Source organism: Dermochelys coriacea, chromosome 8, assembly GCF_009764565.3.
Source record: "Dermochelys coriacea isolate rDerCor1 chromosome 8, rDerCor1.pri.v4, whole genome shotgun sequence".
Classification (NCBI taxonomy): domain Eukaryota; kingdom Metazoa; phylum Chordata; order Testudines; family Dermochelyidae; genus Dermochelys; species Dermochelys coriacea.
The window spans coordinates 23,045,008-23,117,096 of NC_050075.1; the positions used below are offsets into that span (position 1 = coordinate 23,045,008).

The 72,089-nt window shown below is 42.5% G+C and overlaps 1 long non-coding RNA gene across 1 annotated transcript; it reads right to left on the minus strand.

The window, feature by feature from the left end:
- Window positions 1–21,073: 21,073 nt before the first annotated feature.
- On the minus strand, window positions 21,074–40,435 carry LOC122461250. Its single transcript, XR_006283117.1, has 3 exons — window positions 40,425–40,435; window positions 26,028–26,034; window positions 21,074–21,300 (listed from the first exon to the last, which is right to left on the minus strand). It is a non-coding gene; the product is annotated as an uncharacterized LOC122461250 (long non-coding RNA).
- Between the last annotated feature and the right edge of the window lie 31,654 nt (window positions 40,436–72,089).

Below are 72,089 nucleotides of genomic sequence, written 5' to 3' on the forward strand. Positions count from 1 at the left end.
GCACTGTTCCTCAGATATTCTTGTTAACTGCTGGAATTAGCCTACCTTGCTTGTCACCATGAAAGGTTTTCCTCCTTTCCCCCCCACTGCTGCTGGTGATGGCTTATCTTAAGTGAGCACTCTCCTTACAGTGTGTATGATAAACCCATTGTTTCATGTTCTCTGTGTGTGTATATAAATCTCTCCTCTGTTTTTTCCACCAAATGCATCCGATGAAGTGAGCTGTAGCTCACGAAAGCTTATGCTCTAATAAATTTGTTAGTCTCTAAGGTGCCACAAGTACTCCTTTTCTTTTTACATCCTGTTAACACACCCCAGAATATTAGCCATTTTCACAACTGCATCGCATGTTTGACTCTCATTCAATTTGTGATCCACGATAACCCCCAGATCCTGCCTGTTTTTTCCCTATTTTGTAGTTGTGCATTTGATTTTTTTCTTCTTAAGTGTATACTTTGCACTTTTGTTTGTCAATGTTGTTTTGAATTCTAATCCTGTCCTCCACAGTGCTTGCATCCCCTCCCAGTTTGGTGTCATCCATATATGCTATAAGCATACTGTCTACTCCATTATCCAAATCATTCATGAAAATAACCAGACCAAGGACAGACCCTCCCAGTTTTGGCAGCAAACCATTGATAACTAGTCTTTTTGTACAGTATTTCAACCAGTTTTGCACTCACCTTATAGTAATTTCATCTAGATGGAAGCCAATTTCATCATACCATCTTATGACCAAGCGATAAGGGTGCTATCCTGAAAACACAATCAAGAATGGTGCTTAATGGTAGTGCCTAAAGGTAGTCGCATTGGTAAGGCATGACTGGCAATGCAAAGCACAGTGATTATTTCTGGCAAGTTGTTATAAAGCAGGTATGCAAGATTGAGTCTGAGGAAGGCACTAATCACTCTGAATGCACATCTGTTCTGTGTCGTAATGGTATTTTGAAACTAAATAAAAAAATCAGAGATAAAAGAGAAAGAATGGGGTGGGGGAGGGAAATGCAATATTATTATTATTATTATTTGTATTACAGTAGCGTCTAGAGGTCCCTAACCAAGATCAGAGCCTCAGTGTGCTAGGGGCTGTACAAATCCGTAATAAGTGTGACAGATTCAGCAAATTCTTGCAATTATCTTTGTGAGATCTTATTGTATTAAGAATCATTGTGGGACAAGGACTGTATGTAATTCCATGGGGGAGGGTGACCACAGCTCCACCAGAAGTTAAGAACAGTGACTAGACAAAATTGACTCAGACTGTAACACCTTAGAGATGTAACACCACCTGGAGAGCCTGGCATATACTGGTTCTAACTGGATTCTCCAGAGACCAACAGACAAAGAAAGGACTTTTAGATAAATAGCCAGAGTTTAAACTGACTCAAAGTCTTCTTTCTAATCCAGCAAAAAAGACAGGATCTTCTGTACAAGGAGGCCCCAATCCTTCCTGGGGCGTGTTGGAAGGACTTTGGCCTACTGAGGCCCCATAACACTGAAGGGTGATCTCTGGTAAGCTTTTCCATTCATGTAGGTTCTTTTATTGTGTTTAATGTGCTTTCTCTCAAATGCTTTCACCTTAATAATAAATGTGCTTCCTTAGAAGGAGCTTTGTGGTAATTTATAACTGCTGGTTATTACGTTTTCATATCCTCTGAAGAGAAAACAAAGTGCAATCGCTAGCCGGTTTAGGCATTCTGGCTTGAAAGGGATACCAAAGTGTTAGGCATGGAACTATGCAGCCCGGAAAAAAATCCAGTCAGGAGGGAAAGAGACATGTGTCTCCACCCAAAAGAGGTGATGATTGAGCCTAGAGTGGGTGCCCTTAAGGAAGGAAGAGGAATACAGGTGCAGTTTCCCTGAAGTGTGACAACAGTTCCTGCCATGAAAATATTACTGATCTATTTAGGCACTGTATTGCATCATTTACAAGCAATCAGAAAATTCCAATAGCATTAAAATGCTAAGAGCATTTTCTACTGTGTAATAAAAATGTTAACACCCAGGGCACATTACAATAAAAGAGGTGATTCAAAGTCTATTTTACAAGCCAAGATGTTTTACATGCAAACCATTGGTGCATACCAGAGATTGTAATTTCTGCAATGATATGACTTTATCATGTGCAATTTCTTCGAATGTTTGCTTTATTAAAGACATGTTGTAATGAGTGGGATTAGAGTGTTGCCAACTCCAAGTAGTCAATCCTCATGGGGCAGGCCTAAAAATTGTGAGATGAATCAAAAAATCATGAGATTTTTTTTAAAAAGTGGGTCATTTTTGTTTGTCTTCTGTTTTGTTTTTAGACTTTAGGATGCAGTTGGGTCACATTTTTAAGCTTTTCTCTCCAACCATCAGGACTTAAAAGTTTACTTTTTAAAAATGAAAGCTGAGACTCACCCTTGATTCTATGACTCTAGGAGATGGGGCTCTGATGTTCTCCTAATGACATCCAGATCTGTAAGCCACTGTGCTACCTCTGTCTCAGCAAGAGAGAGCTTTGCTGGAGCTTAACCTGTGTGTCAGCCTTGCAACACTAGTCTGTTTGCCTCACCAGCAAATTCCTCAAGACTCTGCCAGTCTTTACCTTGCCTTGCAGAAAACTTTAGTGAACCCCAGTTCCCATCTCTCTACAGTGTTCAATCCCTCTCACTGGACTCTCACAGAAATTAAGTTAGCTGTCTCCAGAGAGACAATGAACACACCAGACTGGTAGTTTGGCTGAGGACTCATGTTTTACTTCAATATAACAGCACTTAGATGGTTTATAGTAAAACTAAGAATAAGTTTATTAGTAATGAACATAGATTTAAGTGATTCTAAGCAAGAATAACAGAGACAGAAATGGTTATAAATAAAATAAAAGTAAAATAAAACTTCTTAGTGACTGAAAGATAATTTTGGCAAGTTGGAATCTTTGCCTAAGCAGCTTCCTTATTTACATCCAGTTACCAGCATCTCCAGCCCTCCAGGCAAGAAAGAGTATCCAGTATTTTTATAGGCCTTTGAAGTCAGGGGCGGTGAGTTATATGGGCCCGTGGTGCCTGTGCTCCAGGAATATTCAGGGCTCGGGTCCACCAATATTCGGGGCCGAGTCTCTACCCAGCCCTGCCTGCTGCCCCTGTGCACCTCCCCCGGAGCATCTCCCAGCCCTGCCTGCCGCCCCCAGGCGATTTAAAAGGACCCAGGGGCCCCCAACTGCCACCGCCACTACCGGCAGAACAGCAAGGCTAAGGCGGCTTCCTGCTCACCCTCGCTCTGGGCACAGACTCTGCAGCTCCCACTGGCCACAGTTCCTGGCCAATGGGAGCTGAGGGTGCGGTGCCTATGGGCAGCAGCGCACGGAGACACCCCTGGCTGCCCTGCCTAGGAGCCGCTGCCAGAGGGGTGCGTGGGTCACTTTTGGGAGCCGCCCAAGGTAAGTGCCGCATCCCTCAGCCTCTCCTGCACCCCAACCCCCTGTCCCAGCCCAGAGCCCACCCCTCGACTCCCTCCCAGAGTCCACCCCACTCCTGCACCCAAACTCCCTCCCAGAGCCTGACCTCTCACCCCTCCCGCACACAAATTCCCTTCCCGAGAGTTATGCTTATAAGAAGCACATGGGATCTTTTTCAGGGGAAAAGGAAATATGCCATGTTTATTGAAGATACAACAATTAGCATATGCATTTAATCACACCACACACACACAGACACACTGTTCCACCAGTCGATGTTATAGTTACCAGTCCAGAGTCTGGATCAACCTAGTGGCCGGCTAGGTTGATCACAGGTAGGGAGGAGCTGGGTTCCGTTGGTCATGACACGATGCTCCAGGGAAGTCTTGGGTGGATGAACCCAAAGTTTCATGGCAAGGCATCCTGTTTATATAGTGATTTTCCTTCATTGGGACCAATGAGTTTTGCACCATCATGCTGTAATCAATTGTTGTTTGACGAGTGCTTGTTTTCTTAAATTGTTCTTCTCATTTTTTATTTTTTTTTTTATGAAGTTTTTTAGGGAGTTATTCCATGCTGATTTTAATTACAGTTATTTTGTCCCCATTGATAGGTGCCTGACTCATCTTTAGAGCCATTAATCTGCCTGCCTCTGGCATTTCAATGGGGCGTGTTGCAGCCTCCTGGCGCCCTTGCGTCTGTATCTGGTTCCTCCCTAGACCATCTAGTTTAGCAATGGCCTTTACACTTATTTTTTAACATACATATTTTTTATTTACACACAAAACAAAATTAATTTACACAGAACATTTTGAACAGGAACTTTAAGTTGCAATGCAAAAGAAAACAATTATGGCATTTTTAATTTATTTTAAAATGCTAAACCTACAACAAATTGGTGACCCTTAAAGGTATGTTACTGCCTTGAAATTAGCACACACACAAATTTTGGCTGATGTATTTTTACTAATGGCCCATTAGGCCATTCCTTTTTGCTATTTAAAAAGCGTGTCTGGTAGGATATGATTAAATTATACACAGAGGTGAGTTGGAGCCAGTTCCCACTGGTTCGCTAGAACCAGTTGTTAAATTTAAAAGTCCTTTTGGAACTGGTTGTTCAGCGAGGGACAACCGGTTCTAAAAGGGCTTCTAAATTTAACCGGCCAAAAGTGGTGCTTTAGGCGCCAACACCATGGATGCTCCAGGGCTGGAGCATCCAAGGGGAAAATTTGGTGGGTGCAGAGCACCCACCGGCAGCTCCCCGCCCCACCCCCCCACCTCCGCTCCACCTCCGCCTCCTCCCCTGAACGCGCCACCCCGCTCTGCTTCTTCGCCCCTCCTCCAGGCTTCCCGCGAATCAGCTGTTCGTGCGGGAAGCTGGGGCAGGCTGAGAAGCAGTGGCGGCTTCACACTCAGGCCCAGGGAGGTGGAAGTGAGCTGGGAAGGAGCGCGCGAGGAAGGCCGCTCACATCACAGCAGGTAACCCGAGGGGAACTGCTCCTCGCCCCAGCTCGCCTCTGCCACCCTCAGCCTGAGTGTGAAGCTGCCACCACCTGCTTCTCAGCCCTCCCAGGCTTCTCGCTGAACAGCTGATTCGCGGGAAGCCCGGGGAGGAGGCAGAGGCTGAGCGGAGGTGAGGTGAGCTGGGGTCGGGGGTGGGACGTGGCGGGGAGCTGCTGGTGGGTGCTCTGCACCCACCAATTTTTCCCTGTGGGTGCTCTAGCCTTGGAGCACCCAGGGAGTCTGCACCTAAGGCGCCATTTTTGATGTGATCAGTGGGGGGAGCAGCCGTTCCTCCTGCTCCCCCCCCAGCTACACTCCTCCACCCCTAGGAGCCAGAGGGACCTGCTGGATGCTTCCTGGGAGCTGCCCCAGGTAAGCACTGCCAGGACTCCCCACCTCGCCCCCCAGCAGCTCCCTCTGGCTCTTAGGGGTGGGGTGGCACCCACTACGGTGGCCCACGAGACCCTCCTGCCCAGTTCTGGGGGCAGTCAGGAGACAGGGGTGGATTGGGCAGGGATCCTGGGGGGGGGTACATCAAGGAACACGGGGGGTTGGATAGGGCAGGAGGCCTGGAGGTTGGGGCTGGGCAACAACCCCCTCATGGGGAGAGGAGGGAACCAGTTGTTATGATTTTGGCAGCTTATCACTGATTATACACCAATACATTTAATACATGCTACATTATTATTTTTTATTTTAAATTATATAAAATACAAACATAAAATTTTATTATTACATTATTCCCCTTTTGATACCTCAAGAACAATTCTTGACTGGGTCATATTTTATACAATTGTTTTATAGTAATATACTGAGAGGCAATTTGAACTTGTGGTTGTAATTTAACAAACTTTTTTTTGTTTAACAGCACTTACAACACATTTTTAACAAGCAAACACAGGACAATATTAACACAACTAATAATGAGTGAAACATAATAGACAATATGCTCTTAGACATTGGGGACAAGCCTGTAAAAATGTTGTACCAGTGATAGGCTGTTCATTTTTTTTTTTATATTTAGCAATTTTTAATATGTTTTTATTTACATGTAATATTTGAATGACATGCTTCCCTATATTCCTTTGTGTTTGTTGTAAAAACTTAATTACCTTTGTTTTTGACAACAAGTGATTAGTTAGATTGTGCCAATTTAGGCTAAGGGTAACGGAGAAATTAACCGGTGTGGCGGTTATAGTGCTTTGTGGTTTTTTTATTTTTGGTAAATAGTACGTGTGGTTGCATTTATTTACTGGGGATTGGCTAATACTTGCATTTTTAAAAAATACTGGTTTTTAGGATGTAACATATACATATTGTTCATTGTACAAAACACGCATAACATTTTTGAGTTTGTTTTACACGTTTTTGATGATGTATTTTTGCTACATGGTTTTGTGGTGATAGGTAGGGACAAGCACACAGGACAGTGTGTGTGTGTGATTGAATACATATGCTAATTGTTGTATCTTCAATAAAGACGGCAGATTGCCTTTTCCCCTGAAAAAGATCCCGTGTGCTTCTTATAAGCATAACAAGAGCTTGCACCCTGTACCCCCTTCTACACCCCAAACCCCTGCCCCAGCCTGCACCCAAACTCCCTTCCAGAGCCTGCATCCCTCCCACACGCAAACTCCCTCCCAGAGCGTTAGGCAGGTGTGTGTGTGTGTGTGTGTTGTGGGGGCGTGGGGGGCTTGGACCCGTTCTGGGTACGACCAATAATTATATAAACCTGCTGCCCCTGTTTGAAGTGTATTCTTGTGAAGTGAATCCCCAGATGAAGGTTTTTCTCCTGTCTTCCTCAACTTTCTCTTAATTTGTTGCTCCTGTGAATTTAGATGCAAATGAACTTGCATTGTCTCTGTCATCCCCTTGCTCATTTCACAATCGAGACACAGGCAGAACAACATTCCTTTGTATAGGGCAAACTTGTTGATTTGCTCTCTCCACAACATCTTTTAAATACATATTACCACAATACATACATACCTCTTTATACACAGCCTGTTTATAGAGCACACAATGATATTAATCACCAGTGTGTCACTGGCTTTCATAAGACCTTACTCAATACATTTTTATAGTACAGTAACATTGTATACAATCAACTGATTCAATTGCTTATTCTTTAGGATTCAGTCACCCTGTTCTCCTGGGAGGTTGGGACCTTGATTGTCACAGGGACTTTAAGAAAAACAACAGTAATTATACATCTATACCTTTACTCATCATATGTTGTTGGATAGATTTCCACACCTCCTTTCTGCTTTGTCTCCTGTTCTTGAACATGTGCATTTTTGTGCCATCAGCCATTTTGGAAAAAAATAAGGTTTTAAAATTTATTTCACTTATCCTTATTGGAGCTTTGATGAAGTAGAGAAACTGCCTGCCAGCATGAAAGAGGTTAAAGAGAGGCTTTGGGCCCAGTTAGCTCCACCCTATTTTACCTGAAGCCAGTGCCTGGCCTGGAAGGAGAAGAAAAGTGGAAGGCAGCTTGGGTGAAAGTGATCGTGAAATGGTACAATTCATGATTCTAAGGAATGGTAGGAGGGAAAACAGCAAAATCAAGATAATGGATTTCAAGAAGGCAGACTATAGCAAACTCAGGAAGTTTGTAGGTAAGATCCCATGGGAAGCAAGTGTAAGGGAAAAAACAGTTCAAGAAAGTAGGCAGTTTTTCAGAGACATTATTAAGGGTATAAGAGCAAACTATCCCATTCATAGGAAAGATAGGAATTATGGCAAGAGACCACCCTGGCATTTTTGAAATTCAAAAAAGAGTCCTACAAAAAGTTCTAGGTTAAATTACAAAGGATGAATATAAACAAATAACACAATTTATTTATAAATAAAATAAAATAACAAAGTATTACGGACAAAATTAAAAAGGCCCAGGCACAAAATCTAGCTAGAGACATAAAGGGTAACAAGAAAACGTACAAATACATTAGGAGCAAGAGGAAGACCAAGGACAGGGTAGGCCCATTATTCTATGGGGTGGGAGACAATAACAGAAAGTGTGGATGTGGCAGAAGTGCTAAATGACTTTTTTGTTTCAGTTTTCAACAAAAAGGTTAGTAGTGATTGGCTGTCTAACACAGAGAATGCCAATGAAAGTGAGGTTGGACCAGAGGCTAAAATAGGGAAAGAACAAGTTAAAAATTACTTAGACAAGTTAGATGCCTTCAAGTCACCAGGGCCTGATGAAATACATCCTAGAATATTCAAAGAGCTGACTGAGGAGATATCTGAGCCATTAGTGATTATCTTCTAAAAGAAGCCGGGAGAGATTCCAGAGGATTGGAAAAGGGCAAATATAGTGGCCATTTATAAAAAGAGAAATAAGTACAACCTGGGGAATTACAGACCAGTCAGCTTAACTTCAGTACTCAGAAAGATAATGGAGCAAATAATCAAGCAATCAATTTGCAAGCACCTAGAAGATAATAAGGTGATAAATAACAGCCAGCATGGATTTCTTAAGAACAAATCATGTCAAACCAACCTAAAAGCTTTCTTTCACAGGGTAACAAGCCTTCTGGATAGTGGGGAAGCTGTAGATGTGGTATATCTTGACTTTTTTAAGGCTTTTGATACTGTCTTGCATAACCTTCTACTAAACAAACTAGGGAAATACAACCTAGACGGAGCTATTATAAGGTGGGTGCATAACTGTTGTAAAACCATTCCCAGAGAGCAATTATCAAAGGTTCACAGTCAAGCTGGAAGGTCATATTGAGTGGGGTTCCTCAGGGATTGGGTCTGCTTCTGTTCAATATCTTCATCAATGATTTAGATATTGGCATCGAGAGTACACTTATAAAGTTTGCAGACGATACCAAGCTGGGAGGGATTGCAAATGCTTTGGAGGACAGGATTAAAATTCAAAATGATCTGGACAAACTGAATGCAATTCAATAAGGACAAATGCAAAGTACTCCATTTAGGAAGGAACAATCAGTTGCACACATACAAAATGAGAAATGACTGCCTAGGAAGGAGTACAGCAGAAAAGGATCTGGGAGTCATAGTGGACCACAAGCTAAATATGACTCAGCAGTGTAACGCTGTTGCAAAAAAGCAAACATCATTCTGGGATATTTTATCAGGAGTGCCGTAAGCAAGACACGAGAAGTAATACTTCCACTCTACTCTGTGCTGATTAGGCCTCAAGTGGAGTATTGTGTCCAGTTCTGGGTGCTACATTTCAGGAAAGATGTGGATAAATTGGAGAAAGTCCAGAGAAGAGCAACAAAAATGATTAAAGGTCTAGAAAACATGACCTATGAGGGAAGATTGAAAAAAATTGGTTTGTTTAGTGTGGAGAAGAGAAGACTGAGAGTGGACACAATAACCATTTTCAAATACATAAAAGGTTGTTACAAGGAGGAGGGAGGTAAATTGTTCTCATTAACCTCTGAGGATAGGACAATAAGCAATGGGCTTAAATTGCAGTCTGGGAGGTTTAGGTTGGACCTTAGGAAATAATTCCTGTCAGGATAATTAAGCACTGGTATAAATTGCCTAGGGAGGTTATGAAATCTCCATCATTGGAGATTTTTATGAGCAGATTAGACAAACACTTGTCAGGTATGATCTAGACCAGCGTTTCTCAAACTGGGGTCCGTGCATGGGCGGTGCGTGAACCGTCAGCTGGGGAAGGCCGCCCTTCCACCCAACGCCCTGCCCCATTCACCCCCTGCTGGAACCAAGCCCTTCTTTCTGCCCCTGCCCCCCGCCGGAGCCCAGAGCAGCTCCCCCCCACATGGCCACCGGCTCAATGCCCCGGCTTGGTCCCCAGTCCTGGAGTGCGGTAGGGCAGGCAGCGTGCGGCCCCAACCTCCCCAGCCCTGGTGCACCGGGAAGGCAGGCAGCTCACAGCCCCAGCCTCCGCAGCCCAGGGGGGCTGGCAACCCAACTCATGAGTGCAGGAAGGCGTGTGGCCCCAGCACCAGCAGAGCACTGGGGGTCTGGAGTTGGAGGACTGGAGCCACACGCTGCAACAGGGAACAGTCATGGCAGGGGGAGCGGTCATGCCTGGCTGTTTGGATAGGCAAAGCCTCCCCCAGCCTGTGCGACCTGCCGCCCATGGATCCGCAAACTCCTGGGAGTCCCCAAGGGTACTCCAGGGGTTCCGCAGGATCCTCAGATCAACTCCTCCCCCTCCCTCCCAGCACCTCCTCCCAGAATCAGGCTCTATCTCCCAGATGCTACTGAAGTCAAATTGGGAAATTTTAGGTGCTAAAGGTATGGCGGCGCAGCAGGGCTAAAGTCCGTGCCACTCCTGGAGGTGGCTGTCATGTTCCTGTGGCCTCGGATGGGGGTCAGGGGAGTCTCCGCATGTTGCCCCTTCCCCGAGTGCCAACTCTGTGGCTCCCATTGGCCGGGAACTGCAGCCAACGGGAACTGTGTGGGTGGTGCCTGCAGGCAGAGGCAGTGCATGATGGCCCCCTGACCCTCCTGCCTAGGAGCCACTGCCAGAGGGATGCGTCAGTCACTTTTGGGAGCCACCTGAGGTGAGCGCCGCCTGGCCGGAGTCCATGCCCCTCACCCCCTCCCACACCCCAACTCTCTGCCCCAGCCCACAGCCTGCATCCCTCCACCGAAATCTATCAGCTAACTTAGTTAGAAAAAATACAAGTCAGTATTTTTGGCATCTTCTTTCCCACTAATGAAAACTCTCTACAGCACAGGCAAGTTAAAGCAAAGTAATTAAACAGAAGAAGGAACCATGATAAATGTTAATTTATTTATTTATTGTCTTCCCGGTTCACAGCTGCATCCTCTGTTATCTACAAACTACCATGCGGTTGGAGGAAATTGTTCTGGTTCATACTTAACCACAGCAACCACATTTTAGCTACTAAACTTTCCTTAATTAAAACTTTCACAGAAAGCTTTTCTTGTTTAGCCTACATTTAGTACGCCCAAGCATGGCTATTAGCTTATTAGCTGTAACAGTGTTGGAATAATATATCTGAGGTTTCTCCTAAGTGTGTCCGTGTCTTGAATATTCCAGTTCTCCAATTTCTCCTTTCTTGAGCCTACATTTCTGCTCACACCCGATAAATGGATGCTTTCTTTGTACACCATGCATGCAAATGAAGGGCTACTCAGCTGGTGATTCTGACTGGCCGATGAACTTTTAACTAGTGTTACCATCAGATAGCAAAAGTTAAAAATTGGGACTTTTTTTTTCGGGAGGTGGGGGTACAGTTGCATATGTAAGACAAAGCCCCTAATATCTGGACGATCCCGATAATACTGGGACATCTGGTAAACCTAATTTGAACACAAGTTTTTGGACTCAGTATAGCAGTCACTAGATGAAACACTATGGTCTGTGTTATACAAAAGGTCAGATTAGATGATCTAGTGCTTCCTTCTGTCCTTAAAATCTATTAATAATACCTCCTTTTCCCAGTTTTTCCAGTACAATAGCAGTACCCTGTGCTTTTCAAAATCCCCTGATTAGAGAGGTATATGATTCAATAAGACATATTGGGCTATACTATTCATTACATAAGACACTAAATTGTCTCCTTTATATAAAACACTCCACATTATTGCTGTCAACCAAATTATTTCCTGTGTGGAAGACACTCCAGGTTACTGACAACAGAAAGAGCAATTCCACATCTGCTTTCTCTACTTTTATCCTATTTATCCACCTAGTTCTATAATTAAAATTTCTTATCTCTCCTTTTGCTTATAGTTAAAAAAAATGAAAAGGAGTAAAGAACAAACACAAACACACCAAGATTTAGTACCATATATGGGCCCATGTCATCATCCAGGAGAATTTCTAGAGGAACAAGAAACTAGAAAACATTGTTTACGTTTATATTTTATGTACCAGTAAATGTGAATTATTGGTGGGGTGCAAAGCCATAGACAAAGCAGAGCAGGGGCCTGATACATTTTTTTTGATATCCCTTTCTTAGGACCTTAGTCTCTGGATAGGTTCTGAGTGGGAAGGCAATGGGTGCTACAAAACATCAGGGGATTTGTTTTAGAGCTTTGATATACAAACTTGTGTATGGAGTTTATTTCGCCTGTCTCTTATCTATATTTTTCTGATTATTATATTTTTCTACATTTTGTCATCTTTTTGGATGCTGTTAATACATTTCTTATTGATTATAAGAAAACCAGTCTGGACTATTGAAAAATCTGTGGCGTGCTTTCACGTATCCCAATTATTTCCCCGTATTTATTCCACCCCCCCCCACGTTCTTGTCAACTCCTGGAAATGGCCCACCTTGATTATCACTAGAAAAGGTTCCCCCCACTCTCCTGCTGGTAATAGCTCACCTTACCTGATCCCTCTTGTTATAGTGTGTATGGTAACACCCATTGTTTCATGTTCTCTGTGTATATAAATCTCCCCACTGTATTTTCCACTGGATGCATCCAATGAAGTGAGCTGTAGCTCACGAAAGCTTATGCTCAAATAAATTTGTTAGTCTCTAAGGTGCCACAAGTACTCCTTTTCTTTTTGTGATTGACAATTGGTAGATCATGCTAGCAATGAATACAAAGAGGATTCTTTACAGAAGCTGCTGGACACAGAACTTATTCTCCATGATTTTCTAAACTAAACACAACCTGTATTATCTTGTGTCAACACACAGGCTTCTCTAAGCCCTGGCCTATTCTAAGCAGTCTGACTGTTGACCACTCTACAATAGTAAATCTACAAAATCACCACATGGCTCACATGACAGTACTCTTGTTTGGAGCAGAGGCCCAGCCAGTAGGGTAACTGAGTTACTTAGGTACTATTGTTGTAATAATTAGCCTACAAATTTACCTTCATTGTGAGTTCAACTGAAAAAGTGAGTGCAAGTTCATAAAATATAATGATAACCTAAAATAATAAATACTAATAGGCAACAGGTGCAAGAAACCAGACACAAAAATTGATTACTCTAAATAAAAAAGCCTACTGATTTAACTCAAGAACTGCATTGAGATCATGCTTGGTAAACAAGAAAATGTGAAGTCCGGAAATTAATTAAATAAAATTGGTTTATTGAATATTATGCCTGGATCGTGGACAAAATAATGACTGGATGGGCTTTTCCACCCACCACTCCATTTTGGAACCTTAAAGAAAGGGATGGGGGGGGGAAATAGCAGAACAGAGGGAAGAACAGGCAGAGGCAACTGCAGCAAGCATCATTGTGGTTCCCCACTATCTCCTGGAGGGGGGGAGCTATAGCCACCCCAAAATTTGCCTTAGCCTCCCCATAGCCACCCCTCCCAGCGCTGGGCACCTGACCAGCAGCTGCCACTCTCTGGCCACCCAGCTCCCACCTCCATGACAGTCTCCTCTTCTTTGGGAAGCTGATACATGGCTGGTGCAGTGCTGGGGGAGCTCACCTCATGCTAGAGGTAGCCATGCTTGAGTGGGTCTCTGCTGAGCAGAGATGAGTGGCAAGGAGCCTGCCTGTGCTGGTGCTTCTGGTTCAGGTGTGGCAGCTGTGACTGCTGTGTACTGAACAAGTGTTCAGGCTCCTGCATGCTTGGCTTAAAGAGACAACATACTGACAAGCTCACTCAGAGACACACACACACACACACAGGCTACCACATGAAACCCCCAGCACACACACTGTCTATCATGCACACACCCTTGCTGTTGTTGTTACTTCTTGGTACTTCCTGTGGAAATGTGCAATGCACATATATTCTCTGTAATTTTATTCTTTGAACGTTCACAAAGGATTACAGTACTGTTATTTTAGTTTATTGACTGGTCTGTGCATTTCATAATTTTATTTCTCTTATGCTTCAATTTAAATTCTTTGAGTAGTGATTTCTAAGATATCTAACCTGTCCTGACTGGAGTAATTATATTATTTAAAGTTGTACAATCAAATAATAGTATTCTTCTAGAGCAGTGTTTCCCAAACTTGGGACACCACTTGTTCAGGTTTCAGAGTAGCAGCCGTGTTAGTCTGTATTCGCAAAAAGAAAAGGAGTACTTGTGGCACCTTAGAGACTAACAAATGCATCCGATGAAGTGAGCTGTAGCTCACGAAAGCTTATGCTCTAATAAATTTGTTAGTCTCTAAGGTGCCACAAGTACTCCTTTTCTTTTTTAGTCTCTAAGGTGCCACAAGTCCTCCTTTTCTTTTCACTTGTTCAGGGAAAGCCCCTGGCGGGCCGGTTTGTTTACCTGCCATGTCTGCAGGTTCGGCCGATTGCGGCTACCACTGGCTGTGGTTCACTCTGCCCAGCCAATGGGAGCTGCGCGAAGTGGCGTGGGCTGTACTGGCTGCCGCTTCCCGCAGCCCCCATTGGCTGGGCACAGCGAACCGCGGCCAGTGGGAGCTGCGATCAGCCGAACCTGCAGACACGGCAGGTAAACAAACTGTCCCGGTCTGCCAGGGTCTTTACTTGAATAAGCGGTATCCCAAGTTTGGGAAACCACTGTTCTAGAGTGTAAATTTAGCTTCTACTCCCCTTAGTAGTGCCAGTTTAAAAAAAAAAAAAAACACATTAGCTAAACACATAACTTTAGACACTGTGCAGATGAAGATTGCTTATTTTCAAATTGTATTTTTAATTATATCTGTAAAATAACTTAAAATGCATACAAAAATAAATGTGGTTCCAAGTCGGATATTAATAGTAATGATGGAGTCAAATGCTAGTGAGTCACAAAGACGATTGTGATAGGTAAACATGAATGGCAAAATAATTAGAAAAATAAATTCCCATTCTCAATAAAAGTGAAAAAAAATGTTAAAATTAAGTAAATACGTTTTAGTGGTATAAAAAAAATTGACTAAAATAAAGTAGATAATGGCAGTGACAGAGTTTGTTAGAAAAAGTAAGCAGATTTTATTTATTTATCTCTACTAAAGAGAGAGTGTACAAAGTATCAAAATTGTGTTTCTGATATCTGCGTTAGTCCCAATTCCAAGCCTCAAGGAATTCATTTTGGAGCTTATCTCCTGATTGTTCTAAACTTACATATAAACTTAAAATATGGCTTTAATTGGTGTTTGTATTTCTTGGATACAGTGCTCCTGTCAGCTATTTTCTAAGTTGTTATTTGAAAAAAAAAAATATCTTAGGGATTTCAGGTGCCCAAGTAGCCCCTGAAATCACAGTTACAGTTCCCCTCCCCCAAATCTGAAATAGCACCCCTGCTTCTGGAACCCCAGACCTTCTTTGTCCTAATCCTGAAGGATAGCCTCCCTTCCTCCAGGGTGAAGAGCAGGATCCAGACCACATTGTCCCCCCTGCACTCTCCCAGCTCCAGCTGAATCCTGAACACCACCTGAAATGAAAAAGGGTCAGACTTTAACAGCAGCAGCAACAGCTCCAGCACACCTCTAATTTTCTCTTTTCACCAAAAGGACAGTTATTACCATCTTTTATACCTTCTAGGAAACTGTTAAACCAGGAGTTTTTTTCTTTCTAAAACTCCCTCCAGCTAGAGGGATAGGGAACAAAAAAATAAAATTAAAGCCCTATTTAATATTTTATATTTCAAATGCTTTAACTGTTTCTTTTTCTTTTATCTTTAATAAAAATTAAAATAGTTTAAATAATATGTTTGCCATAATACTAAGCGGGCTAAAGTATCTGTATGCCAAACCCTGCTTAACGTTCAACTGCGACTAAGTTATGTTAACACCTTTGGCCCATATCTTCCATTTAAATTAAGACAACGCCACTCACTTGCTATGTAGTTTCAGGCATATTTCCTTGTCCTTCAGTCAGATGGTAAAAATCATGCTGACCTTTAAACCTGAAATATCTGAGGTTTTCTGGGGAAATTCAAATGTCAAAAAACATTATTTATGTCAATATACATACTTCTTTATTTAAAAGATCTCCAACAGATTGCTGCAACATAATCACAGAGAAAACTTATAAAAACTGGTGAAAAAAAAAAAAAAGGGAATTGTCGGAAGGAAATGAGATGAAACAGAAGTGGTTAACCAGAACTATTAATATGCTACCCACCATGCCCAGATCATAACAGTTAAGAAGATACATCTTGAACTGGTTAGAATCAAATTGAAATGTATAATCAGAAACCTAAAGGCAATATGAGAACCTCAGGCTTAGGTGTTCATTGAGTTTTATATCTGAATATTGACTAAGCCCAGCCAGACGTGGTTTGCAAGTTTGGATAGGGTCATACTAGAAGGCATTTGGGCTACAGATGTTAGAGTGCTTGAGTGAATTGAATTGGGAATAAATAAACCCAAGAATGTAAGACCATTAAGAAACCATTTGGAAACCACAGTATTGTAATTATTTAAAAAAACACTAGTGTGAAAAGTACCCACCCTCCAATTTATCTATAGTTAATTATGAAACCTGAAAAAGAACTGAAAATTTTAACTCAAACTGAAACACTTGGGAGGGCTGAAACAGCTGTAGAGACCAGTGTGGTTTTGTGTTTTCCCCACGATACTAGATACAGCAGAGTGCCACTTTCGAGTCTGGGTTAGAGACATTGGCATATATTGGTGTCATTGTTCTGCACACTGTCTGAAAAGTAGCTGCTTTCAGAAGGTACAATGACTGCGAATGGGCCAAAAAGATGAGCCCAGGAGGTAAAAATTCAACAAGGGCTGTAGCCTGGAATGTCTAGGTCAGGGGTGGCCAACCTGAGACTGAGAAGGAGCCAAAATTCACCAATGTACGTTGCCCAAGAGCCACAGTAATACATCAGCAGCCCCCACGTCCCCATCAGCTCCCCTCCAAGAGCCTCCTGCCCGCTGGCAGCCCTGCCAATCAGCACCTTCCCCTCCCTCCTTGCACCTCCCGATCAACTGTTTCATGGCATGCAGGAGGCTCTCCAGGAGACTGGGAGGAGCAAGTGCACTGCAGGCTCAGGGGAGGGGGTGAGAAGGGGTGGAGTGGGGGCAGGGCCTGTGGCAGAGCCAGGGTTGAGCAGTGAGCACCCCCTGGCACATTGGAAAGTTGGTACATATAGCTCCAGCCCCAGAGTCAATGCCTATACAAGGAACCACATTAACTTCTGAAGAGCCACATGTGGCTCTGGAGCCACAGGTTGGTCACCCCTGGTCTAGGTGTTGGTGACTGGATATTGACTAGGAGAGTGAAGAGATCAAGAGGAGGCCAAGATATATTTGTTTATATTGTCATAGCTCACAACAGGCTCAGTCATGTGAGGATTGCCACACAGAGGAGTAAACCACTTCCCCTGCACTCCTGCTTATGCTATCCACATTACAGAGCAAGATTCAGGGAGAACTGCATTCACCAATGAGCCTCTACCCCCTCACCTGTGCAGGAGGGAAGGGTTAGGTAACAGGCAGAGCATTATCATAGAGTCACAGAGTTTAAAGCCATATTGGACCTCCATATCACCTACCCTGACTTATATTTCTGAAGTTACTAAACACCATCCAGCCACCTCTATATAAAGCTGAACACCTGGAATTAGACCAAAATATTACAGCCCTCAGGAGACTACGGGTATCTGCACACTGCAATTAAACACCCACAAGGAGGGAGGGTCCCAAACCCTGGGCTCCAGCTCAAGATGAACATCTACACTGCAATCTTACAAATTCACAGCCCAAGCCCCACAAGCCTAAGTCAGCTGACACTGGCCAGCCACTGGTGTTTAACTGAAGTATAGATATACCTGGCCTAAATCACTGAGTGACATGGGCAGAAAACAGGAGGGATCGAGGTGTATCATCTTTGTCTCCCTTCCCTTCTTAACACATATAGTCAGTGCAGCTGAGCTGCTGCAGAGTGGACATATGCCAGGAAAGGGACTGATGCAGTTTACTTCTCTCCAGAGGAAGGGGGAAGCAGGGATTAAACTGTTTGTGTCCGAGTCACCATTCTGCGTTTGCTCTGCTCCTGAGACAGTGCACCTATACTCTCCCCCCTACTCAGTGCAGGTTGCAAGGTGCCAGTCTAAGCCAGTATGGGCAGTGTTTGCTACTCAAAAGAGAAACAAACAAACAAATCAGCTGCCAGAGCTGAGAAAAGGCCTTGTGTGTGGGAACTTCCATGAAGTACTTTTGCAAAAGAAGCAGACTGATGAGACTGCTGGGATAAAGAGAACACATTTTGCTCTGTTTACTCCTCTTGCATTCTAACAGGAATTTTTTACTTATAACCCAGAGAATGAGAGCCTCCAGCCCTAAACTGTTCACTCAAATACAACTGGTCTGTGGAAGATCACCCATAGGCAGCTATGCTAGTGGCTGGTAGCTGTCTGAGGCTTAGATAGGCTGAGATGAGAATTTTCCTGCTCTAGGAAGGAGAGAGCCCTTGTCATGATCATGAAATATGATGTGTGGTTAGCAAGAGCAAAACTTCTAACCATTGGCAGGAGTGGGGACCCCCTTTTTTTTTTTTTTTTTTTTTTAAAAAAAAAAAAAAAGGTGAAAAATGGAAAGGAACTTTTTGTATAATTTTTTCATGGGTTTCCCCCCAAATTTGTCAAAATTTTGTTTTAGTAACAATTTTTTGACAAGCCCTTTGGGGCTGCCTAGTTGAGATTTTCAAAACTACTCATGGAATTTAGACATCCAACTGTCATTGCAAATGCATCCCAACCTTTAGCTATTCTGTGATGACTCATAGAAATGATCTCATGTTTGGGCAGCAAACCAACAGCAGCCTGACCTATTCTATACAAATGATGGTGCCTTTCTCCCAGGAACTTTGGGATACATAAGGAGTGTGGGCGTTATCTTTGTCTTACAAATAGGGAAACTGAGTTAGAGTGGGAATAGAACTCAGGCTTCCTGGTAGGTAGTTCTCAGCTCTAACAACTACACAAGCTATCCCTGATTCTCCTCTCACCTACACCAGTGTAAATAAGGAGATGTATAAATTAAATCAGAATCTGGGGAAAACGCAAAAATAAGGAGAAACTATTTATTGAGTCTTTTTTTAGGCCAGTTTCATTAGCAGGTGGGGAGAAAGAAGTTGATGAAACTGGGCAGTTTTATGATCAGAAGCTACATATAAAGAGCTGCTGATCCCTCATGGAAAATGTATATTCCACTTCTGTATTATAGTCAGTATTTTACATATTTTTCCTTTCCTCATTTTCCAAAATACTTAAGTAGATCTTTGTTTCATGGGAATTCACCTACTTCTACTGCCTGCTCTCCAATCTTCCTGTTGTGATGTCATACTAGAGTACTTGTCACTACAGCAAATCAAGATGTCATAAAAAGAACAGAAGATTATCCCTCGAGGGTTGGAATAAGTAGTAAGATTCCAAAGAAGTGTATGTTTCCATGAAAATCCCCCTAATACTAAGGGGTCCAATTCTGTAATACTCAATCAAGCAAAACTCCCATTGATTTCAATTGCAATTTTTCCCTCAATAAAGGACTGCTGAATTTGGCCCATAGAATGAGAAAAGAAACCTTCCACCTTCTGAAAACATATATATGCAGAATTGTCTCTATACAGATTTTTTGAGATGTTCGAGGAGGGTTAATAAGACTTTCACACTTCTGTGTTCCAACATCCAGTGGAATGTTCTTTAAATGGTTTGAGATGGAATTCCAGAAACGCCTGACTGGTGTTTCAAAGGTCTGTGACCTTTTAGTCATCATGATCATCCACAGGCAGAGCAAAATGAATGATGTCTTGAGGAACCTGTTATGAGCCTCAGCTTCCATGGAAAATTTAGTTTCAATGAAGCCAAAAATCAAATTAGGCATTACTTTTCTGGTTTCATAGATTGTTAAATGCATCTCAAATTCAATCCACTTGAAGGAACCTTTTTTCTTTTTCTAGAGTTCTAAGCAAATTTAGTGTTTGTGAAAGGTGCCTAAACAGGAGATTATGTCCAGTCATTGTGTTCCACCAATTCCTATCTCATGTACCAGCCATCAAAAAAGAACTAGATAAATTCATGGAAGATAGGTCCATCAATGGCTATTAGCCAGGATGGGCACGGATGGTGTCCTTAGCCTCTGTTTGCCAGAAGCTGGGAACGGATGACAGCATGGATCACCTGATGATTGCCTGTTCTGTTCATTCCCTCTGAAGTGCCTGGCATTGGCCACAGAAGACAAGATATTGGGCTAGATGGACCATTGGTCTGACCCAATATTGCCGTTCTTATGTTCTTAACATCCTGATCTGGAGAGGGCAACACTAGAGGCAAATAGGTTGAGAAACCTCCAGTCTCTACATTTTGGCTAACACTGCCAGCAAGAACTCCACTTTGCTCCTACCGTGATGTAATGTGGACCTCTATTGTTTTAAGAACAAGACCAAGAGTCACCTGCTCATTCTGCACTCAGGCCACTAAACAGCTGCCAGATTGTAATGATTTTCAGTCACTACTGATCTGGTCCACATTTAGACTAATCACCTAGGAGAATTTGTCCACTCTGTACCATGTTGGCCTTCCTTTTTAAAGTATCAAAATGGGATGCTGCTCTCAACTACACTGTTATAAATGCATTGAATTCAGTGGAGTTACTCCAGGTTTTAAAGCACTGTAACTGGGAGCAGAATTTGACTTGTGGTGTTTCATTTCATGTCCCTCAGCAACTGATTTAGTCTTGTTTGAAAGGATAAACAAAAAAAACAAAACTGACTGCTCATCACCCTACATAACTCTGCCCAGAAGCCTCCCACGAACTCTGGTCTTACCTTCTTTTATATGAGCACACCCTGGACTAACATCCTTGTTAAATGCCGAAGGGCAGAAGGACAGATTGCTGTAGTGAAATGCAGAAATTAAAGAGGATCTATTTTTAGGCTCAGATGGGAACAAAATCAGGAATTAAAATGACTCCTTTCCTCTTATCTTATGAAAATGATAACAGGTTAGCCTTCTGTATTAAGTGTGCTATAGTTCATCTTCCTTATCAAATACAACACGGTTTATTTCCAGATAGTCCCCATCTGTGTCTTTCTTTCCTGAGGAAGCAAGCAACCTCTCAACATCCTGATCAGGCAGCAAATGACAAAATTTTGGGGAAAGCATTCAAAATATTATATGGTTTTTTCAGGTCATGTATGAGGGTGCCTCTTTTTACAGAAATATTTATGATTTACTATTGCCAATAAAATAATTTGGGCTGGAACAAGGGAACTTGACTTTTAACTCCTGACTTTTGTTCTTTTCTCCATTTTGTTTCCTTAACCACTTTTTTCCAGATTTTTCTAAAAATCTGAAGAATTTTTAATAATTGCTTGCTATTTTTGCCTAACCTCATCCTCTTTGGCCCTTTTCTGTTATAAAAGTTTTCATCTGGAATTCTCTATTCTCCTTAATTTTACGCCTTTTTCCTCACTCACTGTATTTCCCATATAACTATTGACTCATTTTTATTTTCCTTTCTCTTACCTAATATTTTATTTTTTTCCTCAGCTTCCCCCTACCCTTTCATATCCCGTCCTTCCCCCTATGTCCCACCACACATCACTACTCTTACTGGCAGAAGGAGTTTGTGACGCCTATGTATTTGTAATGGTTATTTGCAGGGAAACATATTCAATATGGATATTGTTACAGATTAAGTCTCTCTCTCACACACACACACACAATACTCTCTCGCAGAGACTTTATATTTGTTCCTTTCTTTGTAGTTTACACTCATCTAAAATTAATTCCTCCAGACTGAAAGTCCAGGTTTGCTCTCTCTATTGAAAAACATTATAGTCACACACCAATTGACTGAATTTTTGTGTGTGCCATGGTTGTGTCAGAGACAGTAAGGGAATCTTTGAAGGTGGCTCCCATGTGGGAGTACCGGAGCCATCATGAAGAGCCAGACTTCCATCATTCACAGGTTCATCTTACATAGACAAAAGCTCCTTGTTGGAGTTACAGGTACATTTTCAGTAGCTCCCTCCTCATAATCTGAATCAATTATCTTTGTGATTGCTCAGCTATATCTCTGGGTTTACGAAATAACTTGCTTTTGTTCTATAGGTACCTAGGTCTAGTTCCTAAAAGGGAGTTAGACACCTAAACCTTTGAGGATCTGGGCTCTAATGGCCAAACTTTTAATAGTAGCTTCTAATTTTGGGTACTGCAATTGTTGGTTGCGAAAATTTAAATGCCTAAAAGCCTAAAATTGGATCAAGAATGTGTGACATCCATAATTGAGGCCACATTTACAAATGTGCCCATAACTGTGGGATAAAGGTATCCCTAAATTACAGGTTCAAATTTTTACTTAGTGTGATGTACAATTTGTACCTATTTCATCATTTTAAGACATTGCATGATCTGCAAGCAGTTCCTGTCTAGGCTTGTCTCCTGTCATATCCCTGCTGATTGTACTCTATGTGATGTCTCACACAAAATTTCAGGCTATACATGACAGATGTTTTTTCTCCTTTGATGCAATGTAGGATCAAACATAGACTCACAAAAGCCCGGAAGAGGAAGTTGTTGTTTACCTCCCCATACCCGCAGACGCTAATTACATCATGCGGATAAGATATTGTTTCTTCCTGGTAACTAATTTGTATGTGCTATTAGTCATTTTTAAAAATTTTATTTTTGGAATGCATTTTTCATTCTTGAGACTTCCATTTCCAAAGCTCTCTCACATACTGTTCAATGGATGCTTCATTGATTCTTTTTCTACTGCATAAATTCCAAGTCTTAACCTTGTACATATGTGAAAAATGATTAATTGTGTTTATTTTAACAGGGATTGGTTTGTGTCCCTGTGCTATTTAACATTTTTATCAAGGATCTAGAAGAAAACAAAATCATAACTGACAGAGTTTGCAAATGATACAAAAATTAGGGGACTGGTAAATAATCAAGAGGACAGGTCACTAATTCACAGTGATCTAGATCACTTAGTAAACTGGGCACTAGCAAACAATATGTGTTTTAATATAACTAAATGTAAATGTATACATTTAGGTCCAAAGAATGTAGGCCATACTTATAGCATGGGGAACTCTATCCTGGGAAGCAGTGACTCTGAAAAACATTCAGGAGTCTAGATGGATAATCAGCTGAATGGGTGATACTATGGCTAAAAGAGCGAATGTGATCCTGGGATGCACAACAGGGAAACCTGAGGTCGGAGCAGAGATATTGTTTGCCTCTATATTTGGCACTGGTGCAATTACTGCTAGAATAGTGTGTCCAAGTCTGGTATCCACAATTCAAGAAGAATATTGATAAATTGGAGAGGGTTCAAAGACGATCCATAAGAATCAACATGCTACTGGGGAACAAACAGAAAGGCAAGACACTGACATGAGCGTGAGATGACATCCCTCAAACACACACTTGTGGGGTTGTTACAAAACACTTGAGTGATACTACAAAGGTGTTTTGCTTTGGTTCTCTGGCTTGACCCTTTGGGAGCCTACCAAACTGGTTTTGAGAAGCAGGTTGAAGTGGGAAAGTGAGAACAAAGAACTTTAGCTTGATTTAAAGTCAGGCCCTCAACAGGGAGGTAGAGAGACTTAAGGGGAATGGTCTGAGACCCAGACTCCCAGGAGTTAGGGGTTTGGGGTAAGGCCTGCCTACAACCCTAGATAAAAATAGACCAGTATGTAGACCTTTTGTTATTTTAAAAATCCTTTCCCCCTTATGCTTTGTTCCTATGGTAAAAAACAAACAATACTTGTATTTGAAGAAGGCTGTTTTGGGTCACTGTAATCCAGTAGTCACAGGCTCCTGAAGGGAAGAATCACAGCTACCTGATCTTAGTGGGACCTGCCTGGTAAGCACAGTTGGTACTGAGGGCACTGAGCATAGCACCTAGTCTGATGGCTTGTCTTCACTGCAACCTCGAGGTGGTACATGCATGTTATTCCATGTGAACTAGTTTGATTGAAAGCTATGTAAGAGTAGATTAGCTGAGTGATTGGATTAGCAGTTGAAGAGCTGTTGTAACTCTGTCTGCTGAATCCCCACTGAATTACTATCTTGAGCCTCAGCAATACTTGGGCTTTAACCCAATGCCAAACTCCATCTCCAGTGGCCCAATTAGCTGGAGCTTAAATCACCATTTATGTTGAGCTAGAGATTTTTGTGTGGACAGGAATTGGGTTTGGGGCAAAACTCAAGTTAAAGGTCAAACAATGCAGTAAAGACCAACCCTTAAAAAGGAGCTATCACTCAATCTAGGCTAGCTTGAGTGAAGAAACTCAAGTATACTAACTTGAGCTATTTCTTTCAGTGAAGTCTAGAATTATGGGCTTTCCATCCTGAAAGAAGTGAAGGCACAAGACCATAGACCTGAAGTGGTGCTCTCAGAGACACTAGAGAAGGAATCAGAGGCACAGCTAGCCCTTAACCAGGACATGGAGAATTTACCATCATCTGTGTATGACAAGAAGGGAAAACCGCCCACAGGAATGAGAATGCATAGCCATGCTCCAAGGAAAAGGTTGTCTTCATTATTATTCTAAACAAGAAACCATGGAATCCTTACTCAGCTCAAAAACATCATATCATTCAGCAATTCCAATTTATTTTTAAAAAACAGCCATCCAAAATCCTGTAAATGTCAAGCTAGTTTACATTTCTAGTTTTCAAAGGCTATAGAGAAAAGAACTGAAAATATGATTTGTGAATACTATGTCAGTGATGTTCTGACAGAATTTTAACATGAGGATCCCACAAAAAGTTTTCCTCTTTAGCCAGTACAAAGCCAGATATTAACCCTACATGGTAACCAAGGGGTCATGTATTTCCAGAGAAGACAGATGGATGATTGAGGAGTCTGTTTATTTGTTTGTTTTTTTCCATTTAAGTGAAATGTTTCTCAGAATTACAACTATATAGAGGGTGGCAAATCACCTGGCAAACCAACCATCAAAGACATTCATTGGAAATGTTTGCAGCATGAGAGTCAGCTTGTGTAATATGAAATGGTGCGTGTGTGTGTGAAGATCTTATAGATTGGTCTGAGATATCCTTGCTCAGGAGGTTGTTATGTGGGGTTTACTTTTTTATATTTTGTTTTTTAAATATCTGTCACTTAGAGCAATGTGGTGTATTCCAAGGCTAAAAAAAAAAAACAAACTACTTTTCAGAAATATTTTTACTAGCTTCTCTCAGGAGTCAGTAAGCAAAGCAGAGGCTTACTCTTCCATTACCCCAGCCCTCTCCATCTTGAGGGAACCAGAAATGTTACAAAAACCCTCTTCAGCTTGTCACTGTGACACATACAAAATAAACCCCCTTTATTAAAAAACAATGATTTTGGAAAACTTTGTATTCATGGAATCAGATTCTGAGCTGGACCTCCCAAGAGGCACAGCCCAGAAGGTGCAAAACTGGAGAGAGGAGGAGAAAGGTGGCTCTAAGACAAATTTATGCCGCCCAGGTTCAGGGCTCCTTCAGGGATTGATGTATCCCCTGTCGTGGGTTAGAGCAGCCCTATAGGCTGCTCTCACCTACAGAGGCTTCCCCAGAGTCACCAGTGGGCTGCTCCGCAGTCCAGAATAGCCATTGCACAGAGTGTTCCAATCACTGACCTCAAAATGCTTCCTCCTGACTTCAGCCACTCCCCTGCCATGCCCCTATGCCAAGGGATGCATGAGTGTAGGCTTTTTGTAGGTCTGTCTGTGTGGCTCCTCTGCTACGCCTGTGCTGGGGAAATTCTCTGAGATGCAGAAGTACAGACTCCATGGGTGCTCCAGCTCAGGAGCACCCATGAAAAAAAAATAGTGGGTGCTCAGCTCCTCCTTCTGCCCCTCAGAGCCTCCCACCTGCAGTGATCTGCTGTTCAGCAGTGTGTAGGAGGCACTGGGGGGGAGGAGACAGGGCAGGAAGAGGCAGGGGAGGGGGCGGAGTGGGGGTGAGAAGAGGTGGGGTGGGGGCAGAGCAGGGGCAGGAAAAGGCAGGGCAGGGATGGGCACTTGGAAAAGGGGTGAAGGGCCTGAGGCACAGTGGGGGTCGAGTACCTGCCCCCCCGGGAACTCAGGAAGTTGGTGCCTATGCTGAGATGTGTGTTTTTACCCGTTAAGTCCCTTTATGCTACTCTTAGCAGGACACAGTATCTATCCCACTGTTCTTTCCAAAGGGTTACACAGAGGGATGGGAAGAAAAATGAATTTGCTAAATCCTTTTGGAGTTTTCAGAGTTTCTCACTGCAGAGAGGTGGACTGATGAACTCTTTGACTAACATGGAAATTCATTAACTTCCCTTTATCACTACATACCCTGCTGTTTCTAGTCAAGTGTGTCAGGCAAGGTCAGACATCACATTCACTCACATAAGCGGAACCAGAAAGAGGAAGAAAGGATGATTACCCCAGTGATTTTTCCTATTTAGCACCCTCACTAAACTTAGGGAAGAACTTCTGAACCCTCTACTATCCCTGTGTCATGGTCACCGGACTGAAGCCTCCCCAGGTCACTGTACACCCACCCCTGGGAGGCACAGAAGAGTGTGTGAGGACTGAGTTTCTTTTTTATATGAAACTTGGTAGTCTATTTTCTTCTATGCTTAGTTTTTGTTGTTGAAGTGGCTGTTTTGTTGCTTGTGTAGGGAGACAGACAGCCCAGTAATGAATATTCACAGAACAGGTACAGCACAAGTAGTGGTATTGCAAGTTACCTCACACCACCTTGTGCCTTATTCCCATCTGTGGGGAACCAACTCTAGGGAGGAGAGGGTAGTTCCATGTTTCTATAATCCTTGGCCCATACCTCTCCAAATTTCTGTTGCCATAGAGATAGAACTCCAGGGACCAGAAGAAGCACTGAACTTTAGAGCTGGGCTCCACCAGAGAACAAACCAGAGCAATAAGGCCAATGGGGATTAGAATGGCCCTGAACCATAAAGTCAGCTCCACTAGAGGACAGAGAAACCTCCCAGTGTCAGCCACCTGTGCTGTGGTGATTACTGGCTTTTGGAAAGTCTGAAGAGAAACGAGGGTGGTTTTCTTAGTCTCTTGCTCATGGATTGGCAACAGTTCCTAGAAGCTGCTGAATTCCAGTTAAGTCATCTGATTTCCCTAGAGCAGTAGTCCTCAAACTTTTTAATCTTGCTTCCCTCTTATCCCTGTCAGCATCCCCCAGAAGTGGGACCTGGAGTGGGGCTGCGGCTTGGGCCACAGCTGGGGATGGGGGCAGGCGTGGGGCCGGGAGCCAGTGCCAGCAGCTGGGGCCGAGGTCAGGAACTGAGCTGGGGGGTGCTCTCTCCCTGCCCCCTATGGGGGCTGGCCTGTGCCCCCTACGGTGCACGCCTCACAGTTTGTGGACCACTGCCTTAGAGCTTCTGCCTTCACCCACAGCTGCTCTAATTTCTCAGGAAAACTGAAAAATTGGCCTGGCAAGGTCTCTGACTAAGCCAAGAAGATGTTCTGGATATGAGTGAAGTTATTAAAAAGGAGCTAAAATTTGAGAGAAAAAAAAGACTTTAGCATCCTTTGCTGCACGTTTTTGAGGATTGTTTCACACATTTAGTATGTCAGAGGTTGTGATATATGCCTTGGCTTGGCTTCTTGGGTGAGGCTGCCAATGAGCTTCCAGTTAGTGCGAATTGTGGGGGTTCGTTTCTGAGAGGTGGTAGTATCTACTAGGAATTGGAGTGAGATCACTCATTTTATATATGCAAACAACAAGACTTCAAATGGCAATGACTTTCAGTTACCTCAGAGTTGGCCTGAACCCAAGCCAGTGACCCTATTTAGCAGCCATCTGTGTCAGGTTGTTCTTATCTGTGCTTTGTCAAAGAATTTTTAGTGTTTTTCATAAACTGAGACCAGGATGATCTTATGGTTAAAGCACAGGCCTGGGTTGGGAGATCTGCATTCTGCTCTCTACCACAGGCTTCTGTCACAGTAATCCACATTTATGTACAGTAGGCCAAAATCTAAATGGTTCGTTGTCTTATGGTTATGTCTCTACATCCCTCTGAAAAAAATATACAAGTAATTGATTATCTACCTTATTTCTCATGTGGCTAAAACAGGGATTGGCAACCTTTGGCACATGGCCTGCCAGGGTAAGGCCCCATGTGGGCCGGGCTGGTTTGTTTACCTGGTTCACTGCTCCAGGCCAATGGGGGCTGTGGGGAGCGGCGAACAGCACATCCCTTGGCCCGTGCTGCTTCCCGCAGCCCCCATTGGCCAGGAGTGGTGAACCCTGGCCAGTGGGAGCTGCAATCTGCTGAACCTGCGGATGTGGCCGGTAAACAAACTGGCCTGGCCCGCCAGGGGGCTTACCCTGGCAGGCCGTATGCCAAAGGTTGCTGATTCCTGGGCTAAAAGCTATCATTCTACATGTCATAGTAGAGAAAATGGCAGTGAAATGTGGTAATTGCATATGCAATAAGCACAAATTTTAAGGTAGAGTTGTATGAACTCTTTGAAGTTTTGTTCAAAGCAGGCTCCCAATTTTTTGATGTTGGAAGTAATTTACATGGACACTTTAATTCTGAAGGGTGAAAAAAAATCTGGGCTTCAACAAGTCTACATTTCCTATAACTGGATCTTGTTGCAAACTCATTGGTAAGATTTGGTTTCGATGTGAACTTGTATATCCATGCATATTCACATAGGTTCATGTGTGATCTGCTGGGTCACCAGAAGTGGGACTAGTAGCCACATTTGGAAAATGTGTGTTACTTGCCCAGTGTGAATACTTCCATTGAATAGGTTCAAACTTCAAATTCTCTAGTTAGCTGCAGCCTCAAAGTTTTCATGGATAGCCATATGAAGTAAAAATATTCATAAAGGTAGTCCTAATGAATTACTCCTCTGGTTGAGTTTGTACTAGAGATGAGCCAGAACAACAAAAAAAAACAAAACAAAAAAAACCACAAAACCACACAAATCTCAACATCCCTGAACTTTGGGAAAGTTTGGATCTGGTACTAAACATTACAGCTGACTTTTGTGTCTATAAGGACATGCACAAGAACCCTGGATTTAAACACAGCCAAACATTTGGAAAGGTCAGATTTGGGTACAAAATGGGGCACATCTCTAATATAAACTAAAAATCAACATTTCTTACTAGTTCTTTCTTGCTTCAAGTGAAATATTTCTCACAATTCCACCTTTATTATATCCTCCAAAGCAAGTGAGAGGCTCTGAGAAAGTGAATGGAAGGGGAAAATGAAACCAGAAAAAATAAAAGAGCTGATAACAAACCGGTGAGTGGAAGCTTGATCTACACTAGGCTTGGTCTACACTAGCAACTTATGTTGGTATAACTCAAAAATCCACACCTTTGAGTGATGTAGTTATACCGACATAACTCCCGGTGTAGACAGTGTTATGCTGATAGGAGAAGCTACCATAACTACCACCTCTTGGGGAGGTGCATTACCTATGCCCGATGGGAGAATCCCTCCCGTTGGGATAGTAGACTCTTCTCTGAAGAACTACAGCTGCACAGGTGCAGCTGTGTTGCTGCAGCCTTTTAAGTGTAGGAAAGCCCTAACACTTTTACACTTAAGGGTTCCTTCACAAGAAGAGGAGGAAGACAGGAGATGATGAAAATAAACCGATGAGAGGAAACACTTAAACATAAGCAAGGAGAGTCACTTTTTGCAGTATCCAAGTATTAGCTATTTCATCAGATGTGGGATAACAGATTATGGCAGGTAATATGTTTTCCTGGTGGCCTGTATTACAGGCCGGGATGGTAGTTCTGCCCATTATTAACTTTATCTGACACTTCCCTTTGTAAGACTCTATTTTCAGTCGCTGCTAACTTTGCCAAACTAACCGTTTGGGCTAAAGTTTTCCATGCTGGGCATCTGCCTCAGACTGGCTGTTTTTGAAAAAGTTCAGCCAAAATAGTTCAGCTGTTTCCAATAACAAGGCTAGAGGAAAATACATTGTTTTGTTCATTGTGGTGGGGTGGCTGCCCCACACAGGCAGGAGAAGGGTTAAAGCAGCTTTGGAGAGGCTGTGCAGAACCTCACCAATCAGGAAAGGATTTGTTGGGAGAGCCAATCGGGAGAAGGCTTGCTGGAGCAGCCCATAGATAAAGGGCTGCTCAGCAGTGCAAGGGGTAGTCTCTCCCTGGAGGGCAAAGGGGCAGGGCAGGGCAGGGCAGGGCAGGGCAGGGCAGGGCAGGGCAGGGCAGGGCAGGGCAGGGCAGGCGGAATAGGAGGAGGGGCAGTAAGCGGCTGCCAGCTATAGGGTCCCTGGGGTGGGACCCAGAGTAGCAGGTGGGCCTGGGCCCTCCCTCTTTACCCCTACTTGCCAATGAGGAGAGTGGCCTAAATCCATATTGCCAGGGGCAAGACTAGAAGCCAGGGGCAAGACTAGAGACTGCAGTTGGCTACTTCCAGTCCCCCAATGCAGGAGAGACAGTGGTCTGAGGCACGACTGGGGGCTATGTCACGAAGAGGATGCTGTGTACCAGGAACGACATGAGTCCAGATGGTAGAGGAAGTGGAAGTAACAGCGAGTGAGACACCACTAGTAAAAGGTGCCCTGGTGGTTTGAGAGCTAATTCTCAGCATGACCAGCAGGAAGTGCTGTGGCGGTGAGTCAGCACCGCTACATTCATGTTAAGTTCTGTTTTCTTTGAAAAGCTCTAGTGCCCCCTTATTTTGGAATGGGGCATTGAAATTTGACAGGGAGTGGCCTTTGGCTCAGATGTGCCTTTTGCCATATCCCTGGAAATCTGTCTGAATTTGGCCAAGTTTGAAAAATTGCAGTTTGCACATGCTCAGTAGTGACTTCAATTTTAGCAGCTAAAATTTCTGAAGATTCCATCTTCACTGTGCATGCTGGTGCCTCTCACAACTCCTAGTGATGGACAGTACATGTGCCATTTCACAGAGCAATTGAACACTCTCTATCCCCTCACAGCCCCTGTCTGTGACTTCACTGCGCCTACACCATCCCTGCAGAGCAATTGTTCATGCTTCAGCCCAGGACTAAAAAGAAGCTGTAATTGTTGCTCCCAGGTACTCCAGGCTGGTGTGGGGTCAGGCACCAGAACTGAGAGCAGGAAGTCTGTCTCTCCTGTGCCCTTCTCCTTGGCACCCAGGCAGCATGGAGGAGGAAGCGATCTAATTTGCATGCAAAGGGAACAAAAAGATGGGGCGGGGGGTGGGAAGTATATTGAGTCAAGGAAACTCATGAGACTGGGACTTGAGTGGTGGGGAGGGAAGAAATGGTGATAGGGACTGGCTGGGCAAATAAGGTGGGATTGGATGTGGGGAGGGAGCGAGAGTGTGAATGATGGGAAGAGATTGGGATGTGAACAGCAAATCCAGAGGGGGAGACTAAGACTGGCTGAGCAAGGAGCCTGGGATTGGGGTGAGAAGCCTGAGTAACGGAGACTGAGACTGTATAGGCAATGTAAATAGGATTGAGACAAAGAGCCGGTAGGGGGGGAAGATACAGAACTGGGACGGGACAGATTGAAGGGAATGGGGCAGAAGGTATCAAGTTTGGGTTGGCACAAGGGAAGAATGTTCTATAACACTCACCTCCAGAGCCTGGAATGGAACCATTCCTCTGCTGTCAAATATCTGTGAAACCTACTGGTGAAGTGTGTCTCATATCCCCTTCTAATGCTGGTCCATGTGTAGGATTCAACCTTACTGCTATCAGTTACTCCATTAGCTCGTCAGAGATGTGTGGTGTATCTAAAGGTTCTAACTTTTCTGATGTCTCGTGGGTGTCAATATGATGCAATTTGTCTTTTCAATTTGCTTTTTTAAAAACCAAGGAAATTACGCACACAAAACTATGTTAAAAGAACATTATCAAGGTTGCAAAGGCAAGCACTCAAAAGCACCTCAATTCTGGCATTTCCCGACTTTCTTTTTTTGAAAAATAGTAAAAACCAACCAACCAAAAAACCAAACCCAAACATCTCTATGATGTTATAATCCTAGAGAACATGAATGCTATCTATGAAATTTCTTCCAGAGTTTCTCATCTCATTTTTATTTCAAACTTAAAGGAAATGTAGTGGTTATGAAAGGCACCAGATGGTAAGCCCTGGAAACTGAAGCCCTATTAATTCACAGAACAGGCACAACAGATAGAAACAATGCACACCTCCCCGCTCCCACCAATAAACCTCAATCCTGAACCAGGAGTGACAGGATCCCAATCCCACATCAGTGCCCTGAGCTCCCAACCCCCTCCTCCCCCACATCCATTAACTACTGTAATTCTTCCCAAGGTGAAGACTCAATGGAACAGCAAATATTGTAACATTAGTATTAGTTATATTATCATTAAAAAGACCCAAATAGGAAGTCTAGACTTAACAGCATTTTCCTTTAACTGGGAATACACATGCAATTCAGTGTAAAAATTCCCATGTTCCTTTGAGTTATTTATTCAGCTTTGGAGGTTTCATTAGATGAACCTTATCAGAGTTTTTGGGGGGATTTTTATTTTTATTTTTTTGCTGGTAGCCACCACTTCACTGGTGTACCTGACAAAAGTGCTGCAATTAATACTCATATGACTGTTATGGTAGCTCACTTTCCTGTGACAATAACCAGGCAGTTTCAGACTTCTGCTGGGTCAGGCAGTATGCCTTGCAGACAGCTTTAGGGGAAGTACTCCAGTGTGTGCGGAGTCCTATCTGCTTTGGCAGGGTTTTTATTTGATACACAATAATGAAAGCTCCTCTTCTGACTCATAACATTTTCCCCTCCCTAATATGTAAATCAAACCACAAAGATGTTTTGACTGGAGCTGATTGATAACTAATTGGTTATCTAGAGACATAACAAGCACCTTCACCAAGCTTAGGTCAAAATTTTCAGATGAATGTCTAAAGTTAGGACCCTAAATCCTTCTTTAACTTACTTTAGAGGGAAGTTGAAAATCTTTTTACTTTTTTTTCCCCCCAAATGGTAATATCCCATATCAGCAGTAGAATAATATGAGATGTGGTCAACAGAAGGGTGATATTTTTTCCTGTGATTTTTTTTTAAAATAAACATTTTGAAATAAAATTTAATAAGGTTCAATCTGCTTCAAATAATATAGATGTAGGCTTGAGTGGTCACATTTTAATATATAGATCTAAGCTGTTTCATGACAAGTGAGCATGTGATAGTGGGTAGTATGGAGCTGCACTGTTTCACCAAGAGCTCCTGGAAGTATCTACAATGAATATTCACACGCAGTCCTCCAGGAGCAGGGGATGTTGGGCAGGGCAACAGGATGTTGTGGCACCTCTCACAGGATGGAATATTTGGGCACTTACTCTTGCACTTGCTCTTACACTGTTTGGCCTGATCCAGCACCTATTGAAGTCCATGAAAGGATTCCCTCTGACTTCAATGGATGTTGGAGCAGCAGATTCTGTCTCTTCCCCCTGCTTATCTTGCTCTGCCTGCCCTATGCTGTTCCTGTCTCCCTGTGCTCCAGGACTGCCTCTCATCTGCTCCTGAGTTTGGCTTGTAGCTCTTACTGATTTTTGTACCATGTTGGTAATGTAATGTTTTGTAGGGATTGTTTCAGGAAATTTGATTGGACAGATCTGAAGGGACATATGATCTCCTCTTGAAGCACCTGAAACATAAGTTCCTTTCCACTATGCTTCTGCATCCACCTCCCCGCAATCCTAATTCAATTCCTGGCAAAAGTCAGAGCAGTTTAAAGGCTTGTACTACCTAGAATTGTATCCTTGGGGCCCCAGTGTGCCACTATGCTTGGGGAAGGACAAGAGTTGGGGGCATAGAACCAGCTATACTGACTTTATGCCATACAGGAATCCCCCAATGCAAAGATATTTCCCAGCTGCCCTGTTAAGGCAGTTCACCATCCTCTTTGCATGACCTAGTGCAGAATGGACAGGGCCAAATCAAAGATCTAGTCCAATATAATAGCGTTGATTCCCTTGAGAGAATCTGTGATACCTAATATAGAATATGCTGCCCTCTCCCCTGCTTTCTATAGAATCATAGAAATGTAGAGGTCATCTAGTTCAGCCCCTTGCAGTGAGACAGGACCAAGTATACCCAGACCATCCCTGATAGGTGTTTGTCTTGCCTGTTCTTAAAAACCTCCAATGGTGGGGAATTCCACAATCTCCCTTGGAAGCCTGTTCCAGTGCTTACTTATTCTTATAATTAGAATTTTCCTGATCTCTAAACTAAATTTCCCTGCTGTAGAATAAGGCAATTACTACTTGAATTAGTACATAGAACATACTTCTACTTTCAGTGGACATGGAGAATAATTGATCACACTCCTCTTTATAACAATTCTTAACATATCTGAAGACTGTTATCAGGGCCCTCTCAGTGTTCTTTTCTCAAGACTAAACATACCTGATTTTTTTAACCTTTCCTTATGTGACAAAGTTCCTCCTCTGCCTTGGTGGGTCCTGTGCTTATTGGCAGATTTGCTTGCCTCAGAGATTCACGGCAGCCCTCAATTTGGCCACTTTTGCTAGTGGCTCAAACCTGCCATTCACTCAGCTAACCTCATCACTGGCCAGCCTGGGAAAAAGGAAGGAGAACAATCCCTGCAGTCTCTGCTGATCCACCATGTGGGTCAGGAAACAGCCCAGAGACCTTCCCCTCTGGTGGAACCCACAGTCCAGGTCAACCCCTCCTGTGTCTGATCAGGAGTTGGGAGGTTTGGGGGGGAAGCCAGCCCACCCTCTTCTCTGGGTTCCAGCCCAGGGCCCTGTGGACTACAACTGTCTAGAGTGCCTCCTGGAACAGCTGCGCAACAGCTACAACTCCCTGGGTACTTCTCCCTGGCCTCCTCCCAATACTTTCTTTATCCTTACCACAGGATCTTCCTCCTGGTCTCTGATAATGTTTGTCCTCCAGCAGTACACCTTCTCACTCTCAGCTCCTCATACACATGCCACAAACTGAAGTGAGGTCCTTTTTAAACTCAGGTGCCCTGATTAACCAGCCTGCCCTAATTGATTCTAGCAGCTTCTTAATTGGCTCCAGGTGTCCTAATTAGCCTACCTGCCTGAATTTGTTCCAGCAAGTTCCTTCTTGTTCTGAACTGCCCCTGTTACCTTATCCAGGGAGAATGGACCTGCTTAATCTGGGACTAATATATCTACCTTCTAACACTCTCCTGTAACCCCGGTGGGGCAGCCTATATTCCATCTTAGTCCCAAAGCCCGCCGGGGATGTCAGTTGGCGGCTCCTTCACGGAGCCGTGAGCACGGGCGTGTACTTGGCGCGGTTCACCACAATCCCAGACACCTGCCCCTTTTGCGGCGTGAGGGATACCCTGGCACATGTCTACCTGGAGTGTGCCAGGCTGCAGCCCCTATTCCGGCTCCTCACCAATATCTTATTACGTTTCTGGTTGCACTTCTCCCCTCACCTTCTCATTTATGCACTCCCTATCCGTGGCCCCACAAAGTCACGGGATCTCCTGGTCAACCTCCTCCTGGCCCTAGCTAAAATGGCCATCTACAAAACCAGAGTGAGGAGGTTGGCCGATGGAGTCTCCTGTGACTGTAGGGCCTATTTCCGATCCTCGGTCCGTTCACGTATCCGGGCAGAGTTCCTCTGGGCGGCGTCCTCTGACTCCCTTGACGCCTTTGAGGAGCAGTGGGCTCTGTCCGGGGTTCTCTGCTCGGTGTCCCCGTCCGGTTCCCTTCTTTTGACCCTTTGACCGCACTCCTGTCCCTGTTATTTTATTAGTTGTCCCCCGGAATTTTTTGGGTATCTAGGTCCTGTGGATCCCCCTTTTAGGCTGGGGGGGATCCTTTAGCTGTGGACGGGCCTCGCCCGCCCACTTCCCGGATCCCAATAAGAACACTCTCCTGTAGCCATCTGACCTGACCCTGTCACAGTCAGGTTCTCTAAACCTTTTATCATTTTTGTTCCTCTCCTCTGGACCTTCTCCTATTTGTCCGCATCTTTCTTAAAGTGTGGTGCCCAGAGCTGGATTCCAGCTGAGGCCTCACCAGTGCTGAGTAGAGAGGGACAATTACCTTCCATGTCTTATATGTGATACTCCTGCTAATACACCTAAGAATGATATTTTGCAATTGCATCACGTTGTTGACTCATATTCAATTTGTGATCCACTATAACTCACAAATCCTTTTTAGTGTGCAGCTGCCTAGTTATTCCCCATTTTCTAGCTGTGCATTTGACTTTTTCTTCCTAAGTATTGTATTTTGTACTTGTCTGTATTGAATTTCATCATGTTGATTTCAGACCAATTGTTTAATTTGTCAAGGTCATTTTGAAATCTAATTATGTCCTCCAAAGTGCTATCAACCCCTCCCAGCATGGTGTCATCCGCAAATTTCATAAGCGTACTCTCCACTCCATTATCCAAATAATTAATGAAAATACTGAATAGTACCAGACCCAGGACTGACCCCTGTGAGACCCACTAGATATGTCCTTCCAGTTGGACAGTGAACATTGATAACTCCTCTTTGAATACAGTCTTTCAACCAGTTTTGTACCCATCTTATAGTAATTTCATCTATATTACATTTCCCTAGTTTGCATATGAGAATGTCATTTAGGACTGTGTCAGAAGCCTTACTAAAATCAAGATATATCATGACTACTACTTTCCCCCATCCACTACATCAGTAACCCTGTCAAAGAAAGAAATTAAGTTGGTTTGACTTGAGTTGTTCTTGTTGTTGGCTATTACTTATAACCCTATTATCCTCTTGCTGCTTACAAACTGGTTACTTAATAATTTGTCCCAGTATCTTTCCAGGTATTGTAGATAGGCCAACTAATCTATAATTTCTGAGTCCTCTTTTCCCCCCTTTTTAAATATAGGTACTATGTTTGCCCTTCTCTGTTCCTCTGGGACCTCACCCATGACAATGAGGTCATAATAAACTTTTTCAGTGAAGACTGAAGCAAAATAAACACCTAAACGTTAATGCTAAACATCTCTGTCCTCTTGATTTCATCTATTAGGTCTCTTTACCAGGGACCTACACTTTCCTTTGTCTTTCTCTTGCTCCTAATGTATTTACAGAATCTCTTCTTTTTGCCTTTTATGTCCTTTGCTAGGTGTAATTCATTTTGTAAGTTAGCCTTTTCGATTTTGTCCCTATATGCTTGTGCTATTCTTTTGTACTCACTCTTAGCAATTTGGCCATGGTGCTACTTTTTATAGAATTCCCTTTTGATTTTAGGTTCATTAAAGAGCTGCTAATAGAGCTCCTATATTGTCCTCTCAGTAGTCTTCCTATCTATCCTTAAAAAGAAAAGGAGTACTTGTGGCACCTTAGAGACTAAAAATTTATTTGAGCATAAGCTTTCGTGAGCTACAGCTCACTTCATCAGATGCAACCGATAAAGTGAGCTGTAGCTCACGAAAGCTTATGCTCAAATAAATTTGTTAGTCTCTAAGGTGCCACAAGTACTCCTTTTCTTTTTGTGAATACAGACTAACACGGCTGCTACTCTGAAACCTATCTTTCCTTAGAATCAGGATAGTTTGCTGTTGCACTTTTAACACTGTCTCTTTGAAAAACTGCAAGCGCTCCTCGTCCATAAAGGAAATCTGAACAACATCTTCAAAAAATGAGCCCGAGAGCTTAAATTCATAACTTTGCTAGACACTAAAAATCATGGTCTTGATAAAGACACTGGATTTATGGATTATTGCAACAATCTGTAACCCCTCCTGTTTTATCCTATGATTGCACAGGTACTAACAGGCCACTTCACCTTGAATGGTATCTTACAGTACGTTAACTACTTATGCTAAACAATCTGTTTCACTTTGTATTTAACTGAAGAATCTTTTCCAGATCTGAAGAAGAGCCCTGTGTAGCTCAAAAGCTTGTCTCTTTCACCAACAGAAACTGATCCAATAAAACATATTACTTCTCTACTTTGTCTCTCTAATATCCTGGGACCAACATGGCTACAATAATACTACTAACAGTGCCCCTGAACTCCTTTTCCCCTTAGATTTTCTTCCCATGGGACCTTACCTACCAGTTGTCTGAGTTTGTAAAAATCTGGTTTATTTTAGGTCCATTGTTCTTATTTTGCTGCTCTTATTCCTTCCTTTCCTTTGCATCATGAAACTGATCATGAAATGATTCCACCAAATTGACTTCAACTTTCAGATTTGTAACCAATTCCTCTCTTTTAGTCAGAATCAAGTAAAATATTCCTGTCCCCCTGGCTACTTCCTCCACCTCATGAAACTAGAAGTTGTCCCCCACACATTCCAAGAACTTATTGGACATTTTGTGTTTTCCCATATTACTTTGCCAACAGATGTCTGGATAGTTAAAGTCCCCCCATTACTACCAGGTATTTTGTTTTGCATATTTCTTTTATTTGTTCTGGAAATTCCTCATCCACCTCCTCCTCCTGATTTGGTGGTCTTTAGTAGACCCCTATCATAATATCTCCCCTGTTTTTTCATCTTCTGTCTTCTCTGAAAGACTTTCAATTGGTCTGCCTTGCAGCTCCTTCTGGATCTTAGAACAAGTGACTATATTTTTGATGTATAATGCAATTTCTCTTCCCTTTTTCCCTGACTGTACTTTGTGAACAAGCTATACATCTCTATATCAATAATTCACCAAGTGTCTTTGATGCCATTAAGTCACAATTTAGCTTAGGTACTTAATACTTCCAATTCTTCCTGTTTATTCTCCATACTACTTGTATTTGTGTATAGACATCTAAGATGCTGAGCAGATTCACCCACTGTTATCCTTGTTGTTGCTATGACCCTACTGTAATTTTCTATTTCACCCGCAACAGCTAGCCCTCTGTTAGTCACGTTTTTTTATACCTACTCGTAGGCTTTTGTCACATGCTCCCTTTGAACTTATAAAAAAAATAAAATGAACGTTCAAGTGGATGAAGATCCCATTTTATTTCACAATCTCAGTCATAATAATTTTCAGTAGAAAATTCTGTATTCTTTATCTGTATTTTGTTTATTTAGGCTCAGTCCTGTAATTTGATCCATGTGGATGGATCCCTCCACCACACAGATCACCAGTGACATCAGTCGAACTCCATGCTGGCATAAGGGTCCACCCACATGGATCAGACTGCAAGTTGCAGTCCTCTGCCATCTGCTCAGTTTCACTTTATGAAGCTGGCAGAATGCCACAGTCACAGGATCTGTATTACAGATGTGCTACATCCCTAAATTTCATATAGTGGAGTATGTTCTGGGATAACTCTGCCTTTCTAATTGCCCCCTTAAATATGATTGATCTAAAATAAACACATTATATGTTTCAGGCAAGTGGTAACTCCTCCGGCAGTAATGACAAAAATAATATTGTCATGATCATCACACAGAACATCTCAGCTGAGTGTCACTCTCAAATGTTAATTACAGCTAGAGAAAGTTGTGTCCATAAAGAGCAATACCACACTTCTTTATTACTTATGATTACACACAGAAGCATGCTTTGCATAGGTTGTGATGGTCCCCCCGGTGTTATCTGGACTGATGATCTGCTAGGTCACTCCAATCCTTGACTCTAGGAGCCAGCCTTACCCTGCTCTGCTTTGAGAACCCCCATTCCTAGGCCGTTCATGCACAACCTCTGGCAGGTAAGCTGCTCCTTGGATTGTGCAACTGAATTACACTAGCCAATATCTCCGGTCCCAGACACAACCCTAGGAACCTTCATCTTGCAGTGTCCAGTTGTGCCCGCTGGACACTGCAAGCTTATATGAGTTCGTCAATTTAACAAAGAAATTGATATGTACCATGCTTGTTATCTCAAGGGGAATCTCTGACCCACTTCAAACCAAACACAGTGCTTCAGGTAGAATAAACAAACAGATTTATTAACTATATAGATTTTAAGTGATTATAAATCAAAGCATAACAAATCAGATTTGGTCAAATGAAATACAAGCAAAATGCATTCTAAGCTGCTCTTAACACTTTCAATGCCCTTACAAACTTAGATGCTTATCACCACAGGCTGACTGGTTGCCATTCAGCCAGGCTCTCCCCTTTGATCAGAGCTTCAGTTGCTTGGTGTGGTGCCTGTAGATGTAGATGGAAGACAGAAGAAGAGCATGGCAAATGTCTCTTCCTTTTATCATGTCCTTTCTTCCCTCTTGCCTTGCCCCACCCCTTCAGAGTCAGGGTGAGCATTACCTCATCGCAGTTCCAAACTGACCAAAGGAAGGGGGGTGACTCTCTTGAGAGTCTAACAGATTATTTTGTTGCTGCCTAGGCCAGCGTCCTTTGTTCCTGTGAGGCTGGGCTGGGTTTGTCCCATACGTGCCCTGATGAGGTGTGAACCGTCTCTCTGCTCTTGGAGAGTTTTTGCCTGGGTTTACTTTAAGCCATGAGGATACATTTTCAGCCCTATAACTACATACATGGAATTATAACCTATAACATTACTGTAACAATAATGCTCAGTGAATCATGAGTCTTCCGAAGACACCCAACATAACAAACTTTGCATTGGATACCACACAATCATTTTATAAAGATGAACATGGGGGTGTAGGGTGTTCCCCCGAGGTACAGAGCGTCACATAGGTATATAATATTTCACTTTTGAAGTATTCAGGGGAGTTTGTTATGCAAGACATTCTGTAATACTGGGACTTTGCCCTGTGTTTCTCTCTTACTTTAGAAATACCATATTTTCTTGGAAAGTCATACTGCCTTGCCTCACTGTACTAGAGAAATTTACATGATGAAATATCATTTGTATGAGCAAAATCCCTTCTAAACCAAAACAAGTCAAGACATGAATATTAGGTGCTTTGTTTTTATACAATGCTATAACCACTGAGAGGAAGTAATGTCATTTGTGGCTGGAACCCATATTTGATTGACACAGCCTCTCATCTTTCTAATGTCAGGGGAAGGCTTGACAGAGGCTGAGAGAAACTCCGCACTGACCTCATCAGGTCGATATCTGTCATATTTTTCTTCACGCAAAGTAACTGAATGAATCGGACTGTGTTTTTAGCACTCAAAGGGACATATAGAGGAAGGGAAGGGGTTGCCTGTCAAATAGGAAGCTCCAGGAAAAAAACAAAACAGAACAAAACTAGTGAGCCACTCACTTTTGGAGCTAATTGTTTATAAATCAAATGGAATTTTGGGGCCAGCCAATGGCCTAATGATTATGCTCTGCTGCACTGTGCTGTGTAACACTTGAGTTTAATTTATATCCTGTTCTCTCATTCCCTGGGCTGATAGGAGTGAGGAGTGCCAAAAAGAAGGTCAATTAAGTTAACAGTTCAGAAGAGGGTGAAAAGAGGGTAGGGCTGTAATATCCCCAGAACCTCAATAGTGCAATCTCTGGCCCATGAAGAAGCAGCATTTACAAAAACTGGGAAAACTGGTTTGGATAAAATAAGAACAACCTGAACCTCTGCCAGAACCGAACAGAAAGGGAACATTTCCTGAGGCTGAAATCAGTTTTTGTTTAACTAGTTTTAAATAATTGATTCCCCCTGCATCCTAGCTTTGGGCTGGGACCAGAGGGAAAACCAACAAAACACCATGAGAAATGTAATTCTCGCAGCTTATTTGGCCTGACTGAGGTTCTGGCCTCAGTGTTGGGGATCTCACAAACAGGCACATTCTTGAGAGATTTCCAGCTGGATCTAGTGACCACAGAAGTTTGGGTAAGTGCAGAATAGCTTCAGCTTTTTTTTTTTTTTTTGAATGGACCCTCTGAACATCTTGAGGCTCACCCATTGTAGATTATAACAGAGACCATTGATCGCTTTGGCTGGATGGAAGATGGAAGATTAACTTTGAATCTAAGGGCATTCTTATATTCTTTATTCACAGGCAGCCCTGCATAGGATACACCAGAGTGACACAGTGCATAGTTTTATTGGTGGCCCTTGGAGGGGTCCGTACAGCCAAGACAGACCACACCCCAGTAACGTGGCCCTGCTGAGCCAGGCAATGAAGTGTTTTTTTTTCTGACACCAGAAGAGGGTTCCAAGTCAGTTAAGGAATGCACTCCATCTGGGAAGTAATCATACGCAGCTAAGCCTCATTAGGTGCAGGACCTTAAAAAGAGATTAATCTATGCACAGGATTAAAATGGAGTTGCTGTCTACAAGGCAAAACACAGTGTTCTTGAAACAGGAGAGCTGTGCTGGTCAGGTGGATTTGTGTTTATGGAAGGTTGGTTTTTGTTTTGATAGGAATTGAGGCCCCAGAAATATTGGTGCCCAAAAGATCTGAAGTGGAGCTCACTGAATTGATAGGGATAAGTCATAGGAACAGTAGATTCTGTAGTGATGAACATGTTAACATTCATGAATAGAGGGGTGGTAGTTCCCTGTCTGTTCCCCAAGGTCTCCAGGGTCAGATGAGGAGGGGCAACTGAAGCAGTAGGTCCAAGGCTCCTCTCCACTCTGCCAATGTACTGAACAGTGGAGTTCACTGGCTGCGTAGTGAGCAGTAACTTGAATCCCATGCCCAGAAGCTCTACGTTCCCAGGGGTTCTGGGAGACTTTCTGCCTTCTGGATGCAGAGTAGCTCCAGATGCTCCTAGTAGACAGTGATATTCATCACCTCCTCAACTGGGACTATGCTTGCAGACACAGTTGAGTCCATAGTGCCTTGCTTCTATGAGAAGCGGTACTATGTTTTTGAAACCTCTTAATAAAGCCCTGTGAGACCTTGTCTTCACAAGGAAAAAGGTGTGTTCCTAATGCCAGTGAGGCTAAGCCCTGGCCTTCATCTGTACCTAAAAGAAAAAGAGAGAATTCTTAACCCCTGTAAGCTTACTCGAGTTAAGAACACAACCTTTTCCTCAAGAAGACAAGGTTTCACAGAGTTTTATAAAGCATATTTAGGTCCATGCCATAACAAATATTAATCAAACTGGACTTTGTGTATACATCTGTGTGGGCAGGTATGAGTGTATGAGCATCTGTATGTGTATGTTCAAAGGTATGTTTTATAATCAAGCCAAATCCAGAGAAATAGGTGCATGCGAACAACTGGATCCACCAGCCAAAAAGGCTCCAGGCCTTTCAGTGTAATTTTTCATATCCTGTCACTAACTTTATCACAAGCATCCAACTGAGTTGGGGACAGGATGGGTGGATGTTTTAATATTCAACTGCCTTCTAAAGAGCATCCTCCATGAGAAGGGTCATGATAAATAAAGCCTGTCCAGCAGTCAAATTAAATTATGTTTGTGAAACTTTCCTTGCTAAAGTCTTAGAGTAGATGAAGGCCTGTAATTCACTCAGGCTTCAGTTGAGCTGTGGGTGCTCAGCTCAAAACCTGATGGGTGCCGATATCGCGTGCTGTCCAGTATGTGTAACACTGACAGACCCCGGTTGTTGGCTGGTAGGATTGAACCTGGGGCCTCTGGAGCTTAGTGCATGAGCCTCTACTCCATGAGCTAAAAGCCAACTGGCTGTTAGCTAAGGCTGTAGAGCACAATCCTCTCTGTCTCTTTCTCTCTCTGGTGTTGGTGCCACTAGATAGAACAGAACACCACACTCAGGAGGTGTGTGGGTTACATACGCACCGGGCATTTTGAATGGTATCTTCTCTTCAACACTAATGGTTCAAATGCTACATTTTGTTTTAGGCCAATCAGACTCCCTCCCTATTCTGGAGAAACTTGTAACATTCATGAAAAGTACGAGCCAGACAGTCCAGACGAGTGACATTCTCTGTTTATTCACAGACTATGCATGGCACAGACAGGCTTCTTCCTCCTCACCCTCCCCATTTCTCACCGACATGTCTCAAAGCTGAGGTAGTTCCCTCTCTAGTCCAGTCAACGCTGGACCTCTCTGCTAGCTCTGGCAATAACCCAACAAGAAGCATAAATTAGGGGTCAAATTGAGGCTGTGGTGGTGCATCCTCTCGCACTCCTACTGAGAACTTTTTGGCACAGTACTGAGAGTGGTTTTCCTCTGTCTGCACCAGCACTTAAACCACTGTTGGCACTCATGACCGCTTGTTGATAAAGGGTACTCCAAGTGACTGTGTAGACAAGGTTTCTGACAATGGAAGCAGAAGAGCTGCTATAGGACAGCAGAGGATACCAGAAATTCCCCCTGTGGCTGCAGAACACAGCACTCTGTGCAATGAACTGTCACCCAGGGAGACTGTATTGGCTTCCTATCATATCTGCAGAAACTGTAACAGCAAATGAGGTAACTTAGCTACAGTGTCTTCTAGTGGGAAGAAAGGGGAATACCCGCCTCCGGTGGTGTCTGTCAAGTTAGGGATGGACAAAAAAAAGTCCCCATTTAGTGTTCACATCATCCTGCATATTACCACAGCTGCAGTTACATTATCCATAGCAGGTTTCAGAGTAGCAGCCGTGTTAGTCTGTATTCGCAAAAAGAAAAGGAGTACTTGTGGCACCTTAGAGACTAACAAATTTATTTGAGCATAAGCTTTCGTGAGCTACAGCTCACTTCATCGAATGCATCCGATGAAGTGAGCTGTAGCTCATGAAAGCTTATGCTCAAATAAATTTGTTAGTCTCTAAGGTGCCACAAGTACTCCTTTTCTTTTTATTATCCATAGCAGTAATTCTGTTGGGGGAGAAGAAGCGAACATGCTCAGTAAAAGTGCATACTGAGGTATGAATGTGATAAGCTGTTGGAGAAGGACTTGTGCTTTCCTTTGAGTCTGCATAGCACTCAGCACTTGGGGGACTACAAGAAGCCAATTGTCATCTTCATCAATGATGACAGAGTTTTATTTAGAAAGATTTCAGTATGATTAGATTGATCTGCTGCAATGAAACTTCATGGTCAAAGAGGATCCTTGAAATGAAACTTGTGTGGGGAACAATCCTACTCATTGAGAGATGCAGAAACAACCTGACATCTTGAGTGGTTTGCACAATATGAGTAAATAGTGATGGTGGTGATTAGGGGACCTGGATATTTGTTCAAACTCAAAAGCAAATGTTAATCTGAGCATGTTTGGGACACAATTGCTTTCTGTAAACATTCAAGAGCCCAAGTTGTAAGCTCTAACATATACCAAAAGTGAATTTCAAACTGTATATCCAGTTGTAAAAATCTCAACTGAAAATTCCTGATGTGAGGGTTAGTGACATAATTAATACAAAATTGTTTGTAAAAGGAGAATAACGTTACCTAACATACAATATGAAATTTACAGTGTGTTGCTTAGCTATATAAATCTGATTGAGTTGTTTCTGTAAGATTGCATGATTTATATAACTAACCAAAATAGTATGATGTTTGAATTGCACATTCAGTTGTAACATTGACAATTATAAATCAGAGAACAGAAACAATATCACAACTCACACAATTAACAAATACAGTGTGAATTGCAAATTCTGAGCATTCACAATTCAAAATTTATGAACCATCAGAAGATTGAGCATTAGTTCATGAATACATTAAATGAATTGTTTTGAATAGCAAATATAGTTGAGAATATCATAGAGTGTATGCAAACAATAAAAAAGTGATATTTGCCAGATAAATTATTCTTGTAGAATTATCTGCTTGGGCATTAGTAGAGTACAGCTATGTGAAATGATGTGAAATCAGTAATGCTGGTGGACATATTATTAAGATTCTTGGAAAAGAGCAAGGGACATTAATTATTCAGAACCTAAATTCTTTACTGTGCAACTTTTTTTTTTTGGATCATATTGGCTGGTCCACTATGACTGACCCACAACCTTTCAATACAATTGGGAAAAGAAGTAGCTTGAATGTTAAAATAGCTTTATTCCTTTGGAGTCTTGGAGGGGTAATTTGGAACTGTATCCATTCTATCCTTTTAATGAGATGGAAGTTCAGTTCTGATATGCTGTTCGACTTTCAAGTTCACGATGTTTAAGATAATCATCTTTCTGCTTCTCCTGTTCATCACCTAATCCTAAAAGATATCAGGATAAGGAAAAGGCAACATCATGTTGTTATTACAAAACTGATTATCTTATAGTTTCTCCATACCTATGGTCCATAATGTTGAGAATTATTATTTGTTCTTGATCTTGGCAAGATAGACCTGTTTCTCAAATTTATATCACTCAAGGATGTACAATTCTATCTTTCTACTGCAAAACTTTAGCCATGACTGTTGTTTCAGAGAAAGTTATTAAGAACAAGATCCAGCACATCCTGGAAGTTTGGAGGCCAAGGGCTGAAGTGATGACCAGTTAAAAGCAGGGCTGGATTTCCAATTAGGCACAGTAGGCCTGTTCCTTGGGATGTCGGAATTCTAGGGGTGCCGTACATCTCTAAAACTGTGCGAAACATGAAAGTCAGCTGGAGGTGGGAGGTGGGGAGGGTGTGACGCTGAAAATGCTGTACCTAGGAGCATGTATGGTGTAAATATGGCCCTGGTTAAAAGGTGTCACATGAAAATCTTCAGTCAATTTGTTGCTTTAAATTATGATGCCTCAGTTACAAGGGCAACATAGCCACTAGAGGGAGATACAAGACAAGGAGAGGGAGAAATTCTGTTGGCCCTGCAAACTCAGCAGCTACTGCCTCTTCCCATGACATGAGAAAAATCTCAAATTTTAGTGCCAATGTTTATTTAAACAGGGCAAATGGAGACACATCTTACATTATAGTTGTGTGTTCCAGTTTCCCACGGGTTCTAATGCTAAGTGTATGACAAATTCTAAAACTACCTTTATTTTACTCTTTAAGCTGGCACTGACATATTGCTTGGCTGTACTTTAGTTGAATGCATCAGACACTCTTTGAATTAAATGATCTTAAAAGAAAATCTGTGATCTTGGTCTAAGAAGAAAAGCTTGGAATTGAAAAGAATAGGGAATCTCTTGTGTGCTTATGTGTATTCAAGTGTAAATGAAAAGAGTGAATATTTTTTAACACTACTTCATCACAGTGTAGGTGTATGTTATAATTATTTATTATTTGTAGTGTGGTAGCACCTAGGGACTCCAGTCACAGATCAAGGACCTATTACTAGGCACTGTACCAACATAACAAAAAAGACAGTCTTGTATGTGTGTTCCCATGCTGATTTGTTAAACAGACACACTTTTTTTAGAGGTAATGTTTGGCAAAGTTTCTTATAGCCTTTCAAGGTGAACGAGCCCTATAAACAATTCCTAATAATTTACTTTTAATGGGCCCAAGTCATGCATGCAAAAAATCCCACTGAAGGCAATGGGATTTGTGCATCCATTTTACAGGGTGAAATTTGGCTCTATGTTTGTGAAAAGGGAGGTTTTAATAAAAGTCATGAGAGTTAGAGATGGATAAAAGCACCCTTTAGGGCCTGATCAAATGTTCATTAAAGCTAGGAGGACCCTTTCCATTGATTTCAACAGGTAATGCAGCGGGCCTTAATTCTTTCTACCCATACCCCATTGCCACAGTAGGACTGTCCATTTTACAGTCTCAAGTACCTTGTCCAGTCCACTTACAAATCACTCAAGCAATGGGATTTTTACTAGTTCCCCCGGGATAGATATTGCCTCACTGACTCATATACAGGAAATAATTTTTGAATGAAATACAACTGTTATATTCTCAGGACTCTATATGGAAACTATCACTAAGTAATTGTTGCGTTTTACTGTAGACCTGGAAATATTTGCTGTGAATTAATTTCTACAACATTTGCTGTTTTGCACCTAGTGTGCAAAGCAGGGGATTAAAATTTCCATCAGCAGCCTCCCCACACACTTCCTTTTCCCCTGGCCAGATAAGCAAAAAGGTGCTGAACCGGGAAGCGGCCAGGTTCTGTTCGGATGTGGGAGCTGCATGGCAGCAGGGAGCTGGAGAGAAGCCCCAGGAACTGTGGATAGAGCCACATGTGGAACAGGCTGTGACTGCCAGGACATACAGTTGGGTGCAGGTCTGTGTGGAACTTATCAGGGAGCAGCATTAATTTGGCAGGGATCCATCACGGGGGGACCACACTGAGAGACACTATCTGAGCTTGGTCTAAAGCCCAAAGCTCCTGTTTGCTGGAACAGAGACTGGACAGGAGAGAGCACCCCAGGCACGAGGCTTGAAGCGTCCTAACTCTTGATTGGACTGCACCCCAGGAGCCCAAACAAGAACCACTATAACTCAGCGTGAACTGGAACTGTTTAAGCCTTTGTACCTAGGGTATCCGCAACCTTCCCCTTTCCTGCCATCACTAATAAAACACCTTTTCACTTAGTCCATATATCTGAGTGGTTACTGGGAAACAGAAGGCCTAGCACCTGAAGCACCTACAGTGCTTGCCTCCGTACACCTGGCACATTATTGGCACCCTAGGATTTGGGTGTACTGGGGAGGCTCAACAATTACCCTAGTCAATGTAAATTTATTTACAGAGGTTTCTTCTATCAACAGGCCAAGAGTAGCATTCAGTGGCAGGAGCCAACTAGGCATGAATGTGAGTACTGTAAGTGGCCAGCCTCTCTTGGGTTCACACAGGCAGTAAAACACAAAGTTTCATACTAGGTGGAGATAATATAAGGCAACAGAAAAAAATAATCTGCACTTGCAATTGGAGATTATTAAGATGCACTGAGGATCTTTCCTGTCCTTGCACCTTATTGCTCTTTTCTGAAAGAGAGTAACTCAAGAAACATATGTGCTGTGTAACTCCAAATGTAGGCACAGGGCAGTCAACTAATCCTACACTATTGGAAGATCCCTATGCATTGGAGCGATCCAACTGTGGCCAGCTATGCTTGCTCGAGAGTTGCTTTGCACAGGCAGGAGTATGGAAAATATCTGCATTTGCAGCCCAGGATCTGGCCCATAAACTCCAAAAGGCCTGCTCTTTATCACCATTCATCTTACATCTATTCTCTTAGGCGTGTGATTTGATGATAACCCACATTGTGAGCCAAATGCTGCAGTCAGTGGGAGTTTTGCCTGGGTAAGGATGGAGTGTTTGGTCTATAGGACTAATTGATCTAGATCATGCAGACCTCTCAGGAATGCATTGCTTATTTGTGGTGGCAGGAAGTAACAGCTTTCTTTAAATAAAAAATTGGAATGGCTTGGTATTTTCACAACCTCTGCGATGCACGTAATACTCTCTGATTTCAAATTCATGCTTGGAAAACAACAGCCAATTTCTTGTAATCTTCTTCAAACCTTGAACTGTACATACACTGATTTAGTTTTCTATCCAGTAAATCCAAGGAACATTCTAGTGCTTGGGTCTCTGGGGGATCTGGTATATGAAAGGTGTCCAAGATTTGCTGCTGCCTATAACCAGCACCATTTTGTCTAACAGCTGACAGTTTACTGTATCCATTATAGAGCTCCTTTCCAGCCAGAACACTTTTCTGTGTGACTGAGACTCTTCAGCCTCTTTATAAGACCATCCTGGGGAGCAAAGCATTTAAAAATCATACTAAAAAAAGGAGGATATGGCAAGGGTGATATAATTTGGAAATGTAGTGCAGTTGGGAGCCAGTGAGTTGTAGCTTTTGTGTGGGTGAGTGAGAGGAGAGAGAAGAAAAAGAGAGTATTGTATCAAGGGCTTGCAAAGATTGGTTTTAACCAATGTTAGCTATACCAGTGGTTCCCAAACTTGTTCCGCCACTTGTGCAGGGAAAATTCCTGCCGGGCTGGTTTGTTTACCTGCCGTGTCCACAGGTTTGGCTGATCGTGGCTCCCAGTGACCACAGTTCGCAGCTCTAGGTCAATGGGAGCTGCTAGAAGCGGCATGGGCCAAGGGACATACTGGCCACCGCTTCCAGCACCTCCCATTGGCCTGGAGCAGTGAACCGTGGCCACTGGGAGCCGTGATCGGCCGAACCTGTGGATGCAGCAGGTAAACAAACTGGCCCAGCCCGCTAGGGGCTTTCCCTGCACAAGCGGCGGAACAAGTTTGGGAACCACTGGTCTATACACACTGTACAGACACTCCATAAAACAGACGAGGCATTTCTAAACCAAAACACCCCAACTAAACTCTTTTGCGTCTTGTCAGCCAAAAGAATGAGGTTCTCTCTCCCATACTACTACCAGAACCAGAGCCATGATAACAAACCCTGTAAGGCCTGCTCCTACTTCCTTTAAAATCAATGGCAGTCTTTCCATTGGCTTTGATGGGAATAATTTTGGGACAATTAGTGCCATCATTTCTTTGGCAAATGTCCTGTCCACTCGATGGGAGCTCTCCCTGTGTAAGGAGAATTAGGCTGTCCCCTTAGTAGCTATATGGTAATGAAAACAATCTTCTTCTTATGGAAACCATCAAAGCAAAGCCAAAAATTCAGCCTGTCAATAAATACTTTTACATCATTGCCTTATCACTGTCATGTTATCTAAGATTGGTTGTTTTTAACATGTTACAGAACTCAAGAAATTGTAAGATTAAAAAAATAGCATGAATGTTAAGACTTTTGTGTAACCAATTTTCCATGTGGGAAATGAAAAAGCAGACCTCACTACCTGTCAAAGTGTCCACACAAAGGTTAAGATTTCTGCAAATTCTTCATTATAGCATCACCTTGCAGAGAGCGCTATATATACAGCCTCTGTTTTATTATTTCTCCTGCTTCTACTCTGCATTATGCACATTCGGCCAAATTCATTGCTAGAGTAACTCCATCAAAGATAATGGGGTTGGGCGAGGGATGAATCTGGCCCATAGCTTTATCAGGGAAGCATTCATCTCGAAAGAACTTGTTTCAAAGGGAAGTCTTGGTTGAGCATGGTTACCAAGCACAATAAACAGGAACCACTTTTCCTAAACTAGTTCCTGGCCAATGTACAAACAAGAAGCTAAGTAGCACTGTTAGGTCTTCTAGGACCTTGCTGCTCTTTCTTCTAATGAATAAGACCACAGACTGTTTGCTGCCCCAGGTAATAGGGACCAAATTCAGCAATGTACTTAAGTACATACCTCCCTTTAAGCATATATGTAATCTCACTGAAGTCAATGGGACTTCTCATGTGCCTGAAGTTATGCATGTGCTTAAGTATCTCTTCAAATCAAGGCCTAGGGCAATTTAATAACTCTCTTTCTTTTGGTTGATTTCTTGTGTCTAAAAAGAAAGCCTGGTACATTTTTCTATATGAAATTAAAAGGTACTTAAAAATAACTCTCTTCTAATTTTTTTTCTCATGAAAGTTCATTAGGTCCCTTCACCTGGCAATCCTGGTTATTTTCTAATTCTTTCAAAGAAATTAATTTGTTAGATATTTGAAAGGGTTTTGCTTTCATTAATGTAATCATCCATGTCTATGCAGCACCTTTAGATCTTACCAGGATTTGGATCTTTGTAACTGCATGCAAGGCCTTTTTTCCCCACTTCTCTAAACAAACAAAAAAGAAAAGAAAAACTGCTTAACTTATATGTTTTATTGGACTCTGTCTCCCTACAACTTCCCCTTTTTCAAGTTTCAAACTGATCTATTAGTCTGTCTCATCTTTGTTATGCAAATATTTCACTGTTGTTGAATCAGTGGGATTGTTTTCCCTTTAATTTCACAACTGTAGCACAGACCTGTTGCAAAAGTACCAGGGCTTATGGGGAAAACTGTTGGATAAGAAAATTAAATGTTAGATCTGAACTCCTATGGCGCCAGAATTGGAGAACCTTTCTGAATACATGAAATATAAAGTATAAAGGAGATGAAAGGGTTTAGAGACTCCCACAGGAAAACTAAAAAACTGTCAAGACAAATCCACAGTATTTGAAAACCCAGCTATTTCCTACCGGACTCAACAATGTGGTGGACATATTGGTAGGAAGGGCGCAGTGTGTGATAGTGTGAAAGAACCACAGAAACTGTGCCAAATTCTGCACTCATGAGGGCCAATGCAGGCAACACGCCAGACCCTGCAGCTGCAGAACAGGCTTAAATCATGAGGGCTGATACTAGTGTGATGCTTACTGTGTGGGCACTCTGGTAGAGAAAGAACAGGCAGGGCTTCATGTTGACTGAGTCCTTTGGTGATAACAGCTTATGCCGCTGGGGAATCAGGATGTCCATCCTTTTAACTACAGATTTGGAGCAGGCACATCACAGATTGCAACCTCCTCCTATGTAACAGAAAGTCTCCAGCCACCATCGCTTTAATTTTTTTTCACACCACATCCAGACACCTTAGTAGATCCCCCCCCCCGCCCCGCCATCCCCAAAGCGAGCATTTCATAGGCTGAAACTGGCTCCGTATAGCCAATGTCCAATGAGCACTAGTTCCTCGTGATCCTCTTATCAAACACCTCTAACCCTCCTGCTGGCTTTGGCTCTGTGACTCCTGGGGATGAGGGTATTACAGTGTCTGCTTTAAATGGATATATAATAGAAATAGATAGAAAATGGGATGCCCTTTCTCCAACTACTGAAAAAATGAGAGACAACAATAAATCAAATTGAAAATGGATTTTTTCCAATGTTCTATACAATAGAATGAGCAGCTATTCAATATTTTGTTATACTCTCATTATCTAATGGCCTCATGTCTTGTTTACTGCAGACTATTCAAACCCTGTACTGAACACAGATTTATTAATTTCCTTGTGGTCTTTTCTGTGGTGCTCACCGCTATAGTATTGGATTGATTGATGTCTCTGTCTCTCTTGTTCTTTCTCAAATTTCATGAAGCATGAAATTATGATTCTTCCCCTTTGTGTTGGAAGATTACACTAGGTATGTTTAAAATCACAAAAGAAAGTTATTTTTATTTGAGGCTGAATCCTCAACTGTGTCAAGCTTGGTGCAGCTGGTGGGGGGGGGAGGCTAAACTGGATTGGAGCCACCTGATCCTGGGGCCAATTCAGTTTCTGGCACAAGTCAGAAAAAACATGGAGATGCTGTCACATACAGTGGCTGCAATGGTCCATAGGGCACTGTTCCAACATACCAGAATAACCAAAGTGCATTGTGCTTTGCCTCTACCCCATCCTGCACCTGATGTGCCTTCTATCCATCCTGTACAATCGATGCAAGGGAGCAAATGATGCAAAGCAAGCATGGTGGAATTCTTAGTTGCCTATTTAGGGCCAGTTAAGATCCCTTGGAGCACAAAGGGAGCGTTGTGGGAACTGATAATCTGGTTGGTTATTGTGGGGAGCTGTTCTGCAGCTGGTTGTTTGTGGAGGAGTGTCATTTGTAAGAGCTGAGGAATGGATTTGGGAAAAGAAGATTCTCTTTTTTTATCTCATCAATTATAGCACCTCTCCTTAACCTGCCTCCCTTCTCTATGACCTCCTTTGATCATTTAATGAAGCATTTCACAGCATTCTATGAAATTGCCAGTGCTTTTTTTTTCATGTAAAACAAATAAGATAAAATGGTTAAAATTCATGCACTTGATTTTCAAAGTTTACATTGTGTAAATGCTTTATAAATAATGAGCAAATATACAGATCACTGATATTTTACTATAGCAGCAAGTTTTTTTAAGTTAAATGCGTGCTTATGTTCTTTGCTGAATAAGGAGGGATTTAAAAACATGCTTTAAGTTAAGATTTGCTGAATCAGGGCCCCTCTTTACAGTGATCAGTTAACATTGCAACACAAGCTAGCAAATTGCATGGACTCCTGATAAAGTGCTCGCTGGGTAGAGAGGTCTCCTGGGATATTCTTTTTTTAAGTATGTCTACACAGCCAGTGGCAATGAGACTTGGGCTTGCAGGGAGCATGCTACTGCACTAAAAAGAACTGTTTAAACATTGCACCTTTGTCTGGACCTTGGGCTTTGAAGCCCGAGGAAGGGAGTGGACTTCAGAGCCCAAGCTGCAACTTCAAAACACTATCTTAGTCTACACAGGCCCTGCAAGCCCAAATCTATCAATCTACCACTGCGGCGGGCTGATGTAAACATACCTTTTGAGTCCAGTCAGGTTTTCATGTCAGCTCCCTTCATTAGATTTTCCTAGCAGACAACAGTTCTCTAAAGATATTAGGAGTGAAAAAAGAAAAGGAGTACTTGTGGCACCTTTAAATTTGTTAGTCTTTAAGGTGCCACAAGTACTCCTTTTCTTTTTGCGAATACAGACTAACACGACTGCTACTCTGAAACCTAGGAGTGAAAAAGTTCCTCTCCACAACCTGTTTATGGCTGATGAGATACTGATAAGATTTGATTGTAAATAGCCCATTTATTTCAACCCAAAAGATAAACTTTAAGACCTGGTGTTACAGAAAATATGTTCTGCCTACACATCGGCAGGTAATGTCTGATCTTGCAGCCCTACACATGTCACTAATCGTGTCAGTTACTGAAACAAATAGTCCCATTGCATGATACACTCCTGTTTGTATGAGCAAGGCTTAGCAGCCAGATCAAATATTGTGGGATGTGGCCCTTTGGAAAACACTGAATGTGAAGTGGTAGGTATTGAAAGGAGGAACTGTAGCAAGTCCTAATTCACTCTACATTTGAACAAGGGCCAAAACAGTTAAAGTAATTTCTAGCTAAGTATTTTAACATACTGAATGGGGAAATAATAGTGAATAAATAAACCAATTTTTAGCGATGGGAAGGGTAATTTCCACACCCTTATTCTCCTGGATTAGGGATTTGACAGACGAGAGAAAGCAGTTTCTGAAGTGCTTCTGTCTGTCATGCTTCAGAAGTAGCATGCCCTTCCTCTTCTTATCCTTGGGATGTGGGATACAGTTTCCAATGAATAAAAGAGAGAAAAGCACAGAAATTGCTACCTGTCCTTGCAATATCCCTGCTACGTATCGTGTCAAAATTTGCCACTGGGAGCAAAATCTGACAAGGATGCATTTTTGGATACAACTATCCTGTCCATCCCCTTGCCTTCATATATGCCCTCAACCACCTTCCCTGCTCTCCTGGTATAGGGAGACATCCACCTGTATTGCAGTTATTTAGCCTCATAGCCTGCCTTTTCTCTGAAAGTAGTGATGGTGGCAATCATGGGATCCTGGGTGACTCAAGGCCCCTTTGCCAGCCAGCCTGTCTGCTACCAGCAGAGAGCGTCTGCCTCTTTGGGGCAGCAGAGAAAGTCTGTCTGATAATGGCCTACATTTTTCCCTCTCTGCAAGGCTCCTGGCTCCCAGGCCCTTAGAGATATAGTGGCGGGATTTTCTCCCAAGTCCCTAGAACTGCTTCCTCTCTCTCCATATCCCATTTAGGTCCTTAGTTTGGACCTTTCAAATCCTTGAAAGGCCATGCCATGTGGTGGGGTGGGCTGACTACAAGGCATTACTGCCTTTAACGGCCGGACTACCAGTCACATGTTCCTATAAACCCACAGCAACATTTTCTTCAGATGCCATTCCTTTTAACCACAGCATAATACCCGATTGCTTAGCTGGGACAAACAGAATTATAAACATTAGTTTCCCTGTAAAATAAAAGGATTCTTGTGCATTGGCATCTTGTGAAACTTCAGCATCTGGTAACTGCTAACTGCTCAAGGGTAGGAAGAAATTTCCCCCATGGTTAATTTATTCCTTACTTATCCTTTATGGAATTTCTTGCTTCTGGTACTGGCTACTGCCAGAGACAGGATACTGGACTAGATGAACCATGCTATGGCAGTTCCTATATTCCTAATTTCTCTTGTGTCTCTTTTAAAAGTTGTATCACTATATGAAAGCAAAGAGTAGAATCAGAAGCTTGGGAACATGCCTTTGTTTTCTGCTTTAAATATATTTCCAGATATTGCACAATGACCTTTATAAGATGACCTGATTGTGGAGGGGAAGGGAGGGAGGGAGACAAAACAGAGAGGGGCTCAAGACCAAGAATTCAGCTCCAGATCTGATTTTGAATACACCCTTCCTCCCAAAGGAGTGTTCACACTGAAGTTTAGGTTCAGGCCCGTTTACATTATGAAGGCTCTTCTCCAATCTGATCACTGAGGCTCTCTGCCATTTTGAAAATATATTGAAAACTATACGTGCATATTGTATCCATGTACTGAAAAAATAACTTCTGATACTTTGAGATACCTGAACAAGCAGTTTTTGTTCTCACAGGCGCCCAAGCAACTAATTCTGGTCCTCCCACAGAGGTAGGGGAAAACCTTTAAGTGATAGCATTAGATTAAATTACACTTGGGAACTGCTTTCAGCCCATATCTTTGCTGATCTCCAGTGATTCCCTCTCCGAAACTCCTCTGCCCTGGTCATCCTCCCACAGGAAAAGCAGACAGTTTGCATATCATATCATGAGCCATAGGGCTAAACACCAAAGCAGTGTCCCAAAACCAGCACAGCTATGACAGAATGTGCACCCCAATTTGCTCTCAGATGTATGCATTGCAATAATAATCTTGCCTTCACAGGATGGGGTGATGATATGCCTGGTTGGTTGAGAGCTCTAAATAGTGTTTGCTACTGTAGCTTATTGATGACTTGTACTTGACTTGGATTGCTGCCTACAATGGGCCTGATCCAAACTCACCACGTCAATGGAAAGACTCCTACTTATTTCAGTGAGCTTTGAATCAGCCCCATTTTTCATCTGCCAGACATCTTGGGTTTGCATTCTCCATGGCTTTACCTTTGGTTATGTGTGTCTTTTCACAGTCTTGTGTAGCAGAGGCCAGATTTTCAAAGGTATTTAGGTGTCTGCCTAAAGATACAGATAGGTGCTTAATAAGATTTTTTTTCTTGTTAATTACTTTTAAAAATGCTCTTCTTCCATTTAATGCCTTTGAATCATTCCTATCTTCATTGTGTCTTGTGCAATTCAACACATCTGTCTTATGTCCCTTTTATTCTAGGAGCACTGGCTCCCTGCATTTCTCCAGCATTAGAACATAGTCCATAACTAAGGCCAAAAAGGGAACTGTTCCTTTAAAGCTCTCTCTACACTGCAGTAGGCAGTTGAAGGTCAATATTTTCCCAGACTTCTACCTCCAAAACAATAAGTTGTGCATGTTCACATGTAATGTAGTTTCATCCCTACAGATCTCTGCCATATCACACCCTGTATATTTTAGGACTTCAGTAAGACAACTGCAGTAAATAAAATTAGCTAAGATGCGAATTCCCTACAGAGTTTCACACTTAGAAAAAATTCTCCCACTGCCTGCAGATGCTCTGTGCTATATTTCTGCTATTCCCTTCTTTTCTAGTTTTCTGGAAAACAAACTCTGTTTGTTTAATTAGGCAAAAGCTATTATAGCCTTTAGCACAGTAGTCTGGATAAACTCAATACTCAAAAATGGCTGCAGTGGGTAATTTATTTCAAGGACTATTAATCATTTCAGAGGAAAGAGAAAAATAGAGAGATGCACACAATATTCAAGCCAGTTTAACCAGCCATGGAGCTTCACTTCTGCAGAAGATCCTTGAATGGCATAGAGCTGATGTAATAGCTCACACACGACTAACCTCCCAGCAGCCCGCCTAAAGGATAAAGATGAAAGAGGGTGTGGTTGGGTGTGCCTGCACCTCCACTGCTTTAATAGTCCCTTCGCATGTGATGAAATTTAGAAGAGTTTATGGGCTACTTTAAATTATGCAGGGTGACTAGCCCAGGCCAAGGATCATGGGAGTGCAAATGTGGCTTTAAGTCCCTCTTCAGAGTTGCATTGTGTACTCCTCAACCAGAGCTAAGGAGTGGAGCCAATCAGGGCCGGATTAAGGCAACTGACACTAATGGCTCCTGCCTAGAATGCTGGCTCCTGGGTTATGTGTTTGCATCAGAATCTCAGTTTTGTGTGAACTGCCCCAGTCACTCACTGTTCTGGGGCTCTCTCTTCGAGGACCCTGTGAGTGGCTGGAAGAGAAGAGTGCAGAAGGCCCAGCATAGCCAGCCCAGAAGAGACACCTCAAGTTCTGGGGTAAGTACTGGAGGTCTTTCTGCTGACACCCTAGCCTCTCTTGGGTTGGTAGAAGAGATGCCTTCCTGCTTCTAAGGGAGGGTACCCATTCTGCGGCCCCTGCTCTATGAGGGAAGGGCTTCCCCCTGCTATGATCACTCCAAAAGGAGGATGAGGACATGACATTGGGCGGAGCCATGTCATGGTGTGCTGAGGACTCTCTATTGCCTTAATCCAGCCCCGGAGCCATTATACATCTCTATTTGTTTTTTTTGACTGGTATTGTGTCAAATCACATAATATTTAACAAAACATATAGGGTGACCAGATGTCCTGATTTTATAGGGACAGACACAATATTTGGGGATTTTTCTTATACAGATGCCTATTACTTCCCCACCCCCATCCTGATTTTTCACACTTGCTGTCTGGTCACCCTAAAAACATATGAATGAAATCTTTCAGCAGCCATACTGTCCAGACACCAGCACAGCCTGCTTTCTGGCTTCCCTTCCTGAATCCACCACCCCCTCCATCATGAGTGTGCAGTGCCAGGTATATTATGGATATGCTGGGAAACATTTGCATATGTGTTGGGATGCAGTCAAGTCCTACTGCAGGCAAAACTCCCCCAATGGGATTTCTTAGTTTCTTTTAACAATCTCTCCTGAAATTGGGCTGTAATTAATGCAGTACTTCCATTGAAAGGGCCGTTTTAAGGTTATTACTTCCATTTACAGAACTAGGCCTTAAAAAACTGTAATTTATTTGCCATGAGGAGAACTCCCCAAAGAAGTTTTGCTCAAGAAAGCCTACACTGCAGCAAATAGCTGAGAGTGCTGCTGAATGCATAATATCGCATGTGGGTGTTAATTAGGAATTTCTTGACCTTTAGGGTGATTTTCACTTAATAAAAAAATCTTCAGTAAGAAATTGAAGATCTAGGGAAATGGTCCATATTGGATTGCTATTAAGGCTCTCTTCCTCTCATTTGTCTCTCAGTAATCTCAGAGGAGAGCAGCAATCAGACATGTTACCTTATTTTCACATCCCAGTAATTTACTTCCTGAATAAGAAGCAAATACTATAACCAGAATGTTTCAGCTCTTCTGTAATCATCACCAGAATTCCAACAAACCCATGAAAGCCCACAGACTGCTAATCACCCTTTGGCTCCATGGGCTTGACTGTGCCCACTGGAGCTATAACAGAAAGCTGGAAAGTTAACAGCCACCAGGAAAGGACCAACTAACTGGTGAGAAATAGTGAGAAATCACCAGCTGGTGAGCTGCTCTGAGGTTGGCATCCAGCTTTCTGCTTTGTTTGAAAGCAAGAACTCATTCTCTTGGTGGGATCTCCAATCACTGTTCATAAATCACCTAGACAGTCCAGTGGAAGTATGTGTGTGTGAGAGAGATCACTGCCCTGGACAGGTAGCCAGGTCGAATGCCTAGGCCCTACATGGGATGAAATTCACCCCATGCTGAGGGGCAGCACAAAGCCTATGCTTCACTGAAGTATCACCCAAAATAAAGCTTAATACTTAATCCCTTGTATTTATGAAACACTTTGCATAAATGCTTGCTTTCTTTGATCTTTCTTCAGTTACCATATAGCACATTTTGATGCAAGCAGTGGAACAGGTTCCTTAGGTTGAACAATTTGACCTGTTCTACCTTTCCTTGGTTATCCATCTTTATTACTATTTGTCCACTCTTTGTACAAGGCACACTGACCTCTTTTCTTGCATGATTCTTCCCTGCTTGTTGCTTTTGCTTTATGCTGAAATGTCAAAGAGTAAAGGGTGAAAACAAGAAGTGCTAGTTTTAATGGCATATGGCCAAATCCATCCTTGGTGTGTTACCCCACTGAAGTTGTCAGAAGGGCACAGTTCTGTTTCTATGACAAGCGTACCCCTTCAGCTCACCCTGAGGAAGTCTATGTCAGCTCTGCACTACAGGATTCCAGCTCCATGGAACTGGAATGGATGGACAGGGACCAATTTGGTTCCTCTGGATTTGCCCCCAGGCCTGCAGAAAAAGCATTGCCATTTAATAGAGCCTGAGGATGTATTCATTTATGCTGCTTTCCTTGTCGTGTTGTGGAGCCCCAATCAAGAAGGGTTCTGAGGATAACTGTGATAGGGTGACCCCTGGAAGCACAGCTTCTGAAAGAGCTATGCTGTCCAGGAGCAGACAGAAGCCATGGGAACCAAGCGGCAAAGTGAAGGCAAAGAGTTCTCCATACAGATGGTCCTTGCTTCCCAGAGATCTTCTGTCTATGTGGGTCTTGAGACATCCATGGATTAATAATTGTGGAACCCCTGGTTTCTTCATGCTCCCCATAGAAATTCTGTGAGTTGAAACTTATTCCTGCCAAGAGAATAGAGCCATTTGTTTTTAAAGCTGGTTGGGCTGAGATACCTGCCCATATTTTCTGGAAAGGACCTCAGGAGATCATCTCGTCCAACCCATGCTTAAAGCAGGACCAATCCCCAATTAAATCATCCAACAGATTTTTGCCCCATATCCCAAAATGGTCCCCTCAAGGATTGAGCTCACAACCCTGGGTTTAGCAGGTCAATGCTCAAACCACTGAGCTACCCCTCCCCCTGTAGAACTGTGTCTTGCTAAAAACTTTAGATCTTTAAACTAAGTGTCTGAACATTTTTGAATGTTTCCCCCAGGTTGTCTTGTTTTCCTCTCTCTTCTTCTTTGGAATGGAATAAATAACAAAAGGGGCCTAATTCCCTGTTCTTCAGTTCCTGTCTTGGAGCAAGAAAGGGAGTGAGGGCAAAGGCAGCTTTCAGCCAGCTTTGTATTTCCCATGTTTTTAGCCTGGCTTCCAGCATAAGTTAGAACAGCCTTACATCTGCCCCAATTTATGCTCTGGTAGCAATGAGTCATTAGTGGCCATCTGTTAGCCCTGAACAAACAGAGTATGGTGCATGCCAGCCTCACTCCCAGAATTCCCTGTTCATCAGGGGCTGAGGAGGGGATTGCAGTCAAGCCATTCTGGTAGCCCTGTGATGGCCAGAAAGTCCTCTTTTGCTGGTGTATGCCCTGGGAGCAATTTCCACCTGGTTTATGGCCTATTTATGACAGTGGGGCCTGGATGGAAGAGTTGATCAGATCCAATGTTTATATAACTAATATATTACTTCATAGCTTACCTTTGATAAATAAATGTAGAGAGCTTTAAAGAAAGGGTGTTTGGTTGGTTGATAATGTGACTTTGTGTCTATTTCTCTCTCAAAAATAAATGATTATCCCATATCTTAGGGACTACTTCTAGCCTTAGAGAAGATACTTATCAGTTTTGAATTTTCCATGAGTCAGGTGCTCTGTCTTCTGAAGAATGTTTTCACTGAAAGAAGCAAAGCCAGGAGAAAACTAGATCAGTTGCTGTTTCTGTGAGAGACTGGTGGGACATAAAAAAGGAAGGAAACCGTCACTCAGAGCTTCCCTTTTCTAGACAAGATGAATAAACTCCACACCATTAGGAAAATCCAGTGGCTTCTTTCCTCAAAGGACAGAACTGCCAAAATGCCTCTGGCAAAAGCTTAGAGGCTTCGTGCCAATGAGGAAATTTACTTTTCACCCAGTGCAGATTAGCAAAACTGAAAGTGGACGGAGAGAGAGCATGAAGCTCAAAGATGAACTCTGGTGACACATGGGCACTTGGAACTGCAGCACTTTCCAGTGTGAAACAGAAGTTCCCTGTATCTTTTCTGTCTGAAAAGCATTTTTTGCATTGTTTCTTTTGTCCCCCCACCACCACCATTTTACTTTAGAGCAAACATGTGAAAATCAAAGGAGTACTTGTGGCACCTTAGAGACTAACAAATTTATTAGAGCATAAGCTTTCGTGAGCTACAGCTCACTTCATCGGATGCATTTGGTGGAAAAAACAGAGGAGAGATTTATATACACACACACAGAGAACATGAAACAATGGGTTTATCATACACACTGTAAGGAGAGTGATCACTTAAGATAAGCCATCACCCACAGCAGGGGGGGAAAGGAGGAAAACCTTCCATGGTGACAAGCAGGTAGGCTAATTCCAGCAGTTAACAAGAATATCAGAGGAACAGTGTGGGGGGGGGGGGCTGGGAGGGAGAAATACCATGGGGAAATAGTTTTACTTTGTGTAATGACTCATCCATTCCCAGTCTCTATTCAAGCCTAAGTTAATTGTATCCAGTTTGCAAATTAATTCCAATTCAGCAGTCTCTCGTTGGAGTCTGTTTTTGAAGCTTTTTTGTTGAAGTATAGCCACTCTTAGGTCTGTGATCGAGTGACCAGAGAGATTGAAGTGTTCTCCAACTGGTTTTTGAATGTTATAATTCTTGACGTCTGATTTGTGTCCATTCAACAAAGAAAACAACAGAACGCCACTAGCCATCACCTTCAGCCCCCAACTAAAACCTCTCCAACGCATCATCAAGGATCTACAACCTATCCTGAAGGACGAGCCATCGCTCTCTCAGATCTTGGGAGATAGACCAGTCCTTGCTTACAGACAGCCCCCCAATCTGAAGCAAATACTCACCAGCAACCACACACCACACAACAGAACCACTAACCCAGGAACCTATCCTTGCAACAAAGCCCGTTGCCAACTCTGTCCACATATCTATTCAGGGGATACCATCATAGGGCCTAATCACATCAGCCACACTATCAGAGGCTCGTTCACCTGCGCATCTACCAATGTGATATATGCCATCATGTGCCAGCAATGCCCCTCTGCCATGTACATTGGCCAAACTGGACAGTCTCTACGTAAAAGAATGAATGGACACAAATCAGACGTCAAGAATTATAACATTCAAAAACCAGTTGGAGAACACTTCAATCTCTCTGGTCACTCGATCACAGACCTAAGAGTGGCTATTTCCCCATGGTATTTCTCCCTCCCAGTCCCCCCCCCACTGTTCCTCTGATATTCTTGTTAACTGCTGGAATTAGCCTACCTGCTTGTCACCATGGAAGGTTTTCCTCCTTTCCCCCCCTGCTGTGGGTGATGGCTTATCTTAAGTGATCACTCTCCTTACAGTGTGTATGATAAACCCATTGTTTCATGTTCTCTGTGTGTGTGTATATAAATCTCTCCTCTGTTTTTTCCACCAAATGCATCCGATGAAGTGAGCTGTAGCTCACGAAAGCTTATGCTCTAATAAATTTGTTAGTCTCTAAGGTGCCACAAGTACTCCTTTTCTTTTTGCGAATACAGACTAACACGGCTGCTACTCTGAAACATGTGAAAATCAGATTCCATGACGAGTGATTCTTTCTGCTTTCTCCTTGTGTCGATTTAATTTGCTTCTGCTTTAACCAGCCTTGTCTTTGGCCAGCCTCAGAGGTAGCAAAAATATTTATAGTTGTTTGCTTCCTTAGTGCTCCTTACACACAAATTCATCTTTAACAATACTTTCTTGGCAGGACAAACTACAAAGAGTGTAAAATGGTACTTGTTAGCGGTGGATACAGTACGTAAGCACCTACTTAGTACATAGCTCTACAGTGACCTAGGGTTTTATCCATGTACCCATCTGCCATGTTGTCCATTTCTGATCTGGGGCCAAATACTACATGATGTGATGCTATTGCTGATATCACTTTCCTTTTTCACAGGGTCATGCATAGTTTTTGCTTCCTTGTATTTTAATGGAAAGTCTTTTTACTATTTCCAATTATTTGAGGGGACATCCTTCCAGCTCTTCTTAATATTGTGGACTTTAGCATAGAAACTGACTTTCATTTTCCATTGCTCTTCTGTCCCATAGGCACATGGTAGTGTCATACCTCTGAGCAGTTGCTGGCTCTTTGTCTCTTCCCCTACCTTACACATTCCCACTTTAAGCATTTATTTATGTTTATGTGGTGGTCTAAATGTCCCCATTTCAGTGGAACTTGGTGAGGTCCCCTGGATACACAGAAATGCTTCACTGAGGGCCAGATCCTCAGCTAGTGTAATTAATTCCAGTGATGCTTTGATGAGCTACAGCAGCTGAGGCTCTGTCCCTTTAGAGCTTATTTACAGTAGCGGGTTAGTGACTGACAGTCATCCATTCTAAGGGTTAATTTTGTTAGCCACAGGGTTTGCTTGGTTTCAGAGTAGCAGCCGCATTAGTCTGTATTCGCCAAAAAAAAAAAAAAAACGGTTTGCTTGTTACTTAAGTTTGCAGAGATTGTAAAATTTTCCAGAACTTGGTGCATAATGAATGAAAGGAGTGTGACTTTCACCCCATCAAGCACAAAGCACAGCAAATAGCTGAGAACTCTGCTAAATGTTTTGTTTGGTAACTGGGATTCTCTTGATCTCTCTGTGACTTTTACTAATGAAAGCTTCTTCCATCAGAGACCAAAAGACTCTAGTGAAATTGTCTACGCTGGAGTAACGATTCACTTCCTTTCAGTTCTTTCTCAGCAGTCTCAAAGGAGACCAGCAGCCACTCTTGCTGCCTCATTTTAGTTTCCCAGACAATAACGCTTTGAATATTACCAAATTTCCAGCTCTATCACTGGAAAGAGAAACTGCATCAAATCACAAGCCTTAAAAGAGGAAAAACTTTAAAAAGCCCATCCTGCACCTTTCAAAAGAGCTGGAGCTAACAGAGTGACTAATGTGTTAAGAGAAGGCTTAGAGTAAGTTCATAGCTTGGTGATTTGCCTCTTATGGCCAATAGGTCTGGTGTGGGAGGCTGTATGCGCCGTGTGTGCAAGGTGAGCTTGATCTCTGGTTGCTAAGCCTCAGTGGCCAAATGAAAGGAGGGAAATGATGAGTGTTAGCATCCATTGAGCACAGAAAATCTACAACACCCTTTTCAGGGACTCTTTCCTTTCTAATAGCATCACAGAGGTGGAGAAAGGTGAAGAGGAACAGAAGAGGGAGTGGATTGTGTGATAAAATGTTTACAAATCTGAGATTAGTAGCCATTGTTTGCTTCAATATGTATAGCAAGAGTTTATGTGATCTGACAGGTGGCAAGTGATAGGCCAGGTCTTGACTGACAGATCTTTTCACCAGTCAGGCACAGACATGCAGTCATATTTGCTAGGTGTGCTTGTAACTCTCTGTATTCACCAAGCACCATCTCTTCTTGTTATCACCTAGCACATGTCTGCAACGTTTTGTGCAGCAGAAGTTATTTTGGCCCGACAATCTGATTTATTTGCCACTGCTCCTTCCCACATGTTGCTTGTGATGTCTACATGGGAGAGATTCTTTCCTAAGGTAGCTTGGAACCTCCTGCTTCTCAAGCTAAGATCATTAAATATTTCACATTTGGAGTTCTTTCTACTTGGCGCATTTCAGACTAGCAGTTTCACATGTTTATTTTTTCCCTTCATCAACTCCAGACTCGGAATCCAGAGTTGGGTAAACCCAGAGAGTTGATTTCCCCTAAAAAAGCAAGACTGCTCTGCGATTTTCCCAGGCTCACCCAGCACCCAGACATCTCTCTCTCTCTCTCTTTTTTTTTTGACTGAGATTTTGTACACATTATTTTAAATAATTTATAAATATGCTTTTAGACAGAGCAGTGCTATAAATAAGAGGGTCTGTGACCCAGGGGGACTGGCTCTGAGCAGCACGATTCTTTTAATATTGTCACAGACCTTACTGCAATTGAATAGAAATGGGTAGTAAATCACTAACCAGGGTTGTGACTGCTCAGGTCAGTATGAAAACTGACCATGTCTATCAGCAAGGTAGGAACATGCTTGGGATTTTTTCAACAAAACACTTTTCACCGAAAGACACCTATAACGCCAATCCTTCTGGGTGGAACTTGGGACTTGCTGGATCTTAATGCATGAGCCCCAACTCCCTTAGCTATGGCTGTAGCAGGCTCAACAACCTCTAGTTGGCATAGCCATTGCTAGAGTGGGCAGAGCACCACATGATGTGGGCCCATGGCTTACATGCCAATTCATTGACATTGAATGTCTTTGCAAGAAAAGGTCGATTTGGATTAATTTCTCAACTCACACTTTTATTAAATACTTCATGCGAGTGTATGTACAATTATGGCATTTGTGAGTTCTGTTGCAGTAATATGACCTCTGTTCAGGAGCGCAGCCCTTTTCTGAGTAGCATTTAAGCACATGCTTATCTTTAGCATATACTTAAATTCTAAGCTGAATATGAATGAATTTTAGTGCTGTTCTAAAATGGGGCCTATATGCACAAACTAATCATTTCTCTAGGTAGTTAATGGAATTGCACAAACATGGTAATTGCTCATGCAAAAATATACATACATTTTTGCATACATAATGGTGTATTCACAATTATAAAAAGCTGTGCCTAGCTTTTCAGAAATGGCTGTTGATTCTAGATGCCTCAGTTTCTGGGTACCCAACTTGAGACACCTTATTTTGGGGCCTGACTTTGAGACAGTGCTGAGCATCCACTCTCTAAAAATTAGGCCCTTATAGTGCACTTCAAGTTGGGTATCTGAAATCACTAGTTACTTTTTAAAAATGTAGGCCATGACTATGTTTTTTATATCCTCTCCCCCACCAGTAATTTCTGGTCTTATGGGCTTGAGTAGTTGGAAAACAAAAAAAGAAACTGACAATGTTTGTGAAATAAAGTTTCAATATTTCACTGACACTGCTTTTTCCTAGGGCTGTCAATTAATCACAGTTAACTCATGCGATTAACTCAAAAAAATTGATCACAATTTAAAAAATTAATTGTGATTAATCACACTTATAACAATAGAATACCAATTGAAATTTATGAAATACTTTTGGATGTTTTACTACATTTTCAATATTGATTTCAATTACAACACAGAATACAAAGTGCACAGTGCTCACTTTATATTATTATTTTTGATTACAAATATATGCACTGTAAAAATGATAAATAAAAGAAATACTATTTTTCAATTCACCTCATACAAATACTGAAGAGGAATTTCTTTATCAGGAAAGTGCAACTTACAAATGCAGACTTTTTTTTGGTTATATAACTGCACTCAAAAACAAAACAGTGTAAAACTTTAGAGCCCACAAGTCAACTCAGTCCTGCTTCTTATGCTACCAATTGCAAAGACAAACAAGTTTCAGAGTAGCAGCCATGTTAGTCTGTATTTGCAAAAAGAAAAGGAGTACTTGTGGCACCTTAGAGACTAACAAATTTATTTGAGCATAAGCTTTCGTGAGCTACAGCTCATTGCATCCGATGAAGTGAGCTGTAGCTCACAAAAGCTTATGCTCAAATAAATTTGTTAGTCTCTAAGGTGCCACAAGTACTCCTTTTCTTTTTGCGAAGGACAAACAAGTTTGTTTACATTGATGGGAGATAATGCTGCCTGCTTCTTATTCACAATGTCACCGGAAAGTGAGAACAGGTGTTGGTATGGCACTATTGTAGCCGGCGTTGCAAGGTATTTACATGCCAGATATGCTAAACATCGTATATCCCTTCATGCTTCGGTCACCATTCCAGAGGACATGCTTCCATGCTGGTGATGCTCATTAAAAAAATAATGCATCAATTAAATTTGTGACTATACTCCTTGGGGGGAGAATTGTACGTCTCCTGCTCTGTTTTACCCTCATTCTGCATATATTTCATTTTATAGCAGTCTTGGATGATGACCCAGCACATGTTCGTTTTAAAAACACTTTCACAGCAGATTTGACAAAACATAAAGAAGGTACCAATGTGAGATTTCTAAAAATAGCTACAGCACTCGACCCAAGATTTAAGAATCTGAAGTGCCGTCCAAAATCTGAGAGGGATGAGGTATGGAGTATGCTTTTCGAAGTCTTAAAAGAGCAACACTCTGATGCAGAAACTACAGAACCCAAACCACCAAAAAAGAAAAACAACCTTCTGCTGGTGGCATCTGACTCAGATGATGAAAATGAACATGCATCAATCTGCATTGCTTTGGATCGTTATCAAGCAGAATCCATCATCAGCATGGACGCATATCTTCTGGAATGGTGGTTGAATCATGAAGAGACATATAAATCTTTAGCACATCTGGCATATAAATATCTTGCAATGCCAGCTATAACAGTGCCATGCGAACGCCTGTTCTCACTTTCAGATGACATTGTAAACAAGAAGCAGGCAGCATTATCTCCTGCAAATTGTAACTAATCTTGTTTGTCTGAATGATTGGCTGACCAAGAAGTAGGACTGAGTGGACTTGTAGGCTCTAAAGTTTTACATTTTTCTATTTTTAATGCATTTTTGTACATAATTCTACATTTGTAAGTTCAACTTTCATGATAAAGCGATTGCACTACAGTACTTGTATGAGGTAAATTGAAATATATATATATATTTACTGTGCAAATATTTGTAATAAAAATAAATATAAAGTGAGCACTGTACACTTTATATTCTGTGTTGTAATTGAAATTAATATATTTTAAAATATAGTAAACATCCAAAAATATTTAAAATAAATGGTATCCTATTGTTGTTTAGCAGCACGATTAATCGTGATTAATTTTTTTAATCGCTTGACAGCCCTACTTTTTCCTCAACATTTTCCACCCAGGTCTAAAGAGGACAGCGGGCTTTGGGGGAGGAAAGTGTTTATCCACTTCAACTTTTCTATATCCTAAACAGTTTAAGAAACAAAATAAACTTGAACTATGTACCTTAGTCTATGCAACAAACTCATGTTTCTTGTCCATCTTTTCCCTGAGACTTCCACCTAGCATTAATAGATCTCATGCTCTACATTTCTGCAGAGGCTTTTCCTCATCCCTTTGTTGTTTGAGCTGCACTGTCTGTTACCAGTAAAAGGGATTACTCTATGTTATTCTTTTTGGCAAAAGTTGACTAAGGGTTCCTTATAGACTCAGTCTCTGGTGCCTGGCTCCTGCAGACACATACACAATTTTGTATAAAGTTTTAAAAAACAGTTAATTCATGTTTTGTGTTCTGTGAGAGAGAAGAGGGGTCTTATATCTATTTCAGAGCAGACAGATGCATGTGCAAAAGATATATATTGCCAGATCCTCAGTTAATGTAAATCAGAGTAGCTTCATTTAAATCAATGGAACTGTGTAGATTTGACACCAGATGAGGATTTGATTTGGTTAAGTATGGGTGTAAATTTAAGGGTGGGATGGGGATAATAAAGGCAGCTGTCATAAAATCTATTTGGTGATATTTGGGGTCTATACAGGGAGAATATGGAGCAGTTGGAAAGGTGAAATCCATTCCTCCTCAACCCAGGGCTAGGTGTGAAGCTACTCTGAAGCTCCTCCATAGTTTCTTTTCTAGCCTACTAGTTGCAGCCCTTCCATTTGAGGTGTATAGGTTACTGGGCCCACTTGTTCTGTGCAAATGTGGACCTCTGACTTCTGCCTTGGCCAAACTTGGCCCATCACACTGTGGCCTTCAGGGCCAGACAGAAGCCCTGCAATGGGCTGTGGATCCCACACCTGCCCCGAAAGTGTTAAGGTGCCTAGGTGGGCCAATTAACCTGCATCTGGAGGAGGAACCAGGGAGCAATGAGGACTAGTTAAAAGATTAAGCTCACTTTGACAATAACAGGTGGGTCTTGTATAAAGCCAGGGAGCTGAGACCAGAAAGGGGTGGCAGGGAGGGGGCCTGCCGTCATTCTCTTAGAGGCTAGGGAGAGCATGGAGCTTGGTCTAGAGAGAAGCACATACCTTGAAGACGGTTGAGGAGGAACTTGATAAAGGCAACATAGGAAGCAGTCCAGGGAAATAGCAGTAAGGTGTGGGACAGGGCAGACCTTAGTGACTGGTTGTAGGGTCCCTAGGCTGGAACCTGGAGAAGAGGGTGTTGGGGGAGGGGAAAGGATGTCCTATTAGCCACTGAGGAAGTGGCACCATTGAGGGGCAGTGAATTGGAAAACTGCCCCAGGACGGTGGGTGCAGTGAGGCTTTGGTACTCAACCCTCCCACACGCACGGCCCTAGAAGGTGAAAACTACAGTGAGTAGGCCAGAGAGCCCAAACCCTAAAGAGGGACCAGTTGAGTCCTGAGAGAGAGAGAACATCTGCAGGAAAGGGAATCAGATTGGCAGAGCTAATCTCTAGCTGTGGCCACGAAGAGGCGATCCAGTGGTGAGTAGAGCTGGGGGTCATTTATACTGAGAAGGCCTTTCTCATGAGAAGTAATTGGGCATATTTGATAAATAAATATAAAGAATGAAAATAAAGAGCAAACTCCAATTCTACCTTGGAAGGTTAGTTTTGTGAGTAAAGTCCTAGACTGGGACTCAGAAAACCTGGCTTCAGTTCCCAACTTTGCAACAGATTTCTTGTGTGACCTTTGGCAAGTCCCTTAATTTCTCTGGCCCTCAGTTTTCCATCTGTGAAGTGGGAATAGTAATATTTCCTTTCTCTCACCCTCTGTCTGTCTTGTTTGTTTAGCTTGGCAGCTATCTGGGGTAAGACTGTTTCTTATAATATGTGTGTAGAGTGCATAGTGTAATGGGGCCTTGATCTTGGTTGAGAGTCTTTTAAAAACCACCATAATACAAACAATAATAGGTGGGAAAGTGAAGTTTTGTCACTCCAGAAACAACCGCCAAAATAGACACATCCCAGAAAAACATGTCTGCATAGCTTTCTATGTGGAAACATTCTTGTTGTTGAAAAATTATATTCCACACTCACCTTCTTTTATAACATTATTGACAGCATTCATAATTTCCATTTTTAAAAAAAAATCCTGTCTCATTTTTAAAAAGCTGATACTTTCACAAAGGTCTGGCTACAAATAAGATTATGGTTGAACATTCTAGAAACTGCTTATGCACCAGACTGGAAATTATAAATAGGTCTGAAGTGTTTGTCATATAAAATCAGGGAAGCTGGATCCATAGAAATAGTAGGACTTGAGAATATGCCAGAGGAATTCTGTGTTGTCTCACGTTCTGGCTGTGAATTAAAGACTTATTCAGAGACAGTGCCTCTCCCAGCAGTTCTGCATGTTTACAGGCTGCCATTTTACCAAAGGGGATCTCCAAAGAGGACTCTGGCTGGTGATGAGCATCGCTTTAACTCAGAAATTCGCTTACTGGAAAGAGGACTTGGATAAGTATCACATCTTATGGGAAGCCCCGAAGAAAGGAAGCAGACATCACCACTGCATTGTAGTTGTTTGTGGGTAATAATAAAATACATACTTTTGTATTCTTCAGTAATGTATTGTCTAGGAGGTGCTGATAAATATGAGCTTCCAAGTTCACAGGTCTTTGAGAGGGGTGCACAGCACACCAAGAAATCCAGTCACACCTCAAAGAACACATCAAAGGGAGACAAACTACTTTTAGCATTGAAAAGAGGGCTCTGATGACAACCATCTCAGTTGTGGTGTTATATTATCTGATGTAGTAAGAGGCCCTGAAACATAAACCTTTGGTCGGAGGCCTACAGCCTGAACCAAAGAACTTCCAGGCATTGCTAAGCAAAGCTGGGCTGTGAGCCAGAGGCGGGCCCTAATTGCAGAACTCGGCAAGAAAAGGGCTCCTAGAAAGCACACGCTAATGATATAAGTAGTAATAAGAGGAACGTGTGCCAAGATGGCACCTGGACATCCCGATACGAGGACACTTCACAGAGATAATAAGGAACAGCATGATGGACAGATCTGTTTGATTGAACCAACATGATCAAAGGGGCACCCTAATGAGTCAAGGGACTGTACCTCAATACGTCAGTAGGGATGAGTAATCTGTCCTGCAACTGTATAAAAATAGGTCCCGGAGCGCATATCTTTGTCCAGCCTAGGGGGCAGTGGAGTGTCCCGCCACTGACTGAGCTGTGTCCATTGCCAGGGGGCACATATTCGTAGTATGCCCTGTAGAGTCTATAGGAAACTATTACTGTGCTTTGTTTGACAATAAACCTGGCCGGGTGCCTTCGTACCTTACTAGAGTCTGTGGTCTTTGGGGCTTCTCTCGGGGTCTGCTGTGTCAGCTATCTGCGCAGAGCTGGGGCAGCACACAGAGGGAACACGCATGCAGCCAACTATTATTATCATTGAACAAGAGCAGAGCACCACACCAGTAGCTACCGACAACATCTGAGACATTTCTGTTACTTTCTTTCATCACTTGGAACTTATCAGCATTCTCTGCTGGAAATCACATTAGAGTATAGCAGCAATGATTCTGGTGTTACCTTCAGACTCGCACACTAATTTTGTGAGCCAACACTACAGTATTATTTTCAGGGTAAGCATCTAAGAATGGAAAGAGGAGCTCTTTTCTTGCGTTTTCTTCCCCCCACATTATTTCCTGTGACACAGAAATGATGTGAACAGCCTGCCAGCTACTCTTTGCTATGTATCGTCTGTACAAATGCTACAGGCACACACTAGCTGCTGCAAGAAACTCCGTGACTCCTGCTTTCATTCACTGGGACCCTTCCATTTGCACTGCTCCAATGACTATCCATGTTCAAAGGTTCTCTCCCAGCAGACAGCTTGGGTATATATCAGTGTTTTATTAAGAACCTTTCTTCCTGATGTTTCTGAGCATAAGCTGCAATCCAAGCAGTATGACCTTCCCTGCCCAGCCATGTCTTGTGGGGGCTGTAATTAAACTGCATCTAGTCAGTCCATTTCTTCAGTCCAGGGAGAA